At 41.0% G+C, this 72,089-nt stretch overlaps 2 protein-coding genes across 2 annotated transcripts; one reads left to right on the forward strand and one right to left on the reverse strand.

Annotated features, from left to right (window-relative positions):
* The first annotated feature begins 14,298 nt into the window (after nt 1-14,298).
* LOC137096525 (cytochrome P450 2J4-like) lies at nt 14,299-27,540 on the forward strand. Its single transcript, XM_067466085.1, has 9 exons — nt 14,299-14,576; nt 16,884-17,046; nt 18,663-18,812; nt 19,016-19,176; nt 20,631-20,807; nt 20,960-21,107; nt 23,330-23,514; nt 24,914-25,055; nt 25,903-27,540. The coding sequence occupies exons 1-9, from the start codon at nt 14,400-14,402 to the stop codon at nt 26,085-26,087; spliced, it is 1,488 nt and encodes a 495-aa protein (XP_067322186.1). The 5' UTR covers nt 14,299-14,399; the 3' UTR covers nt 26,088-27,540.
* On the reverse strand, nt 26,433-53,763 carry LOC137096594 (cytochrome P450 2H1-like). Its single transcript, XM_067466279.1, has 10 exons — nt 53,646-53,763; nt 52,492-52,641; nt 48,686-48,846; nt 46,184-46,360; nt 43,660-43,804; nt 42,350-42,531; nt 41,433-41,574; nt 38,906-39,027; nt 32,574-32,679; nt 26,433-26,488 (listed from the first exon to the last, which is right to left on the reverse strand). Exons 1-10 carry the CDS (start codon nt 53,761-53,763, stop codon nt 26,433-26,435), a joined length of 1,359 nt encoding a protein of 452 aa, XP_067322380.1.
* Nucleotides 53,764-72,089: the final 18,326 nt, after the last annotated feature.

Below are 72,089 nucleotides of genomic sequence, written 5' to 3' on the forward strand. Positions count from 1 at the left end.
TCGGCCTGTCATTGAACATCGAGAAAACCAAGGTGCTGTTCCAGCAGTCACCTACCAACCCCTTTCCAATGTCGGAGATACAGCTTAATGGTGTAACTAGAAAATGTTGACCATTTCCGCTACCTTGGCAGCCACCTCTCCACTAAAGTCAACATCGACACCAAAATACAACACCGCCTGAGCTCTGCGAATGCAGCATTTTTCTGAATGAAGGAGAGTGTGTTTGAGGACCGGGACATCCGTAGGGATACCAAGGTGCTTGTTTATAGAGCTATTGTCCTCCCAACCCTGCTATATGCCTGTGAGACGTGGACTGTCTACAGACATCACATGCAATTCCTGGAATTATTCCATCAGCGCTGCCTCTGGAAAATCCTGCAAATCTCTTGGGAAGACAGGCGGATAAATGTCAGCGTGCTGGAAGAAGCAAAGACCACCGGCACTGAAGCAATGGTCCTCCGCCATCAGCTCCGCTGGACCGGCCGCGTTGTCCGGATGCCCAACCACCATCTCCCAAAGCAGTTGCTCTACTCCGAACTCAAGAATGGAAAACGGAATGTTGGTGGACAGGAAAAGAGATTTAAAGATGGACTCAAAGCCAACCTTAAAAACTCTGGCATGGACACTGAGAACTGGGAAACCCTGGCCCTTGACCGCTCCAGCTGGAGGTCAGCTGTGACCAGCAGTGCTGCAGAATTTGAAGAGGCACGAATGGAGGGCGATAGGGAGAAGTGTGCCAAGAGGAAGGCGTGTCAAGCCAACCCCGACCGAGACCGCCTTCCACCTGGAAACCAATGCCCTCACTGCGGAAGAAGATGCAGAGCAAGAATAGGGCTCCACAGCCACATACGGACCCACAAGAATACTGGAAGGCAATCCTACTTGGAAAACTCGCCTAAGTAAGTAAGCAAGTAATTTACTTGAAAAGCTATGCATGCATATATATATAGGATGATGGGTGTTGTCATGCTTTGAAACATGCTGATATTACTTCCTTTAGCAGAGTCCTATTGGGAAAGCTTTCATTAGCTAAGGATGCTCGTTGATGTTTAGGAGATTTATGAGGCAGTTGTGAGAATGTGCAGCATTTCAAAACTGTTCTCATGAGAGAAAAGTACAGAGGAAGGATTGGAAGTTGTCATAATAAAAAGACTAGTGGTGTGGAAACCTGAACAAGAGGTAATGAAACTGCATGCCAATGAATGGGGTGTAAACAGGACTATGTTTTTTAAATTATGTCGCCTATACATATATACTGTATTTAATATTTATAAGATCTGATAGATTCCTATAATATAGTCTGCCACATTACAAGGATTGAATGAAATGTAATGCCTCCACCTACATAACTCCTCAACAGATGGCAGTACTGGTATGCGGTAGGTACTGGTTTGTTCAGTAGACTCTGCTCTACAATTCCATTTTAGTGGGAAGCCTTAGCATTGAATGGTTGTGTTGTTAAAGTGTGAAGTATGCACAGACAGTTGGGCAATGCGACTTAAGCAATGTGCAGTCATTGAATTCTTGAGAGCAGAAGGTGTCATCCCAAAGGAGATTCATCAGAGAATGCAAGTTGTTTATATTGATTGTGTTGATGTGAGTACTGTGCATTGTTGGGTGAGAAAGTTTAAATATGTTGAGGTGGGAACATCTGACTTGCGTGATAAACAAATAGTTGGACGTCCTGGACTTCCAGTGTGGATGGCATGGCTGCCGGTCAGACACTTTGAGGGCTCTCAAGGTGCCAGCCATGCAAAGTGGTTGGGTAGAGTGTATCGCTCCCTCTCCCCAGCAGATTGAGTCTGGGGAGACAGCAAAACCCACAGGGCTAGATCCCGATGGTCTAAGAGACACTGCCCCTGAAGGGTAAAGTCCAAAGACCCAGGAGGAAGCCCACAGGGTATATCGAACCACAGCAAGGCAAACCGAGTCTCGGACAAGACTCGGCATACAGCAGACCAATCCACATTTTAAAGGCAAGAACAGAAGAGGAGAGGAGAGAACTAAGAAATTACTTCTACTTTCACCGAGGAAAAGAGTCAGTTTGAAATTTACGAAAGATAAGAAGCAAGAGTAGGAATGGAAAAAAGAAAGAGGAAGATTTAAATATAAAACTAAAATATAAAAATAAAAAAATTATCTGCTTTATGGGATGGAGGGAGGAGGAGAAGGCAAAAAGGCAAACCACAAAGTAACAATTAAATCATATAATAATAATAATAATAATAATAATAATAATAATAATACTTTATTTATACCCCGTACCATCTCCCCAAGGGACTCGGTGCGGCTTACATGAGGCTGAGCCCGCAATACAAACAATACAAGCAATACAAGCACTAACAGATAAAATACAAGCAATTAAAAATAAAACACATACACAAATAGCATAAACATTAAACAAATACAGTGCACATTTAAAACTATGGCTGGGCAAAAATGTAATTGAAGATTAAAAAATAATGCTAGGCATGGACAAGATGCAGGAGATGGGGCGTTGTTGGAAAAATACAAGCAGTCCTAAATCAATATAAGGTGCTTTGTGGGACATAGTGCTAAGGGTTCATTATTTTGGGAAGGCACACTAGAACAACCATGTTTTCAAGCTCCTCCTGAAGACTGTCAAAGATGAGGCATGCCTGATGTCCTTTTGGAGTGAGTTCCAGAATCGAGGGGCCACCACCGAGAAGGCCCTCTCTCTCGTCCCCACCAATCTTGTTTACGATGCAGGTGGGAGCATGAGTAAAGCCTCTCCAGATGATCGAAGAGATCGTGTGGGTTCGTACACAGAAATGCGGTCACGCAGGTAGGCAGGTCCCAAACCGTTCAGGGCTTTGAAGGTAAGAACCTGCACCTTGAATTAGGTCCGGAAAATGAATGGCAGCCAGTGGAGCTCCTTAAACAGGAGGGTTGACCTATCCCTGTAAGGAGCACCAGTTAACAACCTGGCTGCCGCCTGTTGGACCAACTGAAATTTCCGAGCCATTTTCAAGGGCAGCCCCATGTAAAGCGCATTACAGTAGTCCAATCTGGAGGTGACTAAGGCATGGACCACCCTGGCCAGATCTGCCTTCGCAAGGTATGGTCGCAGTTGGCGCACAAGTCTTAATTGTGCAAAGGCCCTCCCGGCCACCGTCAACGCCTGAGCCTCAAGCGTAAGTGATGAGTCCAGGAGGACACCCAAACTGCAGACCTGTGATTTCAAGGGGAGTGCAACCCCGTCCAATACAGGTTGCCACCCTATACCCCGGGCCGGTTTACGATCGACCAGGAGGACCACTGTCTTGTCGGGCTTAATCTTCAGCTTGTTCCTCCTCATCCAGACAGCCACAGCGGCCAGACACTCATCCAGCACCCGAGGGGCTTCCTTGGAATTAGGTGAAAAGAATAGTAGAGCTGCGTGTTATCTGCATAGAGGTGGCACCCAATTCCAAAACTCTGGATGACCTCTCCCAGTGGTTTCATGTAGATGTTAAAAAGCATGGGAGATAAAATGGAACTTTGCGGGACCCCACAGGTCAAAGCCCAGGGGTCCAAGCAGGTGTCTCCCAGCTTCACCATCTGGGATCGACCCTCCAGGAAGGACTGGAGCCATGACAGAGCCATGCCCCCAAGGCCCACCCCGGAGAGACGTCGTAGAAGGATACCATGATCGATGTTATCGAAAGCTGCTGAGATGTCCAAGACAACCAACAGGGCCACACTCCCCCTGTCCAGCTCTCTGCGGAGGTCGTCCACCAAGGTGACCAAAGCCATCTCGGTGCTGTGGCCAGGTCTGAAACCAGACTGTGACTGATCCAGGTAATTGATGTCATCAAGGAAGCCCTGGAGATGAGAGGCGACCACCCGCTCCAGCACCTTGCCCAAAAAAGGAAGGTTGGAGATTGGTCTATAATTGTTCAAGACTGGGGGGTTAAGGGAGGTCTTTTTAAGGAGTGGTCTGACCATTGCCTGTTTCAGGCCAGATGGAAAAAATCCCTTGCTCCAATGATACATTAATGATCAACACAAACCAATCAATCAAACCACCTTTGGCCGATTTAATTAGCTATGATGGGCATGGATCTAGAACCGATGTGGTCGCCCTCACAGCCCCAAGGGCCCCCTCCACATCCTCAGGGTGAACAAGCTGAAAGGAATCCCACAAAACCAGACAAGCAGATGCCTCAGTCACCTCCTCTGGCACTGTATTTAAACTGGAGTCCACCTCAATGCGTATCTGAGCAACTTTATCTGCAAAGTGGTGCCCAAACTCGTAGCACCGAGCTGTCGGGTCATTGAAGGCCTCCTCCACCTCAGGGGGGTGAAGGAGTTCCCCAACGACCCGAAACAACTCTGAAGATCTATTCGCAGCAGACGCTAAAACTGATCAGATGGTGGTCCGACCATGACAATGGAAGGATGTTTTGCTCTTCCACTCTGACTGTTCCACTGTCTGCAACAAAAACTAGATCGAGTGTGTGTCCAGCCTGATGGGTGGGTCCAGATATAACGTGATAGCCCCATAGTCATCATGGCGACCATGAAGTCCTGAGCCACTCCTGGACGAATGTTTTTATATAAAATCAAAAATATTAAGTAAAAATTAAGCAGTATAAAAAATTTAAAAAATCTATTCAAATCAAATTCATTATTGATTACTGGATCAATTCATCAGCTTATACCAATTTATCAATTCATACCAATCATATACTAATATATAGAAAGGAATAAGTGATTATCAAAAATTCATATATCAACTATATTAATTATATTGACTGTATATTAAATGTACATCGGTTTTATATCAACTATACCAATTGCATCAAATATCAAGACAAAATCAGGAAATTAAATCTGAATTACGATTTTATTTACATTTTTCAAAAAAAGTATGCACACAAATATATTGACCACACAGTATGACAACACCAAAAACTAAGATAGAGAAGGAGAAGTACAAGAAACCACCCCTCCCAAGAAGAAGCTCACTTTCTGGAGACATAGATATAAGAGACATACTGATAGAGATACAAAAACTATCTACGAAGCAAGACTCACTCATTCACTAAGCAACAATTTAACAATCAAATATCAGGTCTTTGAAAAGACATAAAAGAAGAAGTGGATATAATTAAAAAAGAGATGGCAACATTTCATGATGAATTGAAAGATTTAAAACAGGAGAATAAGAAGATGGAAAAAGAACAAGAAAAAATCAAGAATAAAGTTACAAAATTAGAAGAAATTGATTTAAAACTTGGAAAAAAGACAAGAAATGTTAGAACAACAAGAATTAGAGTTTCATTTAAGATTTAGAAATCTACAAGAAGACTTCAAAGAAAATATCCGACAAATTATTGTAAATTTGACAGTAGACATCCTCAAGATCCCTCAAGAACAAATGGAAGAAAATATTGACAGAGTGTACAGGATAAATACCAATTATGCAAGAAGAAATAAGGCCCCAAGAGATGTAATTGTCCAATTTGGAAGAAGAAAGATACAAGATGAAATTCTGAAAAATAATGCAACAAATCCTACATACTACAATCAATCCAAAGTGGTTATATTAAAAGAATTCCCACGGTTAACCTTTACTAAAAGAAGGAAATATACCTTTCTTACGGAAGAACTCAAGAGAAGAAATATAAGATTCCGATGGGAAAGAAGAGAAGGCCTTATGCTTACATACAAGGAAGTTAGACATTGGATAATTTCAGAAGAGAAAGCTAAAGAATTCTACAAAAAAATGGCAAAGGATCAAAAGGAGGATAAAATCCCAGAATCTGAAAAACAACCCAAAGAAGAAGACTTTCAGATAAAACCAGAAAGCAAGAGACCAAGAGAAAAATCCCCAGAAGACTACAAGATGCATTTTGGACTGGCAGCATCGACATTGGAGCCACACACAGAAGAAAAGAAGAAGAAGAAGAAGAAGAAGAACAAGAACAAGAACAAGAATCAGAAGTAGAACCAGACCAAGAAGAGGGAAAATAATATGGAGATCAAATGCTTTGTGAATAACGTAAATGGTTTAAACTCCCCATCAAAAAGGAAAAAAAATCTTCAATCAAATCAGAAAAGGAAAATATACGATAGTTGCTTTACAGGAAATCCATATCAAACAAAAACACATATCCCATCTTATCCAAAAAGATTTGGGAAAAGAGTTCTATGCCTCTACCAATGAAAAAAAGAGAGGAGTGGTAGTATATATAGACCCAAAAATCCCAGCGGAAACAGGATTCAAAGATCAAGATGGAAGATACATTGGAGTTCTAATAACCATGAATAATCAGAAGATACTACTATGTAACATTTATGCTCCAGACGGTGCGAAAATGAAATTGATCAAAAACCTAAAAGAACAGATATTTAAACAAGAATTTGATGAACTTCTTTTTATGGGAGACTTTAATGGAGTTCTGGACAATAAGATGGACAGAAACATTTTAACGAAACATAAAAAAGATAAGAAGTCTGGAGAACTCCCAATAATATTTACTAATCTGATGTAAGAATTCATCTTACAGGATATACAGAGAAGTAGAAACCCTAAAGAAAGAGATTTTACCTTCTATTTGGATCGTCACCAAACTTGGTCAAGAATTGACATGGTCTGGACAACAAATGTTCTATCAACGAAGATTCAAAAGATAAAAATCCTACCAAAAACAAACTCTGATCATTGTCCTTTAGAATTTAAATGGAATACAGGAGACTTCAAGAGAAAATTACTGATTTGTTGAGAAACAAAAAAAAAAGACATTTTATGAGAATTCTTTGAATTAAATATATATGAAGGAATTTCCCATTAAACAATCTGGGATGCAAGTAAAGCTGTGATGCGGGGTCATTTAATTCAACAAAACACAAGAAAAAATAAAGCAAGAAATAAGAAATACAACAAATAATGACAGCAATAACAGAAGCGGAAAAAGAACGAAAGAAAACCCTCAATGACATGAACTGAAAAATCAACTGGAGAGCCTACAGGAACAAAGGGAATACTTGGAAATGGAAGAACTTTCAAAGAAACTGAAATATGCAAAACAGCAATATTTTCAAAATGCAAATAAATGTGGAAAACGGCTAGCCAGGAAAATAAGGGGGGAAAAACCAGAAACAACATATAACGAAAATCACTATGGAGGGGAAAACTTACTTAAAAGATAAAGAAATACTGCAAGAGTTTAATAAATATACTCTCAAAAAAAGAGTATCACATAAGAAAAGAAGAAGTACTTCGTTACTTGGAGAAACAGAAGTTAATAAAGTTAACAGAACAACAAAGAGAAACTCTGAACTAGGAAATAACTGATCAAGAAATAAATGCGGCCATAAAAAAAAAACTGGACATAACCAAAGTGCCTGGCCTGGATGGCTTCACAGCAATTTATTACAAATTATTCAAGGATGAATTAAGACCCCATCTGAAAAAAATAATGAAAAGCTCTAACACAAAAGAAGATACCGGACATGTGGAAACAAGCTAATATAACAAATGATTCATAAAGAGAATACAGATCCAGAAAATGTAAAGAACTACCGTCCTATTTCTTTATTGAATTTGGACTATAAAATATTTACAAACATCTTAGTGGAAAGATGAAAATCGTACCTCAAAGAAGATCAAACAGGTTTCTTACCTCAAAGAAATATCAAAGACAATGTTAGAACTGTACTTTACATACGAGAATATTATGAAGCAAAAAATCAAAAAGAACTGGCATTGATATTCATAGACGCAGAAAAAGCTTTGGGCAGTGTAAACAGGAACTTTATAAAATTTCCATTAAAATAAATAGATGCTTGATACCACTTCATAAACGCCATACAAGCTATCTATAAAAACCAAGAAGCTACAATAAATATAAATGGACAATAAGATAAGAGAATCGGAATACAGAAAGGGACAAGACAAGGATGCCCCTTATCTCCATTACTTTCCATTATGACTTTGGAGATACTATTAAATAAAATAATAGAAGACAACAAGCTAACTGGGAACAAAAAGAAGGAAAGACACCCATAAGATAAAAGCTTTTGCAGATGACATGGTCTGTATAGTGGAAAATCCAAGGGAAATATAGATACCTGGTTAGAAACAATTGAAAAATTTAGAAAAGTTTCAGGCCTAAAAATAAATAAATAAAAAACAAAGATTTTAACAAAAAACATACAACAAAAATATCAAGATGAACTACAAGAACTGGAATTCAAATCACAAAAAAGTAAAATATATTGGTATCACCCTGACAGCTAAAAACTCACAACTTTTAAAAAAATAACTATGAAACAAAATGGAAAGAGATTAAAAAGGACCTAGATAATTGGAGATATCTCAAATTATCATTACTAGGAAGGATAGTGGCTATAAAGATGAATATCTTACCAAACATGCTATATCTATTCCAAAATCTGCCGATAATCAGAAATGATCAAATCTTCAAAACATGGGATAAAGACCTATCAAAGTTTATCTGGATGGGGAAAAAACCAAGAATAAAATTAACAAATCTAATGGATGATAAGAAAAGAGGAGAATCTGGACTACCAGATTTAAAAATTTATTACGAAGCAGCAGGCCTGACTTGGATAAAAGATTGGGCCACCCTTAAGAAAACCAGAATATTAAATCTGGAAGGATTTAATTTAAGAGCTGGATGGCATGCCTATCTATGGTATAATAAGAAGGAAACAGAGAAAAACTTTGGAAATCATTTCATTATATGGGGAAATATAAAGAAAGATTTTATACTAAAGTACCAAGATGGATATCTCCACAAGTAGCAGAACAAAGAAGAGAAACAGCACAGGATAAATGGCAAACATACAAAGATATCTTGAAAAAACAAGACAAGGAGTATATAATGAAAATGCAGGAGGAATTAAGTATCATAGACAAAAAATATATCTTGATTCCATTATAAACAAATCAGAGAATACTATATAAAGGACAAAAAATGGATTTATAGAGAAAGAGACCTTTTGGGACATGATACTGAACTCAGAAAATAAAACAATAACGAAAATATACAAGAAACTGTTAGAATGGTCAAGAGAAACAGAGAAAATTAAAGACTGCATGGTTAAGTGGGCAGCAAACATAGGACATACAATTAACTTAGAAGATGGGGAGAAAATGTGGAACAAGAAAATGGAATACACATAGGCATTTGATTTAAAAGAAATCCAAAAACAAATGACAAATGCTGGAAGTGCAAAGAGCAAACCGGTTCTTTTTACCATATGTGGTGGACATGCAGAATTGCCAAATCATAGTGGAAGAACATCCATGGGAAAATAGAAAAGATATGAGACATGAAGTTCGAATACTTCATTTTAGGAATAATAGACTTAGACTTTGAAATGGATTTAAATAAAGATAAACCTTTCAATTAATTACCTAGTGATGGCAGCCAGAATAAACGACGCAAAACTCTGGAGAAAGAAGGAGACTCCATCCCAAGATAAATGGTTAATGAAAATTTTAGATGTTATGAATATGGACAAATAAACCCAACAGATGAGTGTAAAGCACAACTTAAAAATATCCAAAATGACTGGACACCAATAAAGAATTTTATAACTCAAGAAAACCTGAAATGGTTAATAGATATAAGATAAATATAAACAACAAAAGCTCTTATGAGAGAATACGAAAAGAAACTGGCCGAATAATCATGAGAGATCAGATGATAAATAAAAAAGGACCTATCCAAGGTGAAGAAGATTGGAAGTCAAACCAACCACCCAATCCAAATCCCAACCAAAACCCCAATACTTTTTTTCTTTCTCTTTTTTCTCTCTCTCCCCCCTTTTTTCCTGATTGGTACTTTCCTATACCAACTTTATGTTCCGCCACTTTTGTTGTTATCTGAAAACCTTAATTTTTTTTTAAAAAAGAGTTCGACGTCCTGTGACAGCAACCACCGAGTTTCACAATCAAAACGTTGACAGATTAATTCAGGACGATTGTCGTATCACTTAGAGAGAATTTTTAAGCATAATCAGCATTTCACAAGAATGTGTGGGTCACATTATTGCTTTGCTTGGCTATCGGAAGATCTGTCAACGATGGGCACACAGCAGAACTTCAGAGACTGGATCTCACAACTGTACGGCATCCTCCCTACAGTCCAGATTTAGCACCACCTGACTTACACCTGTTCCCGATAATAAAAGAAGATCTGCGGGGACATCATTATGCTTCTGATGAAGACATTGAGAGAACTGTGAGACGCTGGTTGCAGAAACAGAGTGTCAACTTCTTTCGTGATGGCTTCAGAAAACGTGTTCATCATTGGCAGAAATGTATCCAATTTAGGGCTGGGCGGTTTCATTTCGTTAATTCGTAATTCGTTAATAATTCGTTAATTTTTTTAATTACAAAACGATAACGAACCATTCTGGAGCAATTTTTTTAAAAAACGATTTTTTAAATAGTTTTGTAAATGCTTCGTATTTCGTTATTGTATTCGTTTCGTTATTGTTTTGAGGTCGTTTCGTTATTATTTCCGCATGTCTGGGGCAAGTTTTATGGTTGTTTTTTGTTTAATTAGTGAAAAAAAATTATAATATCACACCAACAGTCAAGAACAGAGGGAGAGGGAAGCTTCAGAAGTTTTTGGAGGTTTTTTAGCGTATTTCGCGGTCGCGTCCGCCATTAACGAATTGATTCGTTATTGTTTTGGAAATCGATTCGTTAATGTTTTGTAATTTTTTCACATTTACGAAATTTCGTAAATATCGAACTTTTTAAAAGGAAAATTTTGTAATTATTTTAAATAACGAAACGCAAAACCCCCCAAAAAACGAATCGATTTTAGAAACAAATTTTTCCGTTGTTACCCAGGCCTAATCCAATTGTCTGGCGATTATGTGGAAAGGAGAATAGTAGTAGTTAAAAAGCACATTCTAAGGATTATTTCTGCGTTTGATTTATTAAAATATTCTCATCCAAATCCAAGAAACGAAGGTGGAGGTATTACTTTTAATTCAACCCCGTATTCTCTGAACTATGGTTTCTACCCCCTGAGAACTTAGGCCCCTTTTACACTGCCATATAAAATCCAGATTATCTGCTTTGAGTTGGGTTATATGGCAGTGTAGACTCGTATATTCCAAAGAAGATAATGTGGATATGGCAGTGTAGAAGGGGCCTGAAAATGCCTGTACTTAACAGAGGGAGGGATGGCCAGGCTGTTCCCTCCCCTCAGAATTTGAATAGACTTTATCCAAAAACTCTTTCCTAAATGAACTATGGAACATTAAAAGCAACAAGGGTGCAATTCTCTGAACTTTCTAGCTCATACCTTGGTGAGGCATGTCAAGCACATATAGCAGCATTGCCAGATTTAGGATAAATGAGGCCTTGTGCTAGTTGTTATGATGCCCCAAACTTGGGCCCTGAAGGAGGTTTGTCTGGTAGGTCTACACTGCCTGCTTTGTGGCACACTCCCATACATCATCAACTCCATCATTATGTCTGGAATCACTCTGAAACAGAACATCTTCAAATTTAGAATTACACCATATAAGCAAAGTCCATTGTAAAAATAATTTTGGCAAGAAGATGGGCCTCCTGACCAACAGGGCCCTGTGCTTAAGCACAACTAAGGACAGTGGGAATCTGGCACTGTATAGCAGTCAACAGTACAAGTAGAAAATAAGGGGTTCATTCCCTATAGAGACTGAGTTTGAATTTGCCTGCCCATCCACTCACCTTTGCAGCACCATCAGCTACCATTTTTGAATCTCACCCTTGACCTCCTTTTGGATGTGCATCCATTCAATTCAGGAAAATCTATACTATTTATGGGAATATGGAGACAACTCCTAAAAAGGTTTATTGTATCTCTCTCAATGTTATGAATTTCAGCTAGGATCACAGATAGAGAGTTAGTGCCTGGCAAGCATATGTTAAACTGAATGGGACAGGACAAAAAAACCAACTCACTTGGTTGAAGACAAGCCACAGAGGTTTGATATGATTTGGCAAAAAAGAATGCAAGTAAAAGAAATTTTCTTCAAAAGAATGGGAATTTTGTACTAAGGGGTTTTGGAAGCTTGGAATAATCTCTACATAAAGAGTGAGGCTTGGCAAGAGTGAGGAAAGTCAGTTAAGTGGGGTAACAAAGTCCTTGATGAGTCCTCGGCCCTGATGGTTGAGGGCAATCAATCGCTCAGCAGGGAGTCCACTAGAAGAATCTGTGCTGTTTCTCAAGACAGTCAAATAGTCCAAAGTCACATAAGCACAACATAAGTTATGATGTTTGACAAACTAGGGTCTAATGCTTCTTGTGCTGATGTACTCTACATCAGGGATTTAGTTGTAGAAATAGAATGGTAACATTTTGGAGCTGGCCGTTTGATGATTTTACTATATGATTATTCACAATAGCACTATTTGTGCTATTGTGAGAATTCTGGAAGGTGGTTTGGCGTCAGCATAGGGTGACTCCACCACACTCCACTGCTGAACAGTTCTTATTGCCAGAAAGTTCTTCCTAATATTGAGGTGAAATCTCTTTTCTTCTAGTCCGACATTCATTGCATTACATAATGCTTCCTCCATCTCCATGTCCTAGGCCCAACTTGAGCAGGTACTATAATCCATCTTAAGTTAGCTCAAGGTCAAGGCATCTTCAAAATGTTCTCCCCCAATGTGATGTGCAACCTTAATCCAGCCAGAAAACCTGCGTTTAAAAACCCAAAGGAAATTCCAGATCACATTATAAAAATTACTGAAAGTTGATCACTGTATGCAGTGCTGCAAAATGGAAGATGTGTTATGAGGATATGTCATGACAGGGTTAAAGCTTCAGGAGTTGCAGACAGAACTCAGATAAACAGCAAGGAAAGGGCAGATTTCCCATGGGAATGCTAAATGTCTAACACTGTTTTCGACCAGCACATTTCAGGATGGAGCTAAGAAAAAGAAATGATCTTGGGCTTAGATAGTACAAATAAGTTGTCAGAATTTAAAATACAATGGAAGACCCATTTCCTCCGGCAGACTCAACCAATCATGGGTTTTGATTTAAATTCTGTTGCTTGGACTGTATGTTAATTTTGCATCTGTATTTGGTGCAAGTTTTTATATTTTTTATATTTTGTGCATTTATCTATGCAATTTATTGTGCATATTTTATGTTAAAATATTTTTGACTTTGTTGGTAATAATAATAATAATAATAATAATAATAATAATAATAATAGGGTCAGCAGCTCCCACAAAACCCTAGGGTTTGACAAAAGCATCTCTTCCTATGAATCCTCTAAAGGTGGGCATAAACTTTTAAAAACCTCCATGCCAGAGTATGAAAATCTTGTTGAAATCCAATGTGACTCAGCTTTAAAAGTGAAATTTGAATATCTTCCTTTCCAAATCTACATAAGCATTTTAAATATTTATTGGCAGCCACCTGTAGTCCATATGTCAGGATCTGGTGGGATAAAATTAAAGCAAATAACGAAATAAATAAATAGTGACCAGGGAAATGATGGCAAGATTTGTTTATCAGAGACTGGATGGTTATTTGTTAGGAATGCTGTAATTGCATAGTCCTGAATCTGAAGGGACTGAACAGCATGGCCCTTTTGATTGCTTCCAACTCTATAGTGCTATGTAGATCCTTCAGCTTGCTATTTTTAGAAAGGATATTTTTATTCATTTTGGGAGAAAGAATGTTATTTACAATGCAAGCTCTAAAAGAAAGAAAGACAAAAATTGAAAATATGCATATATAAAAACAAAGATACATATAGAACTATATACTAAAACTAACCAAAGACTAAACTAAGCTAAGTTTAAACTATGGATCCTTAACCTAGAATATCAATGGGTAACCAACTAGATTGCTATTACACTAAGGAATTCTGATCCCCAGTCATAAAATGGAATGAAATATTAAAAGAAAAAAATGTGGCTCAAAATTGGTCTTATCCTGATTTGGGTTCATGTACACTAGCTACTTATTGAGGGGCCAACTTGGAGCAGAACACCCAAATGCATGCACTCTGAACACCACTCTTTCTCCCGGGTTGTGCTGATGCCAGTCTTGTGTCTGCACAGGTTGCCTATGTTGGCAGGAGCTCCCATAAAACTGTAGTCATCAAATGGCAGAAATCCAGGTCTAATCTATCCCATTCTAATTTGTTTGAGCAACACTTGGCACATCATAATTAAACATCTCCTTGGGTAGAATATGATTTGGCTGTTGATTTTTTAACATCTGGAATAATACATGATGATGTTAGTAGGAGATAAGAACAGAGAGAGAGAGAGAGAAAGCAAGAGGGAGGGAAGGAGAGAAGTGCCATCATCACTGAAGAAAGAAGATCCAACCAATTTCTTTCAATATCTCCCATAGTTGGTGGAAAATATTCAAGGTTAAAGAAAAGACATCAGAATGGCAGAGATCCAGTTATCTTTGATTGTTTTGCTGCCAATTCTTCTGCTGTTGTACTTCCTGAAACTACTGTGGTCACGAAGACATTACCCACCTGGACCTCTTGCCTTTCCCATCATTGGAGGCCTATGGCGAATTGCGTTTGAAAAGGAAATTGATGACATGACGCTGATAAAGGTACTTTTAACTAATTAAGCTATAACTTAAGACTCTGAATTAGAATGCTTGTAAAGATCTTTGTGATCCCCCCCCCCCCTTGATAACCGAGAACAAAAGAGTTTTGGGTTCAATATGGAAATTATTATTAGTATGTTTGGTTATGTTGTTGTTTATTCGTTCAGTCTCTTCCGACTCTATGTGACCTCATGAAGCAGTCCACGCCACAGCTCCCTGTCGGCCGTCCCCACCCCCAGCTCCTTCAAGGTCAAGCCAGTCGCTTCAAGGATACCATTCATCTATCTTGCCCTTGGTCGGCCCCTCTTCCATTTTCCTTCCATTTTCCCCATCATCATTGTCTTCTCTAAGCTTTCCTGTCTTTTCATTATGTGGCCAAAATACTTCATCTTTGCCTCTAATATCCTCTAATATCCTTCCCAACAATGAGCAGTCAGGCGTTATTTCCTGAAGTATGGACTGGATGGATCTTCCCACAGTCCAAGGCACTCTTAGCATTTTCCTCCAGTACCACAGTTCATAGTAAAGAGTAGAGACATCACACTAGCAACAAAGATCCGCATAGTCAAAGCCATGGTATTCCCTGTAGTAACCTACGGATGTGAGAGCTGGACCTTAGGGAAAGCTGAGTGAAGGAAGATCGATGCTTTTGAGCTGTGGTGTTGGAGGAAAGTTCTGAGAGTGCCTTGGACTGCGAGAAGATCCAACCAGTCCATCCTCCAGGAAATAAAGCCCGGCTGCTCACTGGAGGGAAGGATACTAGAGACAAAGTTGAAGTACTTTGGCCACATCATGAGGAGACAGGAAAGCCTAGAGAAGACAATTATGCTGGGGAAAGTGGAAGGCAAAAGGAAGAGGGGCCGACCAAGGGCAAGATGGATGGATGGCATCCTTGAAGTGACTGGACTGACCTTGAAGGAGCTGGGGGTGGTGACGTCCAACAGGGAGCTCTGGCGTGGACTGGTCCATGAGGTCACGAAGAGTCGGAGACGACTGAACGAATGAACAACAACCACAGTTCAGAAGCATCTATCTTTCTTCACTCAGCCTTCCTTATGGTCCAGCTCTCATATCCGTAGGTGACTATGGGGAATATCATTGCTTTAACGATGCGGATCTTGGTTGCCAGTGTGATGTCTCTACTCTTCATTATTTTATCAAGATTGGTCATTGCTCTCCTCCCAAGAAGTAAGCATCTTCTGATTTTCTGGCTGCAGTCTGCATCTGCAGTAATCTTTGCAACCCAGCTTTTGCACTTTCTTCTTTCACTTTGATTAGAAGGCTGCTCAGGTCCTCCTTGCTTTCAGCCATCAAAGTGGTATCATCTGCATTTCTAAGGTTGTTAATGTTTCTTCCAACTATTTTTACCCCAGCCTTGCATTCATCAAGCCCTGCACATCACATGATGTGTTCTGCATACAAGTTGAATAGGTTAGGTGAGAGTATACAGCCCTGCCGTATGCCTTTCCCTTTTTGGTTAATCTAGTCTGTCTAATCCTTTTGTCAGAGTTTGGAAATATTGTTTAACTGAAAAACATCTCCCAGAATCTCTTAGCCCAGGAGTATACAACCTCTTGGAGCACATTGGAAGAAGGAATAAAATACACTAACACTGACAATAATCATAACTTATTCGCAAATAAGAAAAAAAAAGTGCATAATGTTCATGATATCGATTACCACATATAAGCAAAAGAAAAGTCTTCGTATAACAATTCAAATTATTCATTTCCTCCTTTGCCAAAAATCCATGGATAAGTCAAAGGTTATGAAATTTGGTGAAATAACAGTGGTCCATGTGTTTTACCACTGTAGCAAGTTTCATCAGGATTCAGCAGTGACTTTAGAATCGAACCATCAGTGTGCCCTACATCCAAAACGGGTTTTGCACCATTTTTTTTATCAACCAAGCCTAATCTAAATCAAGCAGAGTGCATCATAACCAGTGAAAAGTAAGCTTGTGAGAGAAACGTGAAATGAATACTGAATATGTCTTTGGAAATTTTTAAAAAGGAAAAGCTTACATTTATTGCTTCTGGAAGTTCATCTGTGATGGAAAAGGAGACAAAGAAAAGATTTCCTGCATTTTTCAGAGGATCCTCATAAGCTTGTTTTCATGTGTGGCTGTAAACCATCCTGAGGCAAGGGTTCCACAGATCCCCCCTTTCTTGAGAGGAAGGATCGATGAGTTGGGAATATATGAGGAAGGTTTGAGAGAGACCATTCCAAAATTAAGTCTTGCAAAGTACCTCGGGCTGGCCCTGTGTGTTTATAGCTTTTTTTTCCCTCCTTGTTTTGATCCAAATTCAGGTAGCAAAACAATATGGAAATGTTTTCACTTTTTGGCTGGGCGATTTTCCAATGGTATTCCTTTCTGGATTTGATGCTGTGAAAGAAGGACTGGTCGATCACTCGGAAGAATTATTGGATCGGCAGGTGACTCCTTTTTTTGAAAAACTAACACAAGGAAAAGGTAAGTGGTGAAGAGTTGCACCAGACTTTCCCCTGGGGATATAATATGAGGACAAGGGAAGATTTTCATCTGTTAGAAACTGCACTAAAAAACAACAACACTTTAAGCAAAAGTAGTTCGTTCTTATCCAGAGAAGAGGAGAAACCAAATAATCTGCATCTTAAGACTGTCTCCGGCACACCCAACCATCTGAAAAGGCCCCCCCCCCCCATATCATTTTCAGGTGTATCTCAACCCATACCAGATGTTTTCCACATTCCTTTCAGTTCTTGGTCATAACAGTGACAGACAGTTCCTCTCAGGTGTTGGTACCGGTACACCATATTGTACCCATTGGGAGGTATCCTTTGTGGTTCCCAATTCAATTCATCATTTTGAAGAGATAATCTCCCAGATGCAGGCACTCCCTTGTTTGTACCTGTAGAGAGGTATCCTTGCTATCTCCAATCCATCAAGATTCAAAGTTAATTTCATGGATCAACTATTCCTTACCTTGTTTGACAAAAAGTCTCCATACCAGTGGTTCTTAATCTTTCTAATGCCACAACCCCTTAATACAGTTCCTCATGTTGAGGTGACCCCAACCATAAAATTATTTTTGTTACTACTTCATGACTAATTTTGCTACTGTTATGTATCATAATATAAATATCTGATATGCAGGATGTATTTTCCTTCACTGGATGAAATTTGGCACAAATACCCAATATCCCCAAATTGTGAGGGGTGGGGGGTTGATTTTTGTCATTTGGGAGTTGTAATTGCTGGGATTTATAATTCACCTACAATCAAAGAGCATTCTAAGCTCCACCAGTGATGGAATTGAACCAAACTTGGCACACTAACTCCCATGACCAACAGAAAATACTGGAAGGGTTTGGTGGGCACTGACCTTGAGTATTGAGTTGTAGTTCACCTACATCCAGAGAGCACTGTGGATTCAAACAATGATGGATCTGGACCAAACTTGGCAAAAATATTCTTGACATTTGGGAGTTGTAGTTGCTGGGATTTATAGTTCACCTACAATCAAAGAGCATTTTGAATCTCACCAATGCATCGGGCTAAGTTTCCCACACCGAACCCTCATGACAACAGACAATACTGCATTTTCTTATGGCTTTTGGTGACCCCTCTGACACATCCTCGAGACCTTTCCAGGGGTCCCAACCCCCAGGTTGAGAAACGCTGCTCCATACCGTCATGCATTGTGGTTCTCCATTTGCTTTTCTTCTTTCTTCAGCTTTCCAGCTCACACACTCATATTTATCACAACACCAGACTTCTGGAAATAGCAAGTCTATTTTATTCGCAGAGTGCCAGCATGGTGTGCTGGATTGGGTTCCAATGGCCACTGGCTTTTGGTTTCAAGAATGTGATTGTTATATTCCTGCTCAATTGTATCCTCAAAGGTTGGTGCTTTTTGAGGTTTTGAGATTTCAGAAATCTGGAAAAAGGAGACTCGAGTTGTATGTTGTAGCTTTTGAAATAATGTGCAATGTTTGGATGCATTCGCATGGCCTTTAATAAAGCTTGCCTATTCCAGGGTAGCCACCCAGCCTTATCTGACTTGAATTTGTGAGCAATAATTGCATATTGAATCTTGATGATCTCAGGTGTTGGATTCGCAAGTGGTCATGCTTGGAAGCAACAGAGACGGCTTAGCCAAATGGCTTTGGCGAAATTGGGAGTCGGGAAAAGAACCATGGAAGGCAAAATAGAAGATGAAGCCCAGCAGCTTGTAGAGATTTTTGCAAGTGAAAAAGGTTTGTAACATGAGGAGATGATGCTGGCATGTGTCCATGCCGGCAGAAGCCATTATCTCTCTTTGGTGTGAAATTTATCATATTTCATTGATTTTTGATATAAAAATAAGTGGGCGGGAATTCCAATAATTCCTTTTTCCAAAAGGAAATCCATTTCACAGGATTAAGAAGTTAAACTGATATTAACCAGACTTCATTTGCAGGGAAGCCATTTGATCCAGCATTGATCATCACCAATTCAGTCTCCAACGTGGCAACTTCCCTGATTTTTGGATACCGGTGGTCCATTGAAGACCCAACCTTCAAGAAGCTGGTTAAAGCCATTGAGTATACCTTGAGTTTTGGATTAACTTTCTTTTATGCAGTAAGTAACCCCCCCCCCCCCGTACCCCTGATTTCATTCAGTTGAAGAGATCTTCCTTAGGAAGATCTATTTAACTTAGGAACATTCAGAAAACATTTTCAGTAGTGGTTTGACTGTTGGACCTCATCAAGAGAGGCCAGAAGAAAGCCTGAAGAAGTAAACCCTCACAAATTAAACGAGGAAAGGAAATATTTGACTATTTCATTCTCAAGTATGAGGACAAATGCTTCCAAGGAACACTGCTTATATTCCTATTGGCATTTGGCACCAATGCACATCTGGTACTCTCATCAGTGTCTTATTAAGCATTTCCACAACTGAGTAAAGGAATTCTGTAGTGCCTCTCCTTCATGGCTTGGTATATCTAAAGTTATATAGCATAACAGATCAAGTAAGATCCCAAAGTATTTCTGAGAATAATTCTGTACAGCAGTGGTTACCAATCTTTTTTTGACCAGGGACCACTCTCCAACGTTAGTACCAAAAGGGTTATTAATCAGTTTTTGGTCAACTTTAAATTTGGTCCAGAGTGCTGATTCAGAAAATTGGATTAGATAAACAACATCAGCTCTAGTTTCTGATACAGAACGTAACAGAAGTGGCAGCCTTCTGTATCAATCGCTTCTTCAGCGAGAAGTCAGCTGAATGTACCCTTGAACTTCAGTCTCTTTCTTTGCTTTTCTTATTCCTTGCACCTTCTTCTTACTCCCGCTCACTTTTTCCTTTATTTCAGCTCCTTCTCAGCATAGGGTAACTCTCACAACAAACAAACGGCAGCATTTTAAACTGCAGCCACAGGGCTGGGAATGCAGGCAGGGGGAGGAAATCACAGCAAACCACCCTGTAGTAGAATAACAGCAGTAGAGTAGTATGTTGCAGAAACCACAACAATTATAGGACAAATGGTGCTTCATTTTCCAGAAGCCTTAGGAAGCTAAACAGGTCAGCTTGTTTTAGTCACCCCTCTTTTTTTCACCCCTTCATGTTGATTACTAGAATGCTGCTTGTTAATTCCTAAAACCCCTCTGAAATAAGATTGACTTAGCAGTAACTTATCAGTCTGTTGTCAGTATTCCTCTCTCATTGTGCTGCTCAAAAATTAGCGAGAAAAAGAGACGTGGCTCCGGCTACATCAATTTTCAGTATTGGAAGGAAGCTGAGAACAGAGATGGAAAGTGCAAGTCAAAAAGGAAACCTGGGAAATGGAAAGGCAGCTGAGAAAATGGAAGAACAGAGAATTACTCAGGAAGGGAAACTTTAGAATATATTGTGGAAAAAAATTATGGAAGAAGGAGGCAGATATCCTCTTCCTCCTCACCTCCATTCTTTCTTTACAGTCAAGAAATTTAGTTATCTCAAAATAATTTGTGTGTGTCAAACCTGCTTTGGCCAATGAACTGTCTTTCCTTGCCTCCTCCAGAATAATGGCAGGCTTTTTGTTTCATCTGTTGTAGCTGTATGAAATGTTCCCATCGATCATGGACCGCCTTCCAGGGCCTCATAAGAAGGCATTTGAGAGCGCAGAGATCCTGCTTTCACTATCAAAGGAAGAATTACGGAAACATAAGGAGCAAGAACCCACACAGGAGCCACGGGATTTCATTGATTACTACCTGCGTGAAATGGAAAAAGTAAGTACTGGATCTGCTTTCTATCTACCTTTAAATGGGGTTATTATATGTCAACAGGTGACATCCAACTTCAAGACATGCACACATATACAAAAGTAAAGGCAACATTGAGGAGTAGCTTTCCAATCAGTCTTCACATTTTATATTCCCAGGAGAAGAATAAGAATGACCCCACCTCTGCCTTGGATGAAGAGAACCTGATTCACTCTATTCAAAACATCTATTTTGCTGGATTGGAAACTTCCACCACAGTTATGAAATGGGCACTCCTCATTTTGGCAAATCGTCCCGATGTCCAAGGTAAAAATGGTCATTGTGCAACACAAACAAGGCTACTACCGATCTCAGTTGTGCCAACAGTATTTTTAATAGAAATGTTGTAACTATCAAAGGATATGTGCTAAATGAAGGAGAAAGACAATCAGATCCAGTTTCTTTACTAATAGTGTTTCCCACTGAAGACATTGAGCGTAAAGTATTAGCAAGCAAATTACTAGAGTATGAGATAATGTGGGAATCCATATCCACATCTTCTGAGCATATTTAAATTTCTTTATTTAGTTTGATTTTTTTTCTTAGATATATGCTTTTCTGACTTGTTCATGGAAATTTTAAGTGTGTTCAATGGTTAGCAGACTGAAAATAAAACATAATTTTCTGGACCCCCCATTTCCTGCATGGAAAACTTCCAGTTTGTGATTAGTTGAACAAATAGAAATTTTGTGGACAAACGGAGAAGGAATGTGGGTTGCTGTAAGTTTTTCGGGCTGTACGGCCATGTTCCAGAAGCATTCTCTCCTGACGTTTCACTCACATCTATGGCAGGCATCCTTAGAGGTTGCGAGATCTGTTGGAAACTAGGAAAATGGGGTTTATATATCTGTGGGTAAAATAACTCTTGTCTGTGGAGGTAGGTGCGAATGTTTCAATTGACCACCATGATTAGCATATAATGGCCTAGCAATTTTCAAGGTCTGGCTTCTTACTGCCTGGGGAATCTTTTGTAGAGAAGTGATTAGTAGATGTGGTTAGTCAGGATCAGTCAGAATCTTCATAATTAGGAATAAATTTGTAAAGATTTGCTTTTTGAAGCTATTTCGAAGTTTTTAAGGAAACGGGAAGTCCTTTTGCCCTTCTGAAGCTTTTTCTGCCATTTCTGCTCCAAAGCAGTAAGTGAGTTGGAAATGATTCAATATTTACCCACTTGTGGACCCTGGCGTCAGCTCAAGCAGATGAATTTCCTCTCTCTCTCTCCTTTCCCCTATTTGTGCCTGGAATCCGGGCAAGCTTTTAAAATGGAGCGGTGAATCTCCTCACTTTCTCCTTTCACCTCCTTCTGCCTGGAATCTGGGCAAGCTTTTAAAATGGAGTGGTGAATTTCCTCTCTCTCTCCTTTCCCCTCCTGTCTGGCATATTGGCAAGCTTTTAAAATGGAGTGGTGAATCTTCTCTCTCTCTCCTTTCCCCTCCTTCTGTCTGGAATCTGGGCACGCTTTTAAAACTGAGTGGTGAATTTCCTCCCTCTTCTTTCCCTTCCTTCTGCCTGGAATCTGGACAAGCTTTTAAAACGGAGTGGTGAATTTCCCCTCTCTCTCTCCTCTCCCCTCCTTTTGCCTGGAATCTGGGCAAGCTTTTAAAACAGAGTGGTGAATTTCTGTGCTTCCCTTCCTACTGCACTGCCCAGTCCTTATGGATGAAAGGGAGCATGTCCTGGGGAACTGCCAGAGACTCTCCCCTTCTCCTCACCACTCTGCACCTCATGAAATGGTTTCTATTGAGATTAACTTCACAATTCAGCAGCAGATCAGTTGCACAACTTCAGCGCTTTCCAGTAGCTTCTTCCTGCACAGTATTTTCAGTCAACTGCTTCCACAGCCTGCAGTCACTTTGGAATCTTTTACATACACTTAAGCACATGCCCAGGCATTGTCGGTTTTACCATTGTCTTTCCCCCAGTCCAGATGATATTACAAACTTACCACAGCATACAGTTATATCTTGTTTTAGCAGACAGGTTCTTTTAATCAATTATATATAGCCTTTGATGAACAACATCACAGCACAAGGAGGAATATACACTGTACATGACTTCCTTATATACAATTCTATACAATTACACATAGCAATCTCTGATTGGTTCCCAACTCAATAACTTAACTCAGACCCAGGATTGCATCATTCACAATCATGTGGACTAGGCCAGAACACATTCCCCAAATGATTCCCTATATACAGTTAATGCATGACTCAGCATTTCCAATAGAAACCCATTAGCAGTGCATGACTCAGCTATATTACATTACAATACATTGTAAAACCTAACAGTTACAGTGTTAGGACATGGCTTTTTTCTCCTCATCAGTCAAAGAGATGAATAAAAGTTCAGATTCCCATAGGGCCATGTACTCTTTTGAGGAAAAGTGGAACATACATGTAATAAATTCATTGTGAGGGTACAAACTCGAGGGTACAATAATAAATTTTTGAAATAAAGCTTTCATCCATTTCCATATACTTCCTCAGATAAAATTGTCAAGGAGATAGAAGATGTTGTGGGCTCCTCTAATATCTGCTATGATGACCACAAAAGACTGCCTTATACTCATGCAGTCATTCATGAAATCCAGCGTTACAGATATCCCATAATAACGGGAGTTGCAAGGAAAACTACCACAGATGTCCACATGAGAGGTTTCATCATCCCAAAGGTACAGATGATAGTTTTAGCTGCATTCTGAATCTCAAGAATAAAGATGTTCGAAGGACGTCATTTTGAGAGATGTATCCAAAGAGAGAGAGCTAGCCTGGGATAATAGTGTTGGAATGTGATTCTGGAGACCAGGATTCAAATCACCATTTGACCATGGAAATCCACTGGGTGACTTTGACCAACTTCACTGAGAAAAGGAAAAGGCAAATCTCCTTTAAACTAATCTTTCCAGAAAACTCCACGGTTGTTGTGAGCCTTTAAGTTGTTTCCCACTTATGGGGACCCAAAGGTGAACACATCATGGGGATTTCCTGCTCAGATTTGTTCAGAGGAAGCTTGTATTTGACTTTTTATGTGGTTTGAATTATGGCTATCATAGCATATCTGCCTAGCCATTATTTCCCATGTCCTGTACATTCATGTCGTGATATCTAAGACATCTAAGTGCTACCTGCTTTCTCATTAAATCCTTTGGATTAATCTACATGTTAACCCATCACCCAACAATTGGTGAAATGGTAGTATTCTAGTTAAGACTAACCGATAAGAATTTTGACCATGTTTTGGACATTCTTGGATGGCCCATAAATATTTATCCATACCTTGTTCTGGGGCTCTTCCGGTATCAGGGCTACCTGCTTTCTCATTAAATCCTTTGGATTAATCTACATGTTAACCCATCACCCAACAATTGGTGAAATGGTAGTATTCTAGTTAAGACTAACCGATAAGAATTTTGACCATGTTTTGGACATTCTTGGATGGCCCATAAATATTTATCCATACCTTGTTCTGGGGCTCTTCCGGTATCAGGGCTAAGGTCTATTTAAACAAAAGCAAGGTAAGTCAAGATTATTTTTACTTATAAAGAAAAGTCTTATGTCTTTCAAGGTTTAGCCAAAATATCAGAATTGCAGCACACAGCTGAAGTAACAGTAAACACAAGCCAAGGTTAAGAGTCCAAGTAATGCAGACAAGGCAAATACGATAGAGCCAGGTCAGGTGCGAGAACAAACAAAAGCCAAGGTTAAAGAGTAATAGTCAGAAGCCATGAGATCATCTATTAGAGTCAATAAAACAAGACCAAAAGTCAAGAGTACAAACTGAAGACAAACCAGATAGTCAGGAATACAAACAGAAGTCCAAGTCCATAAATCAAACCAGGAAGTCAAAATTTAGAGTCAAGGATTCAGGATACAACAGGGTCTTGGACAGGATTGCAGAAGCCAAGGTCAGAGTTCATTATTCTAACCCAGGTAGAGCCAAGATCAAGCACAAGAGTACAAATGCTACAGCATTACTTGCTACCAAAGAGCTATTCTTTCCAGATACCATTAGTTCAAATTATTTCAACAGTGTGTGTGTATATTTGTCTGCTAATTGTTTCTTTCTTTCAGGGGACAAACATTTCACCCAATATACGCTCTGTTCTTCTTGATGATAAGTACTGGGAAACTCCACACAAATTTAATCCCAACCATTTTTTGGACAAGGATGGAAATTTTGTCTCTAGAAAAGAATTTCTGGGATTTAGTACAGGTAAAAATACTGGATGACCTCAAGCAGTTTACAGACTCTCGGTATCAGAGGAATGCAAAGGCAAGCCAATTCCTTCAACAAATCTTCCTCAAAAATCCCCAATATTGGTTAGCCTCAGGGTTACTGTAAATCCAATTGATTTGAAGACACATGACCACAACAAATTAGATTATGTATGACAGTATTTCGGGAAGATTTTGGAATAAGATTTGGACGTATAAGGAACAAAGTACTGTGATTACCTGCTGTTGGGGCACCGTTAAATAAAATGAAGCTGAAAGATACCAGCCTCTGTTAGTTGACCTCAAATGATGGAGAGTTCACCACCCTCCTGTTCCACTCCTGAGAAGCTTTTACAATTAATATGTTATTCCCAATGTTTAGGCAGAAACTCTTCTCTTGTAATTTGCATTTGATGGATTACTTGAGAGGGTGGAAACCTAATAGGATGAACCTCATGACTGCAATGTAAAAATAGGCCACACAGGAATGGAGGAGGTGTAACACTGGGTGACCAGGGGCAGAGTCAAGCCAAGGCAGGCTTGATCAAGAGGAGTCTGAGGAGGGTTCCTTTCTTTTTCCACGCCAAGGCTGGGCCCACAGTTACTTACCTGGGTGCCTAGCTGTCTCCCTCTCTCTCTATCACCTCCCTGCTCCTGGTCGCACGATTTTGATGTCCTTTGATTTTGTGACATGGGCTTGGATGGGTTACCATTGGGGCCTCTTCCAACTGCATGGTTCTATCATTCTATAATCAATCCTTATGCATCCTTAGTCTATTTTTCAGCTTCATCCTTATTTGCTCAATTGAATATATACTCATCCCTGCCTTTGTCTCCTCATGCAGGGCCTCGGTCGTGCTTGGGGGAAAATGTGGCCAGGATGGAGCTATTCATCTTCTTGACCCACCTGCTGAGGTTATTCCATTTCCAGCTTCCTCCAGGAGTCAAGGAATTCACTGAAGAGCCTGCAAGGGGATTATCAATGCCACCCCGCCCTTATAAAGTGTGTGCTATTCCTCGCAATAGTTAATCATAAAACATTCAAGAATAATTACAGTGACTTCCTATTCATTGCTGTATATTTAAAGCAAATGTCCTCCTTCAGTTAATTTGATGTTCTCAGACCTCTTCTCTACCTCTAGAACCTCTAGCAAATCTGAGACATAGTTCAGTGCTAAATTACTGTATTTTCTGTCATATAAGATCACTGGGTGTATAAAACGACCCCCAACTTTTCCAATTAAAATATAGAGTTTGGGATATACTCGTTGTATAAGACTACCTCTTCCAACACACACCAAATAAAAATTGAAAAAGCATCAGATTTGATTTCAATATGGTAATTTTCCTATTACTGTACCTCTTTCTCTGCTTCTCAGATCTTGCACATGTGCACCTGCACCGCTTCACTGCTGGCTTCAGGAGCAAGATCTGAGGGGCAGAGGAGCGGGTACGGTAATAGGATACAAGGGGAGGCCACACAGGTAAAAGAGGTGTGTTTTTCAGGGCCCAGAGCCACTCTATCTCTTTTTTCCATACTTCGGAAGCCCTGGAAGTCTGCAGCTTGCTCCGTCTGTCACTTACACCTTCCTGGTGAGGCACCCCTTCACCTCACCATCGAGACCGCATTAAGTCCATGAATCCTGATGAATGGATTTTCTTCTACCGTACTTGTACAGCATCGCCCTTAAAGCTTTCATACAGTTGCTGCATACAGCAGGGACATGGCCACTGCCATTTTTGAGCTTCCCCCACCATATGCAGCAACCACAGATTCACCAATCCAGATTTGAAGTTTCAGCACCCGCTCTATAAGACGACTCCCAGCGATTAAGACTACTCCCAGTTATAAGACGACCCCTGACATTTGCGAAGATTTTCTTGGGTTAAAAAGTAGTCTTATAGGCCAGAAAATATGGTAATTTTGTTTCATCCTGTTTTGTGTTATTGTACCTATTGTTCAAATGAAAAAAATCTTGTTATGGATGGATATAGGGGAACTAACTGTGCAGTGAATTGAGGGCTGGACTAGTTCTATGAAAAGTCAAGTTTCAAATCCCCCTTTAGCTATGGAAATACACTGAGTGATGTTGCACAAGCCATGTTTTCTCAGCCTGGAGGCATAGATAGAAAAGGTCCTCTGAAACAACCTTGCAAAATCCCAAGGCCCATGAAAACTCACAATAAATTTTGAGTGGTATGGAGCTGACTGATACCATCAGCACCTTCTAGCTGCAGCAAGATCTATGTCTAGGTCACTGCATTTGTCAGCACTTGATAATATCATTTCCATGGGCGGCCCATGTGGTTGGCTATCAAAAGGGTAAATTTGTAAACACAGTGTTCCCTCACTACTTTATGCTTCGCTTTTTGCGGACTCGTTGTTTCACAGTTTTCGTTCCTTGCAACTCACCGGTCAAAGTCCTGGTTCTGCCACCGGGATGCGGCCCGGTGAGTAACAAGTGTGCAGGGGAGGGCAAGTGAGCAAAGCAGCAGCAGAAGCAGGAACCTGGCAGCACCTTCCAGGCTCCTGTTTATTCCGCTGCTTCCGCCTTTGCACCCCTCCCTCACTCATCTCCATCCTCTCTTTCTTGCTTGCTACTCACCGGGCCAAGTCCTGGTTCTGCCACCAGTACCGGGCCTGCTGAGTAGCGAGTGAGGGAGGGCGGGTGAGTGAACAAAGGAGGGAGGGAGGGCCACAAAGGCAGAAGCAGAGGCAGAAGCAGGAGCCTGGAAGAGCTGGTCAGGCTCCTGCTCCTGCTGCCATTGCTGCCCTTGCCGCCACCCTCACTCGCTCACTTACCCACCCTCCCTTGCTTGCTCTCTCACTGAGCCGTGTCCCGGCGGCAGAACCAGGGCTTGGCCCAGTGAGTAGTGAGCAAGGGGGGTGAGCAAGTGGGCAAGTGGGAAGGGTGGCAAACGTGGCAGCAGCAGCAGCAGCAGGAGCCTGGCCAGCTCTTCCAGGTTCCTGCTTCTGCCATCGCTGCTACCTTCCCTTTCTCATTCACTCACCAGGATGGATTGCAGTGGCAGAACCAGAACTTTCCTCAGCAATGAAGGAAAGGATGAGGGAGCGAGTGAGGAAGGGGAGGGAGGGTGGCAAAGGTGGTGGCGGCAGATAATACAAAGTGCTGGATAAGCAGAGTCAGATAACCAGGGCTCTACTATATGTAGTGTCCCTACTTTGTGGATTTTCACTTTGTGCGGGTAGTCCTGGAACGTAACAACCCACGATAAGTGAAGGAACACTGTACAGCCAGGTCAGAGGCTGAACCTAGGCATTCTAGATAAAAAGCACAAAAGGCTGGATTTCCAGACTGTTGTTCACCTTGGTCAGCATTTCATTTAGTTCACGTAATCTATTTGGAAGTGTATTTGGGCGAAGCAAGTAGAGTTTGAAATTTACATTCCCTTGATGAGCTTGTTGGGGCTTTTCATCTATTACCCTATAAGAAGGGAGAGAGGACAGAGGTGCACAGCATATGTAACATCAGCCATGACAATTCATCTCCATCCTTATGATATAATAGATCGCTAAATTAATTTTTCTCACTAAACATTATTTTATGTAACCTATTGTGTCCCATTCATCCCTAAAATATAATCTTTTCCTGAATAAACATTTTTTTGGGTGAAAACAACAGCAATTTTCTCATTTTTGCAGTGTTTCTCAACCTTCTTAATGCTGCAACCCCTTAATACAGTTCTCATGTTGTGGTGACTCTCAACCATAACATTATTTTCATTGCCTTCATGCTGAGAAAGGCAGCATAGAAATACTGTAAATACATAAATAAATTGCTACTTCATAGCTATAATTTTGCTACTGTTATGAATTGTCATGTAAATATCGCATATGCAGGATGTATTTTCAGTCACTGGATGAAATTTAGCCCAAATACCCAAGTATTCAGTCCAAATCTGAATACTGGTGGGGTTGTGGAGGGGGGTTGATTTTGTCATCTGGGAGTTGTAGTTGCTGGGACTAGATTATTCTGAACATGGAGTTCAGAACTGAAACAAAATTTAGCACACAGAACTCCTATGACCAACAGGAAAGACTGGTCTGGTAGGCATTGATCTTGAGCTTGGGGGTTGTAGTTCACCTACATCCAGAGAGCACTGTGGGCTCAAACAATGATGGACCTGGACCAAACTTGGCACAAATAGTCAATATGACCAAATGTGAACACTGCTGGAGTTTGGGCAAAATAGACCTTGACACTTGGGAGTTGTAGTTGGAGGGATTTATAGACTCTTCTACACTGCCAGAAATACAGCTTAATTGTATAACATTAGAAAACGTTGACCATTTCCACTACGTTGGTAGCCACCTCACCACAAAAGTCCATACTAACACTGAAATACAACACTGCCTGAATTCTGCGAGTGCAGCATTTTTCTAAATGAAGCAGAGAGTGTTTGAGGACCGGGACATCCATAGGGATACCAAGCTATTGTCCTCCCAACTCTGCTATACACCTGTGAGATGTGGACTGTCTACAGACGTCATATGCAACTCCTGGAACGATTCCATCAGCGTTGCCTCCAAAAAATCGCAATCTCTTGGGAAGACAAGCGGACAAACGTCAGTGTGCTGGAAGAAGCAAAGACCAGCAACATTGAAGCAATGGTCCTCCACCATCAACTCTGCTGGACTGGCCACGTTGTCTGGATGCCTGATCACCGTCTCCCAAAGCAGTTGTTCTACTCCGAACTCAAGAATGAAAAACAGAATGTTGGTGGGCAGGAAAAGAGATTTAAAGACGGGCTCAAAGCCAACCTTTAAAACTCTGGCATAGACACTGAGAATTGGGAAGCCCTGGCCCTTGAGCGCTCCAGCTACAGGTCAGCTGTGACCAGCATTGCTGTAGAATTTGAAGAGGCACGAATTGAGGGTGAAAGAGAGAGACATGCCAAGAGGAAGGCGCTTCAAGCCAACCACAACAGAGACTGCCTTCGAGCTGGAAACCAATGCCCTCACTGTGGGAGAACATGGAGGTCAAGAATGGGGCTCCACAGTCACCTACGGACCCACCGCCAGGACACCAATCTTGGAAGACAATCCTACTCAGACAACGAGGGATCGCCTACATAATTAAGTAAGCCATATAACGTCCAGATTATCTTCCTTGAGTTGGATTATATGGCAATTTAGATTCATATAATTCAGAGAAGATAACGTGGATTATATGGCAGTGTAGACGGGGCCTGCAAAAGCCTGTACTTGACAGAGGGAGGGAGAGTCCCCTCCCCTCGGAATCAGAGTAGACTTTCTCCAAAAACTCTGTCCTATAATCCTAAATGAAGTATGGAACATTAAAAGCAAGGAGAGTGCAATTCTCCAAGCTTTCTAGCCCATACCTTTGTGGGGCATGTCAAGCACATATAGCAGCAGTGCCAGATTCAGGACAAGTGAAGCTCCTTGCTAGTTGTTATGAGGCCCCTGACTTGGACCCTGAAGCAGGTCAGCCTGGTAGGTCTACACTGCCTACTTTATGGCACACTCTCATAGACTATCAACTCTATCATTATGTTTGGAATTGATTCTATATTTTAAACATTTTAAACACCAATGCCTTTGACTGGAAAGGATTTTGGCAGAACAGGGTCTTCTTGAGTTTGCTAATATAAATTCCTTTTGCTGTAGTAGTCATCCTAAATGTGCCTTGTTCTTTGCTTGGGATGGGGTTGTAATGTCATTTTTTATTGACTTTTTATCTTTAAATGAGACATGGCAGGCAGATGTATCAACATGATTACCAAAGATCTTACATGGAAGAGAGTGAGCATATAACGGAATTACGGGCACACTCAGGGACTTTCAACTCAGTCAGGGGGTAAAAACACCTAATCCCACCTGCTGACACCAATATAACAAAAAGGATTTTGGCAGAACAGGGTCTTCTTGAGTTTGCTAATATAAATTCCTTTTGCTGTAGTAGTCATCCTAAATGTGCCTTGTTCTTTGCTTGGGATGGGGTTGTAATGTCATTTTTTATTGACTTTTTATCTTTAAATGAGACATGGCAGGCAGATGTATCAACATGATTACCAAAGATCTTACATGGAAGAGAGTGAGCATATAACGGAATTACGGGCACACTCAGGGACTTTCAACTCAGTCAGGGGGTAAAAACACCTAATCCCACCTGCTGACACCAATATAACAAAAAGGATTTTGGCAGAACAGGGTCTTCTTGAGTTTGCTAATATAAATTCCTTTTGCTGTAGTAGTCATCCTAAATGTGCCTTGTTCTTTGCTTGGGATGGGGTTGTAATGTCATTTTTTATTGACTTTTTATCTTTAAATGAGACATGGCAGGCAGATGTATCAACATGATTACCAAAGATCTTACATGGAAGAGAGTGAGCATATAACGGAATTACGGGCACACTCAGGGACTTTCAACTCAGTCAGGGGGTAAAAACACCTAATCCCACCTGCTGACACCAATATAACAAAAATTACGGAATAGAGATCTTTCTCAGATCCCGTCGCTGTCACCAATTTGAAAGTTTAAGAGACACCGCTGGCACCTATGTAATAAGAATATGCCCACACACGGTCACTATAAAGACTTAAGAGGATCCTGAACTAATATTTCACTAACAGATCCCCTCAGACACACACACACCCACACACATTCCTTCAGCTGTTAAACATCTCACAGCTGACCACCACTTTGAAAGATCAGGGTACAGGGTTTTACTTATTTATGTTCTGGCTGAACACTAACACAATCCTGTCACAAAGCACTTCGTTGTGTGTTGTGGAAACGTGAATGTGTAATGGTAGGGTTGCTGCCACTACTCAAAATTTAATTTGAGAAATTAACTTGATGTTATACTTGAGGTAAATCTTCTTATACACCAGTTCCTTCTTTTGGCTCCCTTCAAGTGACTGAATTGTAAAGATGTTGAAGATTACTGGAACTTAGCTTATATAATGAATCAATGCTGAGGCAGTTTAAACAGTGAACTAGAGAATAAGTTTATTCAGATCTTTGAAACATACAACTGACTTCTATGAGGTACACAAGCATATTTTGATACTGAAGCACAATCTTCTTAAGAAATGGTTTCTTTAAACTGAGTTTCCTTTCTTTAACATGAGCTATTTCCTTCACTCTACTCCATACCTTGTAGCAGTGAGTCTCTTTGACAAGCCTCTCTTGGCTGTCCCCCAGAGTATCTATGTTTCCCTAGATTACTCTGTCCCTAAGAGAATAAAACAACTTGTGTCCTAACTCAACACAAGCATACAGGTCTCCACTTTGACTCTCCTAGTCAAACTCTGTAGAAGCACCTGCCTTAAACTATTCTCTAACAGGCAAACTCTTAGCTCACTAAGAAAGTCTACCCTCTTCTCCCTGTCAGAAATCCTTCTTGTTCTCTCTGCTAAACCCTTCTCTCTTCTTGTCAGCAACCCTTCTCCCTTCTCTGTCAATCTGACAGCCTTTTTTCTCCCTGGCCTAAAACTCCTCCCAGCCTGCCTTAGCCAATCCAGAGTTACCTCCAGCTCCACCCCTCTGTTCTGCTTCTCCTAATATGTCTGCCACACTGTATTTCCTCACTAACATGGAGGCCGGCTTACTGACTTCACAGGCTTCAGTTGCAGCCTAAGAGGTAGTGTACAGAATGTGCGAACCAATTGTACAGGTGTGGATGATTATGGAGGGAATTAATCTCAGGCCTCAATTGTGTATAAGAATATATTATAAAGGAGGCCAATTATTATTTGTAAATTAAGGTAACTGCCGCCAACGTGAGGTATTTGAGGTACCACCGATGAGATCTGGCTTTACAGATGCAGATTAATTGAGATGAGACGGTCTTCAACAAAAGATAACAAGTTTCTTGTGTACAAAGCGTATGGTTGCAGGCTGTTAAATAACTTATAGAACTTTGAATATCACTTGGTTTGTAATACAGTCCACCCTTCCAAATAACACCGCTCGTGGCTAACTTTTACTGAGGTGAAGCTCCTTAGTGAACAATGTTTCCTACTATGAATAGCCTTCCAATTTGATCTTTCCTTGATCAAATCTCTGATCTCTAGTCCTTCCTTGGCTAGGGATCTTAACACGATTCCTTTAGTCTTCCTTGACTAAAGAAACTGGCCAGGTTTTTCTCTTCAGCCCTTCTAGACTGAAAAACCTCCAGCTGCTCACACACACCTCCCTCCCAGGCTTTTCAAGCCTCCACACTCTCTGCCCCTTTTCCAAAGACGCACATAACTTTTCCTGCTTGGCTCCGCCCACTTCTCACTCTCCTGAGCTAGCCTGCCTGGTCTCCTTGGCAACGCTTACTGTGGATTCAAACCAGATAACTCTAGTTTTAGCTACTGTTACAAACACAAATATATACCCTAACAGTTAAACACATACATAGTAACAATGACTTCTGCACAGTAGGAATCATTACAGAGCACAATATCGCGCTCATTGAGTTGCATAGCAGTTGTGCTATTAACCCAGAAAAGTGCAACGTTGCACATTGAGGCGGTTATGCTCAATTAGAATCACAGAATGAAAGTTGGAAGAGACCTCGTGGGCCATCCAGTCCAACCTCCTGCTAAGAAGCAGAAAAATCATATTCAAAGCACCCCTGACAGATGGCCATCCAGCTCCTGTTTAAAAGCCTCCAAAGAAGGAGCCTCCACCACACTCCGAGGCGGACATTTTCACTGCTGAATGGCTCTCACAGTCAGGAAGTTCTTCCTCATATTCAGGTGGATTATCCTTTCTTGTAGTTTGAAGCCATATTGAATAATATCGTTCAGTGATTAATGTAACCACACATGAAACTCTTGCTTCAGCCCACGAATGAATATATGTCCTGCATGAATATCAGTTTGGCTCAGTAGTGAAAAACTTTAGGCTTGCAGATATCACCAACAATACCTTAGACACTTACGGAATTTTCCAGCGTAGGTAGTTGAGGATTTTGCAGTATTGTTTTTTCAAACTTCACATAGTTCTTCACAAATTCTTGCAAGGTCTTGCCAATAAAAATTGAGATATAAAAGAAATGGAAGATAATGAACTTATCAGCCTGGGAATTTCTCCCTTGTCTCATGCACAGACACCAGTGTCTAATGACAAGAGGCAGCAATATAAGTGTACTGTATGTTCTGATGACAAACAGTGTAAGAGTATTGTTCCCCAACTGTTACTATACATAGCTTTTGGACAAGGGGAATACTGCCATTTTCAACCTCGGTGACCCCATTTGAGTTGATTTGGGAAGGATAATACATTTGCAGACTCTGGCATTTTAGGAGGGTTGTAGTTTGATTCAGGTATGAATTAGTTTTTTGTCTGGGTGAAAACACACCATGAATTATTTTTAAATGGGGGCTTGGTGGCTTTGAGGTGGTACCATAGGGCCCTCTGCACTGCATGTGGTTTCTGGGATACCATTTTCTCACCTGTTTTGCAGTACTGTATACTAGGCCTGTTTGATCAAGAAAAAATTTGTTTCTAAATTCGATTCGTAATTGGGGTGTTTTTTTGTTTCGATATTTAAAATATTTACAAAACTTTCCAAAAAAAATGTTTTGTTATTTATGAAATTTCGTAAATATTTACAAAACATTTTAGAAACAAATTTTTTCTTGATCAAACAGGCCTAGTAAGTGTGAATGTTGCAGTAATGGTCACCTTGATTAGCATTGAATGGCTTTCTCCCACCCTGGACATTCCATAGATAATATTAGATGATATAACTCTCCATTTGCCTAGTTTCCAACAGACCTCTGAGGATGCCTGCCATAGATGTGGGCAAAATGTCAGGAGAGAATGCTTCTGGTCATACATACAGCCCTGAAAACTCACACAAGCGGCCTCCGCGCGCCATCCGGCTCCTGGCTTCTGCGCCCCCCTCCTCCTCCTCCTCCTCCCAGCTGTGTTGCAGGAAGTGCTAGGAGGAGGAGGAGGAGGAGGAGGAGGGGGGCGCAGAAGCCGGAGCCGATTGGATGGCGCGCGCGCGCGCTCACAAGCGGCCTCCGCGCGCCATCCGGCTCCCGGCTTCTGCGCCCCCCTCCTCCTCCTCCTCCTCCCAGCTGTGTTGCAGGAAGTGCTAGGAGGAGGAGGAGGAGGAGGAGGAGGGGGGCGCAGAAGCCGGGAGCCGGATGGCGCGCGGAGGCCGCTTGTGAGCGCAGCGCGCGCCATCCAATCGGCTCCGGCTTCTGCGCCCCCCTCCTCCTCCTCCTCCTCCTCCTCCTAGCACTTCCTGTAACACAGCTGGGAGGAGGAGGAGGAGGAGGGGGGCGCAGGAGCCGGAGCCGATTGGATGGCGCGCGCGCCATCCAATCGGCTCCGGCTTCTGCCACGGTGCACTGCTGGGGTGCTTGGGAGCGCCGGATTGGCTCCCAGGCACCAGCAGCAGCACACAGTCAACACAGCAGCCTCCATCCCATTAACGACACGAGCTGAAGCTCGTAAAATATATGGGGCTGCTGTTTCGATATTTTTAAACCCTTCCGGGTTTGAAAATGTGTTTTGAAATCGCTTCGAAAATGGTAAAAATAACGATTTAATTACGAAATAACGAATTAACGAACTAAAACCGACAGCCCTACTGTATACTGCTCTGAACATGTTCAACATTAAAACATCCCCAGAATAGCCCTGATGGAGGAGGGTAAAGGTATATTTAACCCAGTCTTCTTTTTGCAACTGTGACTAAAAAGGAACCCCAAGCAAGTCCATAAAGAGGACTCTGGTAATAACATCTCCCTTTCCCCAGAAATGGATATTCAAATCTATGGTGTTTGTAGCTAAAGCAGTGGTTCTCAACCTGTGGGTTACCAGGTATTTAGGTGCCTCTGCAACGTAGAAGTAATGTAGTTTGTCCCCACTTTAGCTGCCATAGCTTCATGTTATGGAATTCCAGGAGTTGTGGTTTTACAGGGTCCTTAGTTTTAGAATCATAGAATCATAGAGTTGGAAAAGATCTCATGGGCCATCCTGTCCAACACCCTGCCAAGAAGCAGGAAAATTACATTTAAAGCACCCCAAACAGATGGCCATCCAGCCTCTGTTTAAAAGCCTCCAAAGAAGGAGCCTCCACCACATTCCAGGGCAGAGAGTTCCACTGTTGAACAGCTCTCACAGTCAGGAAGTTCTTCCTAATGTTCAGATGGAATCTCCTTTCGTGTAGTTTGAAGCCATTGTTCCATTGCATCCTAGTCTTCAGGGCAGTAGAAAACAAGCTTGCTCCCTTCTCCCTCTCCCTCTATGACTTTCTCTCACATACTTATACATGGCTATCATGTCCCCTCTCAGTCTTCTCTTCTTCAGGCTAAACATGCCTAGGTCTTGAAGCCACTCCTCATAGGGCTTGTTCTCCAGACCCTTGGTCATTTTAGTTGCCCTCCTCTGGACACATTCCAGCTTGTCAATATATCTCTTCAATTGTGGTGCCCAGAATTGAACGCAGTATTCCAGGTGTGGTCTAACCAGAGCAGAATAGAGGGGTAGCATGACTTCCCTAGATCTAGACACTAGGCTCCTCTTGATGCAGGCCAAAATCCCATTGGCTTTTTTTGCTGCCACAACACATTGTTGGCTCATGTTTAACTTGTTGTTCACGAGGACTCCAAGATCTTTTTTCACACGTACTGCTCTCTAGCCACGCGTCCCCCATTCTGTATCTTTGCATTTCATTTTTTCTGCCAAAGTGGAGTATCTTGCATTTTTCCCTGTTGAACTTCATTTTGTTAGTTTTGGACAATCATCTCTCTAATCTGTTAAGATCATTTTGAATTCTGCTCCTGTCTTAAGGTGTATTGGCTCTCCCTCCCAATTTGGTGTGGTCTGCAAACTTGATGATCATGCCTTCTAATCCTTCATCTAAGTCATTGATAAAGATGTTGAACAGAACCAGGCCCAGGATGGAACCTTGCGGCACTCCGTTTGTCTTCCCTGGGTGCATCTACACCAGTGGTTCTCAACCTGTGGTTTCCCATGTGTTTTGGCCTACATCTCCCAGAAATCCCAGCCAATTTACTAGTTGTTTGGTTTTCTGGGAGTTGAAGCTAAAACATCTGGGAACCCAAAGGTTGAGAACCACTGAGCTAGAGACAATAACACTTGATAGCCTTATCACTCTCCATAATCTTATTGAATCCTATCCTATCCTATTTGTTGTCGATCCACTTATTTGGGCTTCACACAATTCTACCATTTCCCAAAATATGTGATCCTATACGCAAATCTAACATTTTTCAAAATATACAATTTTTCTTGAATATCATTTTCTTGAATATCTTTCTTCTTGTATGTAATATTAGAATTGCTCACAAAGGTTATGAAGAGTTTCCTCTCCAAACACCTGGGGAGCTGCAGAATTTTGAAAAGTTCTTATAGGAAAAGTGAACTTAATATGAATGAATGAAACAAATTGGGGGGGGGGGCTTGTGGCACAGCACGTTAAACCGCTGAGCTGCTGAACTTGCTGACCAAAAGGTTGGCGGTTTGAATCTGGGGAGTGAGTAACTCAATAGGTAGTGCTTCTCCGGGACTTTAATGGCACTCCATGCAGTCTTGCTGGCCACATAACCTTGGAGGCGTCTATGGAAAATGTCGGCTCTTCAACTTAGAAATGGAGCTGAGCACCAGCCCCCAGAATCGGACATGACTAGACTTATTGTCAAGGGGAAACCTTTACCTAAAACAAATTCGACAAAATGACTGTGCTGACTGAGCAGAAATATTTTAGAATGAGTGGAACTTGTTCATTATCTTTTCACAACAATGATGAAGGCAATTTGTCAACTGTCAGGTTAATAAATTTTTAGAGTGCTGACAAAAGAAATATGATTATATAATATCATTTAATGGGAGTAGACTACCAAGGGATAATAGCTTACAAAAAGAGAATGGTAAATTTGTAGAGCTTTTTGATTGTGTGTGTGTGTATTTTGGAAGGCTGAGTGAAGGAAGATATACACTTTTGAACTGTGGTGTTAGAGAAAAATTGTGAGAGTGCCTTGGACCACAAGAAGATCCAACCAGTCCATACTTCAGGAAAGAAAGCCCGACTGCTCACTGGAGGGAAGGATATTAGAGGCAAAGATGAAGTACTTTGGCCACATCATGAGAAGACAGGAAAGCTTAGAGAAGAAAATGATGTTAGGGAAAATCGAAGGAAAAAGGAAGAGGGGCCGACCAAGGGAAAGGTGTATGGATGGTATCCTTGAAGTGACTGGCTTGACTTTGAAGGAGCTGGGGGTGGTGATAGCTGACAGAGAACTCTGTGTAGGCTAGTTTCAGCTGAGCAATTGATACAAAGGCAGTAGAACAGAATGAGACAAAATCTCTTTATGATTGTGATAAACTTATGAGTCAAGTTTGCTTCAGGCCCTGTGAGTGGGGAAGAAGTTTTGGAACATTAAATGAAGAGTAAATTTCCTTTAAAATCACGGGATTAAATTGTAAGCCGTTGGAATTACAGTAGACTCTCAGTTAACCAAAACAAAACCAATCAGAGTTCTCAAGCAACCAGCAAAAATACTTTAAATGACTGTTAATATGCATCTATAATTCAGGAAAGCTCTACTACATTAAAGTAGGTTTATCTTTTGTCTTAATTTCTCCTAATTTCAACTACTGAATTTCAAAATTAATATCAAAGCATTACAGAGTTTATGGTATGGTGTAGATATAATATTGGTCAGACCTGTTTCCAAAAATAACTGTCAACATTTATTCTGCATCTCAATCCCTATGAGTGCTAGTTGGTTAACTCAGAGTCTATTGCATTTTGTATACTTTATGATGAACTTTCACGAGGAACAGCACAAATTTTGTGAGGTTTGGATGACAGAAACGTTCCTGGTACAGTTTCTTCACTGAGCTCTTTGACTCCTGGAGGCAGCTGGAAATGGAATGCCTTCAACAGGCTGGTCAAGAAGAGGAAGTACTGCATCTTCCCCATGTGTTCTCCCAAACACGCCCGAGCCCCTGCAAAGGGAATAAAGGCAGAAAATGAATATGTATCACATTCAGTAAACAGAGAACAATCTGATAATTGGGCTATGAATGTGTAAGCCATGGTCTACTTCCCCATCTCAAAGGAACCCATCAGATTCAAATTAGAAGAGAAGCAATTTTGCCTAAACATTAGGAAGAACACATTAAATGTAAACAGTAGGCCTGGGTAACAACGGAAAAATTTGTTTCTAAAATCGATTTGTTTTTTGGGGGTTTTTGCGTTTCGATATTTAAAAGAATTCCGAAATTTTTCTTTTAAAAAGTTCGATATTTACGAAATTTCGTAAATGTTAAAAAAATTACGAAACATTAACAAAACAAATACGAAACAATAACGAATCGATTCGTTAATGGCGGACGCGACCGCGCAATACGCTAAAAAACCTCCAAATGGGACAGGGGGAACTTCTGAAGCTTCCCTCTCCCTCTGTTGTTGACTGTTGGTGTGGTATTATAATTTTGTTTCACTAATTAAACAAAAAACAACTATAAAACTTGCCCCAGACATGCGGAAATAATAACGAAACGACCTCAAACCGATAAAGAAACGAATACATAACGAATCCGAAGCATTTACGAAACGAATTTAAAAATTCGTTTCATTTTTAAGTTGCTCCAGAATGGTTCGTTATCGCTTCGTTATAAAAAAAATAACGAATTTTTAACGAATTACGAATTAACGAAACGAAACCGTCCAGCCCTAGTAAACAGCAATGTTTATTACTACTGCCAAACAGAAAGGGAATAGTGAGAAACAGAGAGGAAGGAGTAAACGATGCAGAAGCAAGCCTACAACTATTTCATTGGTAAACACTTTCCGTAAAAATATTTATTATTTATTTATTTATTTATTTATTTATTTCTCACATTTCTATCCCACCCTTCACAACCCCGAAGGGGGACTCAGGACAGCTTACAATGGGCCCCATTCCGAAGCCATTACATAACAAATTACAAAATTAAAACCACAATTAGACATAAAAGCATAATTAACAATACATAAGCCATCATTAAAACAGTAAAACAGTCTCATCAGCCATATCGTCATTCCAGTCACATTCCCTTTAAAGTGCTGCTTGCATCTATTGTCCAAAATAGAATATAAAGTTGTGAAAGATCAAACCAGAGAACTAACAGTGGAAGATTGACTTGATTATAAAGCTATTGTCTTCCCAACCCTAGGAATTGTGGGAGTTGAAGTCCAAAACACCTGGAGGGCTGAAGTTTGCCCATGCCTAGGCTAACCCCTCATTCTGTTTACTGGGAAGTTACTCTACTCAGTAGGGGCATCGCTGTTTTGATTTGGCAAATATTCGGTCCATTGACTACAATAGAAACTTCGAAGGCTAAATCGTCAGTCATTTTAAAACCCATCTGCAAGACACCTACATCAATTTTAGCCTCCATTTACAACTGGAGGCCTTCCAAGTTTCAAAACTATTCACCAATCTACTGATCTTTTACAATTCTTTTAAGTTTTTACCATAACATTTTTAAAATAAGACAAACTGCAAGAGAGTGTTGGGAATCAGCCTGTGTTTGTGTTTCAGGATCCTGATGTGGGAAATAATGAGGGAAATGATGGTGCCAAGGCTGAGGTGCAAGATGGAGATGGTTTGATCAATGCTTTTCAGGCAGATAATGATAGAGAGGCCCCAGTTCAATGGGCAGTTTCTCATGAGAATATTCCTGCTGGGCCTAGCAATGATGGTTCACTCCCTCTCTCTGTGAGCTCTCGCGATTTGGGTTTAGAAAACAATCTGACACCTGGGAATTTTAATGAGCAGCCAGATAGGGAGCTGAAGAATAGGCGGTTGGAGATTAGCCAGGATCGACAGCAAACTCAGTGTTTATGTCGCTCCGAAAGGCTTCGTCTGATAAGGGGGAAATGTGGAGGGAAGCGAAACCAATTCCTGAGTTTTGGGATATAAGGTTTGCCTCAAGGGGAAACCTGTTAGATCAGGAATCATTTAGATCAAGCACTCCAAGTGGCCAGCTACTGGTCAAAGGACATTTAATCAACTACCAAACTCGCAAATTTTGTATTTTGTCTGTTTGTTTGCTTTGATCTGTTAGAAATGTAATACTATTGACTGGTTGCCCTGACACAACAAATCAATAAAGGCATCATTTGGAAACCAAGTTCATGAGCCATGGAAATCCTGTTCAAGAAGTCTTGTTCCTGTGGAGTTTTTTAGCCTTTTGGATTGTCTTTGCAATCGGGTACCCTTAATGCATTTTGGTCAGCGGTTTTCTCTTCCCCATTCTGTTTTTGGAGGTTATACAAAATGGACCACCAAATATTACAAATCATTTTCGTTCAAAGTGATTCAGGCCCAAGCCTCTTTCCTATGATGCTGAGAGAGTATGTTTACCTGCTCCAAATATCAGGAACTCCTTTCTAGTAACGAAATTTCCATCTTTGTCCAAAAAATGATTAGGATTGAATTCTTCAGGAGTCTCCCAGTGCTGAGGATCATGAAGAACACCATATATATCGGGTATAATAAGGGTCTCCTGAAAGATAGAAACAAGGGAAAACAAATATTTAATTGGAATGGGCTATTTAATAGCTTATCATAGCCCAACCATGTATTTTGCAGTTGCTGAGGCTTGCACAATGTAAATTTACACTCACCTAATTATACGATGGTTGTGTTACTTAACTCTTCCAACATATGCCTTATTGCCAATGTTCCTGCTGTGCAGTGTACAATGGGAATAGACAATTGATATTTTTGCTATCCTAATGAATCAATATGTGGACAAATAGTTGTAGACCATCCAAAAAGATCCAAAATATGGCAGAATTTTTTCTTGGTTAGTCTTAACTCAAATAGAACCATTTAACCATTTGTTGGATGATGATCTAACACATTGATAGAACAAAGGCCTCTTCTGCACTGCCATATAATCCAGATAATCAAAGCAGACAATCCATATTATCTCCTTTGATCTGGATTATGTCAGTCTACACTGCCATATAATCCAGTTCAAAGCATCTGGATTTTATATGACAGTATAAAAGGGGCCCCAAGGAGTTAAAGATTTATTTAGAGCATTTATGCCTTTGCCCTCTTCTGAGACAGAGCAGTGTTTCCTGTCCAAGCTCACCAGTGAGTTTCCATGGCCAAATGGGGATTGAAACTTTACTCTCAGGCATCATACTCCAACACTCACATACTACACCATGCTTGCTCTGTCCTGTCTGGATATACATCTCCCTAAATGCCAACTTGTGAACCTCCTTGTTTTTGGGATACAGAAGTGCAGTCCAAACTGTAATCTGTACCTTTGGGATGAAAAAGCTCCCTATATTCACGTCTTTAGTAGTTAGCCTTGCTATTAGTAACACGACATATCTGTAACGCATGATCTCATGAAACACAGCGTTAGTATAAGGCAGCTGCTTATGGTCTTCATAGCAGATGGAAGAGGAACCCAAAACATCATCTATCTCCTTGATGATTTTATCTGAGGAAATAGACAGAAAAGGATGAAAGCTGAATTTTGAATATTACAGATTATTTGAGAAAATGAACAAATTGATAAAGATGTATTATACCCAATTGAAATGTCTAATGAAATGTCACAGATCACATTCAATTGATTACATTTTTGTTCTGCTTTTCTTCCAAAATACCATTGAAATCTTAAACTGGTTCCCCTCAATCCAAGCATAACATTTCTATCCTATTTTAAATAGACATTTAAGACTTTGGCTGCCATATAATCCAGTTCCTGAACCCAGATAGTCTGTTTTGAACTGAATTATATAAATCTACATGGCCATACAATCCAGTGTAAAGCAGATAATGTGGATTCAGAAACTGGATTACAAGGCAGTGTAGATGGGGCCTAAATCAAGGGGTGCTAAGTAGTGTTATATGTGTTTGAATGTGTGCGCGGACGTTAATGTGGATGGATGATTGTAATGTGGGATTTTTTCCTGGTCACTGACCGCAATGAAAGATATGGAATAATTTGTTATAAGTTATTTTTAATGACTATATAATTATACAGGTGTTTTCCATTTTAGAAGTAGTAGTAGTAGTAGTAGTAGTAGTAGTAATAATAATAATAATAATAATAATAAATTGTATTTTGTTCTATCTCCCTGAGGGTACTCATGGTGGATTTCAGCATATACAGACACAAAGGCTAACATTCAATGTTTAGAAACAACAACACACAGATACACAGATAAAGGTAAAGGCTTCCTCTTCATCTCCGACTTTGGGACATGTGTTCATCTCCATTTCTAAGCCAAAGAGCCTGCATTGTCTGTAGACATCTCTTAGATCATGTGGCCAACATGACTGCATGGAGCGCCATTTATCTTCCTGCCAAGGTGGTACCTATTGATCTACTCACATTTGCATGTTTTCGAACTGCTAGGTTTACAGAAGCTGGGACTAACAGTGCGAACTCACCTCGTCCCACGGATTTGAACTGCCACCCTTCCAGTCAGCAAGTTCAGCAGCTCAGCAATTTCACCTGTTGTGCCACTGGTCATATGTTCAATCTCATTAGTGGGAGGCATTATTAGAGGAGAAGATGGATCTAATTTCCCCTGTTTCTGAGCACAAAGACCTTTTTTACCTTGGATATCTGGACGATTTGTCAAAAGGAGGATTGCCCATTGCATAAACAATTCAGATAAATGTGTTCCAGCAATGAAGAGGTCAATAATACAATGAACCAGGCTATCTTCATCAAATGTCGAGGTAGGATCATTCTTCTGTTCCTGAAAATGTGAATGGTGAAGCATATTTTATGACTGATAACAAAGCTACTTCACAATGTTGTCTTTAATCTGCATGTATATATGAGCCTTAAGGGCCTCATTCAATAAGAAGGGGGGGGGGGGCTTGGGTGAATCATCTTTCAAGTGTGACATTCAGAGGCCTTCTGTTTACATAGTAAATTGAGAACTTAACAATAGTTCCCATCCCACCTTAAAATACCCAGTTTTAGTTATATCTATGCACAGAGAGAGCAATGGAGTTGATATTTCCCCAACTTCACAAGTCTAATGTTTCTATTTATTGTAAAGACGAAATCCATTGGAAGCAGCACAGACTGATGGGCATCATGGTACTCCAGCATTAAAATGAATACAAATGATAAGAAGACACCACCACCACCACCCCACCACCCCACCCACGTGGGATGAGGTCGCATTTGATGAGGTCATATGAGCAGAGGCGGCCCTAGGTAATTTTCAACGGTAAGCAAACAGTATTTTGGCGCCCCCACCCCCAACCAATCACTGATATATATTTTCTGTTTGTTGTGGGAGTTCTGTGTGCAATATTTGGTTCAATTCCATCATTGGTGGAGTTCAGAATGCTATTTGATTCTAGGTGAACTATACATCCCAGTAACTACAACTCGCATATGTCAAGGTCTATTTTCCCCCAAGAGTGCCTTCGAGCGTCCCTGTGCAAAATAAACTATACTGCAAATGCTTACTTTGCGTAATGGGTTGAGCCGCCCCTGCATACGAGCTGAAGATTAATCCCAACAAGACAGAGGTCTTCCTGGTTGATCGTAAACTAGACTGGGGTATAGGGTGGTAACCTGTGCTGGATGGGGTTGCACTCCCCCTGAAGTGACAGGTCCGCAGTTTGGGTGTCTTCCTGGACTCATCACTTACGTTTGAGGCTCAGGCATCGGTGGTGGCCGGGAGGGCCTTTGCACAATTAAGACTCGTGCGCCAACTGCAACCGTACCTTGGGAAGGTGGATCTGGCCAAAGTGGTCCACGCCTTAGTCACCTCTAGACTGGGGCTGCCCTTGAAAATGGCCCGGAAATTTCAGATGATCCAACGGGCGGCAGCCACGTTATTAACTGGGGCTCCTTACATTCCTGTTCAAGGAGCTCCACTTGCTGCCATTCATCTACCGGACCCAATTCAAGGTGCAGGTTCTTACCTACAAAGCCCTGAATGGTTTGGGACCTGCCTACCTGTGTGACCGCATCTCCTTATACGAACCCACACGATCCCTTCGATCATCCGCAGAGGCCCTGCTCTCGATCTCACCAGGATCGTAGGCGCGATTGGTGGTGGCCCCTCGACTCTGGAACTCACTCCCTAGAGACATCAGACAGGCCCCAACTCTGGCAGTCTTCAGGAGGAGCTTGAAGACGTGGCTGTTCCAGTGTGCCTTCCCTGAATAATGATCCCATAGCACTTTGTCCTCCAAAGTACTTTAGGTCTGCTCGTATGCCCTTCTACAAACACCACTATCACCTTCTCATCCAAGCCCCAGCATTATTTCCAATTTTGACTCTACATTTGGCCTTCCCACTGTTTTTAATTATGTGTTGTCTTATTGATAATGTTGTATATTTTTATTGCTTATGTTTTATTTTAATTGTTTGTTTTGTTGTTATTGCTTGTATTGTTGTCTTTGTGCTCGGCCTCATGTAAGCCACACCGAGTCCCTTGGGGAGATGGTAGTGGGGTACAAATAAAGTGTTATTATTTTTATTATTATTAGTTGTTTGTAAGATGGATGTTTGTAACTCTGGGGCTGCCTGTACTTGGATACAAATCTGATAGGGCTGGGCGGTTTCGTTTCGTAAATTCGTAATTCATTAAAAATTCGTTATTTTTTTTATAACGAAGCGATAACGAACCATTCTGGAGCAACTTAAAAAACGAAACGAATTTTTAAATTCATTTCGTAATTGTTTCGGATTCGTTATGTATTCGTTTCGTTATCGTTTTGAAGTCGTTTCGTTATTATTTCCGCATGTCTGGGGCAAGTTTTATAGTTGTTGTTTGTTTAATTAGTGAAAAAAAATATAATATCACACCAACAGTCAACAACAGAGGGAGAGGGAAGCTTCAGAAGTTCCCCCTGTCCCATTTGGAGGTTTTTTAGCGTATTGCGCGGTCGCGTCCGCCATTTACGAATCGATTCGTTATTGTTTCGAAATTGTTTCGTTATTGTTTCATAATTTTTTTTACATTTACGAAATTTCGTAAATATCGAACTTTTAAAAAGAAAAATTTCGGAATTCTTTTAAAAATCGAAACGCAAACCCCCCCCAAAAACTAATCGATTTTAGAAACAATTTTTTCCGTTGTTACCCAGGCCTAAAATCTGATACTTACTTTCTCTATATGAAGAAGGTAGTAATCAATGAAATCCTGTGGCTCACGAGACGACAGTTCCTCCTTATGTTTAAGTATTTCTTTTTTCGCTATTGAAGCCATAACCTTTGTGCTCTCTAGTACCTTCATGTGAGGCCCTGGAAGACGCTTCATGATCCATGGGGACAATTCAAACAACTACAATGGAGAAAAGCAAAGGCCTATTATTAATATGGAGGAGGCAACACAGTCCATCAGTCAAAACAGGTTTGACACATGTAAGTTGCTTTGGACTTTTCTACACTGACCACTTTGATTGGTTTCAAATTGGATTGGCAGAAACTAGTTTTATTGTGCAGATGACTGGATTGCCATTTTCTCAACAGGGTTGAGACCAGGATGCTGATGACATTAACCATGGAAGGTGGGCTCAAACCAATTCTAGAATCCACAGTATTCACATATTCACAGTTTGACAGCCATGGAGAATATATTATTTTTGCAATTTCCTGCTTAGGGAATGTGCAACATAAACAGAAGTGACAGTTAGCAGTGGAGGTTTGCAACAACCTATTGTAGGGGCTCAGTTGGCCAACTGATGCCTAGCCATGCTTTGTTGTCTCCAATATACATCAGTGCATTCGGTGTTCACATCACAGAGTTGGTTTCATTGCGTGATGTGCCTTATATTGTGGCAGCACTGCAATGCATTCAGGGGTTTATTCCAGACATTTCCCCAATTTAATTTAAGACAGTTTAAACTCCTTAAAATCACTGCAGCGTGCTTTTGCAATTTGCATAGTTCAGTCACCACAGTTTAAAGCTAGCTGGTTGGTTTAGATGAGCCCTTTGCCATCACTACATTTCTTGGAGGAAATGTTCCCTTTCTGCTTAATTTTCTTGCTCTTGCTACATAACTCATAGTAAATTCTCAATTAATTAGAAGGGATGCTCCTAATTAATTCTGTGTGCACCCACTTTCTTAATTACTTTTCAAATGTTCCAGTTTTCCCCTCCCACTACTACTTTGTCCTCAGTTTACTACAGTTACTACAACACAGTCTGAGCTCTGCGAGTGCAGTATTTTTCTGAATGAAGCAGAGAGCATTTGAGGATCTGGACATTCATAGGGATACTAAGGTGCTTGTTTATATGAGGTAAAGCTATTGTCCTCCCAACCCTGTTATACGCCTGCAAAACGTGGACCATCTACAGTAGTCACACTCAACTTCTGGAATAATTCCATCAGCATTGCCTCCAAGAAATCCTGAAAATCTCTTGGGAAGACAGGCAAACAAATGTCAGCATACTGGAAGAAGCAAAGACCACCACCATTGAAGCCATGATCCTCCACTATCATCTTCGCTGGACAAGCCATGTTGTCCGAATGCCTGATGACCGTCTCCTAAAGCAGTTACTATACTCTCAGCTCAAGTTGGAAAACAAAATGTTGGTGGACAGAAAAATTGATTTAAAGATGGGTCAAAGCCAATCTTAAAAACTGTGGCATAGACACTGAGAACTTAGAAGTCCAGACTCTTGAGTGTCTAACTGGAGGTCAGCTATTATTGACAATGCTGTGGAATTTAAAGAGGCATGAATGGAGGGAGAAACGGAGAAATGTGTCAAGAGGAAGGCACGCCAAGCCAATCCTGACTGGGACTGCCCTCCACCTGGACACTGATGTCCTCACTGTGGAAGAGCATGCAGGTCAAGAATAGATCTCTACAGTCACCTACAGACCCACCGCCAAGACACAACACTTGGAAGGCCATCATACTCAGACACAAGGAATCACCAATGATGATGATGACGACGACGATAACTACAGATATGGTTAACTGAATTCAGAGTGCTGAGACACTGAAGTAATATTTATTTATTTATTTATTTATTATTCAATCTTTTATGCCACCACTCCCCTGGGGCTCGGAGCGGCTTACGAGAACAGGCTAAAATCTAACACAATTTTAAAACAATTTAAAACAATTTAAAAACAGCAACATCAAAGATCAAAGGTCTGTCGAAACAAATGTCTTACATGCCCTATGGAAAGCTGATAAGTCTCGCAAGGCACGGACTTCAGGTGGCAGAGTATTCCAGAGTGATGGTGCCACTGTGTAGAAACACTGTGTATATATGGGAAACATGGGGAGGGACCAAGGGGAACCCATCTCTGCATGCACAAGGCAAGAGCAAGTTGAGATACAAGTAGCGAAATCCAGCCAAGAGGACCCTTCTAACTGATTCACAAAGCAGGCTCAAACTTGGGTCTGGGATGCTGGGTCAAGCATTCATCCACTTAGAAAGATGTCACTTCTCAATAGGATTTCTGCCTCCCCCCCCCCCCCACACACACACACATCATGTAACTCAGCAGAAAGTATTCATCTTTACACAGGATTTGTTCTGGTCTCCCTTGACCAAATTCAACACCATTGCAAGGGTTTAATGATTGTTGTTAAGGACTTGGAATCTTTTGAAGATCCATTTCATTGAATGTAATTACCAAGTTTTACTTACAATATGACCAAAGGATCCTCCAAATTTGGAGATAAATTCAATGGCATCAACCAGTTCCTTAAAGTTTTCATCTTCAAGAGGGAACCGGTGTCCAAAAAGCATGTTGCATGTCACATTAGAGATTGAATTGATGATAGGCAATGCAGGATCAAATGGCTGCCCTGTAAATGAAGTTCCATTAATATCAGTTCAACTTCATAATACTCAGATTTGGATTTCCTTTTGGAGAAAGAGAACTTATGTTTGTGACATCAACAAAGATATGACAAACACTACACCAATGGCAAGTACAGACCACACAAGGATTTATGCAATCTGAGAGACATACCAACATAATATCTGGGTCAGGCTTTAGCACAGCTGGCAAATCACCAGCAATGGTAAGATCTGCTTGAGCTGTAAGTAGAGAAATTAGGTACTGCTAAAACAAGCAAGGGGAGGTATTTTACACAAAGCAAACAATGCACAAATATCTATAGTAACATAGAAACAAGAATGTATGTATGTGTATTTTATAAGACTCTCAAGAAAGTAATATAAATCAGGATTATACGTTCTCTAATGGAGTAAATTGTCTAGACTTTATAGCATTTAACAGTAATGTTATCAGCACATTATAAGTAAATGTAGATTATCTTGTCAACATAGAGAAATGAACAGTAGACTAAAGATAATAAAGTCCATCCTTTCCTGGAGTCAGATTTCAGTGAAGGAATTCAACAGTCTCTGTCTTTATCCTCAAAAGAATTCTTCTTTTGGCTACAAGGTCTCCCGGTATGTTCTCCTTGTTTCAAAAAATTATCTTCTTCAGGATGTAGTCTGTTATCACATTATACTTAATGCACTAAATAAAGGAGTAAAAATAACATACACAATAGATGCATGAAACTCCCAAAATCACATTTCAAGTGAAACATTCTATAATAACAGTAAAGAAACACGCTACTCTACTTACACTCTCTTCAGTAGTACAGGCTCTGTTCTGGTAGGAGTTCTATAACAAGCAATGAGTCATACCTAGGCTACCTCTTAAGTAGAACTACATTTCACAAGAAACAAGTGTATTCAATTTTATCATTTAGTCCTTGTGGAACCAGTGTTTGTAATTTAAAGATCCAAAAAGATTCTCTTTGCAGAAGGAGTTTTTTTACATCTCCATTAGGTCTGGGTAATATTTTTTCTAAAGCGCAAAATTTAAAGCTATGGTGTGTATGAGCTTTTTCATTGAAATGTACATATAGTGAAGAGTCAGTGGACCCATTCCTTATGCGTGAACGATGTTCATTTATCCTGGTTTTAAGGGGTCTAGTGGTCATTCCAACATATAATAGCTTGCAGGAGCATTCTAATAGGTAAATTACATTATCAGTGGAACATGTTGTTAAATGTTGCAAGGTAATCTTAATGTTAAGTGTTGGATGAGAGTATATTTTAATCTTGAGTGATTGTTGACAACAGTTACAGTGTCCACAGCTAGTGTGACCCCTAGTGGTAAGTTTGTGGGATGTAGTAGGAGAATTATATTCAGAATGGATCATAAGGTCCCTTAAATTTCTGGATCTTTTGTGTGCAATTATAGGTTTGTCTTTGCATCCAGGAATGTCCTGTAGTAAATGCCAATGTTTTGAAATAATCTTAGTGATTTTAGATGAATATTGTGTCAGTGTCAAAGGCCATATTATGCGGTTATTATGTTTTCTAGGGCGTTCCCGTAGTAACTCCCCTCTGTTGATGGAGTTAGCCTTACTCATGGCTGTGTTGAGTATCTTATTAGGATATCCTCTCTCTCTGAGTTGTTTTTTCAGGATACCTGCTGTAGATTCAAAATCCTTTTGTGTGCTAGAATTACGTTTCAGTCTTAAAAACTGAGAAAATGGTAAATTAGATTTAAGAGAAAAGTGATGAAAGCTGGAAAAATGTAAAATAGAATTCTTATCTGTAGGTTTGCTATAATTTTTAACTAATAGTTTCTGGCCATTTTTGAAAACCATGATGTCCAAAAAGTTAATATTAGTAGGGCTACAGTGATGTGTAAATTTCATGTGTTTATGTAGTGTATTCATCCAGCTGTAAAATAGGTCCGCTACTGGCTGTGATCTCACTACTATAAATATAGCATCTAGATATCTTCCAAAATAAAGGATATCTGAAGAAAATGGATTCTTAGTAGTATTGAAAATGAATTTACTTTCTAAGTCTGCGACGAATAAGTTGGCTATAGCGGGTGCGAGTGGGCTGCCCATAGCGATTCCGAATGTCTGTAAATAAAACTGTTTGTCAAAATTAAAATAGTTGTATTCTAGCACAATATCTAATAGATCCATGAGGAAGTGAGTGGGAGGAACTGGAGATTTGCGTGTGTCTAGTATATCTTTAACCACTGTTCTGGCCTCGTCTAGAGGTATGTTTGTATATAGGGCTTCAATGTCTAAGGTCATGAGTATGGCTTGCTCAGGTATAGTAAGAGCTTCTATTATATTGATAAAATGTTTGGTGTCTTTGATAAATGATGAGTTCAATGGTACAAAGGGTTGCAAGAAATGGTCAATGAACTGAGCTAAAGGTTCCAAAATAGATGCTGTACCTGAGACGATAGGTCTATCTGGTGGAGGGAAAGTACTTTTATGAATCTTAGGAAGAACATAAAACACTGGTGTTCTAGGGTATGGATTCTGAAGGAACTCATATGTCTGTAATGAAATATATCCCAATGAGGGTAATTAGAAAGATTTACCACTAGGGAGGGTAAACTTACTACTCTAGCTGAGGACATAAATAAAGTAGAACTTAACCAGTCTCATTTACAAGAAATTGATAAGAGATGTAAAGACCTGTACTCACAAATTAAGGAATTTAAAATTAAAAAGTTTAATAGAGACAGAGCTGATTATGACAATAATAAGGTCTACAATTGGAAAACCCATTCTACATCCTTTGGCACAGTGAAATGGAGGGTTGGCTTTGAAACTGATTCCCTCGACCCTTATTCCACCACTGAAGAAGACCCAGGGAAATCTACTGATAGTTCTACTACTTCCACTAGTCCAATACTGCCACGACGATCATATAGAATCAAATCAAAACCACCCACTCACCATTTTCAGAGGGGTCCATACAGAAAAGCTCCTCCCTAGTGGTAAATCTTTCTAATTACCCTCTCTCACCACAAGAGGAAGATCTAATTAATAAGGGACTAAGTTTTGTTCCCACTCCCAGATATAGTCCTTTCCACACCAGGGTTGAATTATTTAAGTTGTTTAGAACTATCAGATTAAAAAACTTTTTTGGCAATAAGATAGATCCTAAGCCTGAAACCTTGTTCAAACCCAGAAACAAATTCTACCCTAACACGGATAATATGATGATAAAATCATTTGAAAAAGTTGTGGAACGAGACATTAGCAGACTTACTAAATCTAGGTCCAAAATCTTCCCAAACATGTCTATCACTTTCTTGAGAGTCTTATAAAATACACATACATACATTCTTGTTTCGAGGTATTTTACACACCATAAAGAAAAAAGATTAGAAAATTCCCGGCAACCAAAAAGGAAGGAGGAAGTCCTGATGGCTCTTTGTCATAGCGGATGGAGTGACAGCACCCCCTATGGCTGCATTCAAACACAATCCCCAAAGGAACAAAAAAGCTGGATGTTGACACAACATACCTCCTTTCTGTTCTGTATATCCAAAACGGCACTGAATATTTGCCGTGTATGTGTACTATGATCTACTCTGAGTCCCCTTGGGGAGATAGGGCAGAATATAAATAAAGTGTTATCATTATTATTATAGTATTACATACCCTTTTCACGTGCAAAAATCTCTACAAGCTTCTGGGCCTCCACTTCTATTTGGCTCTCCATGATTTTTTTCCCTGTCCCCAATTTCCTCATGGTAACCACTGCAAACCGCCTCTGTTGCTTCCAGAAGTCTCCATTTGAAAACGTAATACCTATGGGCATCCAAAATCAATATGCAATTATTACTCACAAAATTCAAGCCAAATAAAATAAGTAAGCTTATTATGCACTGTGTCAATGCATCCAGATATTGCTCATGATTTCAAAACCTATGACATATCGATTGAGCCTCCTTTATCAAGAATTCTGCGATCTCAAAATTTTCAGAAGTCGAAACTTTTAGCCTTATCATAATCACAACCTTGAAGGCAAAAGTCTGTGGTTAGAGGAAGAAAGTTCCCCACCAACGCTTATCTCTCTCCAGTATTGCAACACAATTAGTGAATTCAAAAGATGTGAAGTGATTCCATTTTTAAAATGAATTCTGCCCCCAGATTGTTGCGATGACATTTAGCAGCTCTGCTAAAGGAGAGGTACTACATGTAGCATTTGCAAGTTGAATATGAGAGGCCCTGAGGATTGCACCATATGTCTCCTACTCATTCCCATTCCCAGTGAGAAAAAATGTGGACCAAGGGTTTAGTGTTTATGTTAATCTTTGGAAAATCATTGTTTTAAACGATGTATCAATGCTACTTGGCACTAGAGGGATTGTCTAAGGTGTTTAAAGATTCCACTAAAAGAAGAGCAAGGCATCCACAAGGAACCAAGCTGTGTTGAAGAGCAGTGAAGTGGCAGGAGAAGTGGCTCCAGCGAAGAAGGCGAGTGACGGTAAGGGAGAAGCTCTGAGTGTGTGGTGGAAGCTCCTTCTATGGAGGCTTTTAAAGAGAGGCTAGGTGGCCATCTGTCAGAAATGCTTTGATTGTGCTTTTCCTGAATGGCAGGTGGTTGGACTGGATGGCCTGTGTGGTCTCTTCCAACCCTATGGTTCTATGACTCAAAGAGAGAAGGATTCTGGCATTCACATAGCCTATACCTGTGTTCCCAGTGCATTGTGTAGGACTATTTTCCAAGTCTTTTCTTTTCGGTTAGTGGAGCAATGCCACCCCAAAAAGCACAGGGGCTACCTAACAGTGCAAGGCCCAAGGAAACTTACCTTTTTCTATTTCTATAAATTTCATATATGGACTGGTTCCCCGTCCCATGAATTCTTCTGAGTGATCGATCAATCCTTCCTTCAGTGTTTCGAATCCAGACAGTAGTACTATTGGCATATCTCCCAACCAGAAAGTGTAAACATTTCCATACTGTTTTGCCAGCTGCCATTTGGATTACAGCAAGGAGGAGAAATGTTATGAACTATTTCAGTCAATAACTTTCTGAATATGTATATGCTTTCTATTACAAACACATATTGCATTGGCTGTGCTGCACCCTGCTTGGCACAGATATAAAATAAACCCACAAGTTATAATGCTAGTGCAAGCTTTCTCTGCTTTTAAAAAGTGGAGACACTTAGATGAGCAGTGATGGCATAACCCACCATTAATGAACATATTTTAATTTCTGTATTACTGTTTTAAGAAGCAGATGACCTCACAACCTCTGAGGATGCTTGCCATAGATGCAGGTGAAACATCAGGAGAGAATGCCTCTAGAACATGGCCATATAGCCCGAAAAAACCTACAACGATCCAGCAGATGAAACAGTTTCTATTTGTAGAATTGGGAAGAAGGAAGATATCTCCCAAGTCATGAAAATTGCTCTGAAGGTTTGGAGGACAATCCATAGCAGATCTGTGGGCAAGAACAGGGTGCACCTACACTGTGGAAGTAATGCATTTTGACACCACTTTAATTACCTTGGGCCCATGCTATGCACCAACAGCTGCTTATGTGGAAGAAATGGATGCATCAAGTCTAATTGAATGCACAGAAACATTCCCATTCAACACTGCATTCTGTTCATTGCATATTCACTATTTGTATCACTAGGGCAGTGTTTCCCAACCTGGGGGTCATCACCCCTGGGGGGGTCGCGTGGGGGTGTCAGAGGGGTCACAAAAGGAAATCATATTTTCTGTTGATCATGGGAGTTCTGTGTGTGAAGTTTGGCCCAATTCTATCATTGGTGGAGTCTAGAATGCTCTTGGATTGTAGGTGAACTATAAATCCCAGCAACTACATCCCCAAATGTCAAGGTGTATTTTCCCCAAACTCCATCAGTGTTCACATTTGGACATATTGAGTATCCGTGCCAGGTTTGATTCAGATCCATCATTGTTTGAGTCCACAGTGCTCTCTGGATGTAGGTGAATTGCACCTTCAAAACTCAAGGTCTATGTCCACCAAACCCTTCCAGTATTTTCTGTTGGTCATATGAGTTCTGTGTGCCAAATTTGGTTCAATTCCATCATTTTAGGAGTTCAGAACGCTCTTTGATTGTAGGTGAACTATAAATCCCAGCAACTACAACTCCCAAATGGCAAAACCAACCCCCCCCCCCCAACTCCATCAGTATTCAAATTTGGGCATATTGGGTATTTGTGCCAAGTTTAGTCCAGTGAATGAAAATACATCCTGCATATCAGATATTAACATTACAATTCATAACAGTAGCAAAATTACAGTTGTGAAGTAGTAACGAAAATAACGTTATGGTTTGGGGTAACCATAATATGAGGAACTGTATTAAGGAGTCACAGCATTAGGAAGGTTGAGAACAACTGCACAAGGGGATCCTGGGGCATAAAGCAGAGCTGGGAAATGAACTGCACCTGCAACATGCAAAAGCATTACTATCTAGGAGATTCTAGAGATGTATGGCATAGTATTTAGAAGTAGGAAAAAAGAGATAAACTAATACTATCACCATGCTACAACCAAACATACTAGTAACAATTTTCCATATCAAACTTTTTTCTAGCCCACAGTTAATGCAGGAAAAAACATAGTTATCTTCATAACCCTGTGATTCCAATCCATAAGTTATTTTTGCATATTTAGAAAGAAGTACCTTGTTAATTGTTCTTTCATTCCATCCAATCCCAAACCTTATTCGCCATAGGCCTCCAATGAGGGGAAGAGAAAGAGGCCCAGGAGGGTAATGTTGGTGTGACCACCATCTTTTCATCAAGTATAGAAGCAGAAGAATCGCCAGCAGAGCACTCAAAGTCCCCTGGATCGCCACCATTCTGCTCCCTCTTCTTCCACTCTCAATATTTCCAACCAACTATGGGAGAGAAGGGTTGGATATTCTGTCCTCACCCTCTCCCCTCTTATCTCTCCTACAAAAATCATTATTAAAATATGCATATGTATGTATGTGGGTCTCCAGGTATTGAAAAAATTAACAGGCAATTCATATTATGATGTTCTAACCTGGTCACCTTGACATTTTGCCCTCGTGGCAACAATCCAAAGTAATACAATTCAGTTTGCAACATCTTTAATTGTGATATGTTGTGTGTTGCTCAAACAAATTAGAAGAAAGGGGGCAGACTGGGCCACTATTACTGCTTCTAGATGGCCACCAGGATTCATAGGGCTCCTGGCCATTGAGTTCCTTAGTGTTTTAGCATTCTAGTTGGTTACTGTTTGTGGAGTTTTAGGTCAAGGATTTAGTAGCTGGTTTTAATTTTGACTGAGTTTATTCTTAGGTTAATTTATAGTTCTATATGTGTGTGTATTTTTATATACACACTAGCTTGGGTACCTGGCGTTGCCCGGGTTATTAGAAGAAGACTTTTTTTTTCATTTTGCAAAATGCATAAGGTTGTGGGTGTACTACAACTCCCATCATGCCTGGTTAACCCCCTGAAACTCTTATCAATACGTAAAGTTTATCATGTTGGTCAAATTTGCTCTAGATGCATCATCGGTGGGGTTCAGTATGCTCTCCAGCTGCAGGATGAATTACAACTCCCACTATGAAGGGTCATTGGCATTAAATCCATCCAATGCTTTCAGTTGGTCATGGGGGTTCTGTGTGCCGAGTCAGGTCCAGGTCTATCATTGGTTGGGTTTGGAGTGCTCTTTGATTGCAGATGAACTCAATGGGTTTAAACCCTTGTGCCAGCTGAACTGCTGACCTGAAGGAACGGTGGTTCAAATCCACGAGATGGAGTGAGCTCCCATCTGTCAGCCCCAGCTTCCCATGAGGGGAAATGAGAGAAGCATCCCATATGATGGTAACACATTCGAGCATATCCTGGACAATGCGTTGAAGATGGTCGATTCTCTCACACCAGAAGTGACTTGAAGTTTCTCAGGTTGCTTCTGATGTAGCGGGGAACGGGGGTCCCCAAAATTCCAGGAGGAAGAAGAAGAAGGAAGAGACAGAGACAGCTTTGCAAGTTCACAGAATTTAATGCTTACCCGGGTAAGGGCACCTCAGCTTCAATCTGGCTGTTGAGGTACAAAGCTCTAATCCCAAAACACCCAGTATTTATAGGCAAAATTATCCATTTCGCACATGCGTACAATCATTTGACATTTACACAATCTAATCAGTTTGTCCTCGAATCATGGCCAAGAACATATGTTGGCAAGAACACTTATTGGCACAATATTATGTTTTCCACAACTTTCCCCTTACATCATCTGACCTCGCTCCCAGACGATTTACATAGAGTCTTTAAAATGAATCATAACTTCATATATTTCTTCACACATCATATTATATGATTCCACACATCTTCATCTCTGTATCTTAAAAGCAAGCATTTCCTTATTAATCTTCCTTAATTACCTTCCCAATACATTAGTTCCTTTCAATTGATCCATTTAAAAAGGTATATTATATTTTTGTCTGCTATTTACTTCAACCAGACAGAAGGTGGCGCTGTTATACCATATCTTCAGATGTTTACTCCTCTTTAGAGATTAATAATTATCAAATTTGTTCCTGGCACCCATTCTTGTAACCTTCCACAAATAGCCCAGCTCGGCTTGCTCAAATATTGACATAAGATTGTCTCTTGCCTTCATGTCCTCCACACCATCTGTCATTTTCCCTTTCACCAGAGAATCACCAGAATTCCTTCTTCATATTATTAAGGATCCCTTTTTAAGGTAAGACTTCATTAATTTCATTAAATTATAATTATTTTTCTATTAGCTGCTGCCACACTGATATGATAAAAAAACTTTAGAAGTAAAAAAATGTAATAAATTAATTTAATAAAGTGAGAGAACTTGGGTGGTCCAGATCACATTCTACATGAGTAATGATTAGGATGGGAAATTAGATATAGATGGCCATAACAACATATACGAATATGGGTATCCTCTTTTGCCTTTTGCTTTGAAAATAGAGTGCTAAATCGGCAGTCCCTATGGATTAAAGAGATGGTTCTTCTGAAGGAAATGCAGATCATTTGTAATTAAGGCACTGGACTGGAGCTTAAATTAAATTCCTCGAATGATCTTGGGCACTCTCTCTTAGCCTGGCCACCCTAAGTAAAGAAATGCAAGAAATACATGTAACTTGGCCCAAAGTCTTTGCTTAAAAACCTCCAGAGAAGGTGACTCATTTGTCCAAGGTGTTAATGTTGGCCAACAATGAGGCGGACACTAGAATAGCAATGCCCCCCATAGCCCAGCCTTTTGAATTAAGCCGGCTGACATTCAGGGAATAAGTGACAAAGCCATTTAGAGCAATGTTATCTATGGCCCAAGTTTCCTGCAGAAGGATCTCATCAAAGGTAGAAATATAATTACTAAAGAGGCTGCCGACCCATTTATTTGCCCAGTCCACAATATTCCAGGAGATAGCCCTTAGTAAAGAACACTCCTGGGCCACTCGCATCAGCCATGACGATTGATGGTTTAATAGGTACATTGGCACTGGTGGGATGGAGTTTAGGAGGGGATACAATTTGCACTATTGTTAGGATTCTGGAAGGTGGTTTGGCATCAGCACAGGGTGACTCCACTACACTCCAGAGCTGTATTCTCCACTGCTGAACAGCTCTTACCACCAGAATGTTCTTCCTACCATTTAGGTGGAATCTCTTTTCCTCTAGTCGAATAGTTCTCAACCTGTGGGTCCCCAGATGTTTTGGCCTTCAACTCCTAGAAATCCTAACAGCTGGTAAACTGGGTGTGATTTCTGGGAGTTGTAGGCCTAAACACCTGGGGACTCACAGGTTGAGAACCACTGCTCTAGTCCAACATTAATTGTACTACATAATGTTGTCTCCATCTCCATGTCCTTGTAGGAGTCCATCCTGGGATTGTTTCTGTGCCTCAAGAACATGATGATGTTCAGTACCCTTCAGAGCAGGACCCTGCAGAGATTTCTATGTTTGATTTAACAGGACTTTGTGTATTCTCAGGGGTTTGAGGATGCAGTAGATGCCCTAGAAAATACAGGTAGCCAGAGTGAAAGACAGGATTTGGAGATGCCTAGTTCCCAAGGTCGAGTTGTTTTGAGAGAGCCTGATAGGAACCAGCTTGAGTCTGTAGATAGGGGAAGTGAAAGGAATGTGCTAATGAGCAACCTGGAAGAGGAGGCTATCTTTGATTGTAGAGGGCAGATATGGCAGGATCGCCATCTGGACAGGGGAGTCAAGCCTCCTGCCAGGATAACACAGAAAGAATTTCTCATGGGAATTGGAATGCTTTTGCTTAGACTTTTGTGAATAAATAGGGTTTCTGCAACCTTGTCCTTTAGTGAGTTCAACGTCAAGTCAGTTTGTAAAATGCATGCAGTCCGTTTGTAAAATGCATGGAGCAAATATAAAAGTACTTGCTTCATTGTGGCAATAGATAATTACTGCTTATTTTGTTGTTGATGTTGTTCATTCATTCAGTCATTTTCGACTCTTCATGACTTCATGGACCAGTCCACGCCAAAGCTCTCTGTTGGTCGTCACCACCCCCAGCTCCTTCAAGGTCAATCCAGTCACTTCAAGGATGCCATCCATCCATCTTGCCCTTGGTCGGCCCCTCTTCCCTTTTCCATTTTCCCCAGCATCATTGTCTTCTTTAAGCTTTCATTTCTTCTCATGATGTGGCCAAAATACTTCATCTTGGCCTCTACTATTCTTCCGTCCAATGAGCAGTCGGGCTTTATTTCTTGAAGTATGGACTGGTTGGATCTTCTTGCTGTCCAAGGCACTCTCAGAACTTTCCTCCAACACCTTAGTTCAAAAGTATCTATCTTCCTTCGCTCAGCCTTCCCTATGGTCCAGCTCTCACATCCGTAGGTGACTATGGCGAATACCATTGCTTTGACTAGGCGGATCTTTGTTGCCAGTGTGATGTCTCTACTCTTCACTATTTTAGCAAGATTTTTCATTGCTCTCCTCCCAAGAAGTAAGTGTCTCCTGATTTCCTGGTTGCAGTCTGTGTCTGCAGCAATCTTTGCATCAAGAAATACAAAGTCTGTCACTGCCTCCATGTTTTCTCCCTCTATTTCCGAGTTGTCAAGCATTCTTGTTGCCATAATCCTTTTTTAACTGCAACCCGGCTTTTGCGCTTTCTTCTTTCGCCTTGATTAGAAGGCTCCTCAGTTCCTCCTCGCTTTCGGCCATCAAAGTGGTGTCATCTGCATATCTAAGGTTGTTAATGTTTCTTCCAGCAATTTTCAGCCCAGCCTTGCATTCCTCAAGCCCCGCACATCACATGATGTGTTCTGCATACAAGTTGAATAGGTTGAGGGAGAGTATACAACCCTGCTGCATGCCTTTCCCAATCTTGAACCAGTTTGTTGTTCCATGGTCAGTTCTTACTGTGCTACTTCGTCCTTATACAGATTCCTCAGGAGAGAGACAAGGTGATTTGGTATGCCCATACCACCAAGAACTTGCCACAATTTATTATGATCCACACAGTCAAAGGCTTTAGAATAGTCAATAAAACAGAAATAGATGTTTTTCTGAAACTCCCTGCCTTTCTCCATTATCTAGCGGATATTGGCAGTTTGGTCTCTCGTTCCTCTGCCTTTTCTAAACCCAGCTTGTACATCCGGCAACTCTCTCTGCATGTGCTGCTGGAGTCTTCCTTGCAGGATCTTCAGCATTACCTAACTGTCATGATAAATAAGAGCCACTGTATGGAAGTTTGAGCAGTCTTTAGCATTTCCCTTTTTTTGGTATGGGGATATAAGTTGATTTTTTCCAGTCTGGTGGCCATTCTTCTGTTTTCCATATTTTCTGACATGTGGCATTATTGCTTATAGGAGCACATATTATGATTAGCTTTTATGGTAATTCTACCATTTTAATTTTAAGTCCTGAATATTTAGTAGAAATGAATTAAAATCAACTGTACGAGACTGGATGTGACATAATCAGAGTGGGAGAGAGGACAACGACACAGCCAAAAGAAAGGAAACCCAGCATATTTCAAGAATGAGACTGGATGGCACCTGTGGAAAACAAAAATAATATGAAACTGTTAATATGTCCTGAGAGTTTTTTCTTCTTCTGGAGGTTTACATCCCTCTACTGATATAGCTGGCATTTCTGTCCTATGCAAGTTCCAAATTCTGTATCCAGTTCAAATGGAAGCACACATTGCGCACCTCAACAGCATAAACAGCCAGCTCTCTGACGAGGAAAATGAAGACTTCTCTTTTTGGTCAGAGCAGGGCCCTAAAGTTGCCTTTGGGTTGCCTGAAGTGCAGAGCGTCATAGCGGGGAGCTCGTCCTTGCTCAGGTTACCTGTGCCTCCTACTAAGATCCCAGGACAGCCAACTAAACCATCAAAGCCGAGCACCAATTGGGCCCTACAAACAAGTTCAAAGGGAGCCATCGGTCCATCTGCAGACAATGTCATCCCCCCAAAGAGTCAAAGGTCGATGCAAGGAGCACGGTGGGATTTCACCCCACAACAGCCAATGCCCCACTTGTTCCCGTCAACACCAGAATCCCAGCTTGTTTCGATCCTTTGGAGTCGAAAGGTTTTCAGACAAGCCTGAAGAATTCCTTCTCTGGAAGATTACCTTCCAGAGAGCAATTAGAGACTTAAAGTTGCTGCCTGAAGAAGAGCTGACCCTGCTGGGCACCTGGTTGGGTCCAGCCTCATCTTCACAAGTTAAAAAGATATACGCAGCCCACATAGCTGATCCCAACAAAGCCTTTGAAAAGGCCTGGGCCAGATTAGAGCAGTGGTATGGAGCCAGCACAGAGATTGAAGCATCTCTAATGGACAAGCTTCAAAGATTCCCTACCTTAAAGCTCAAGGACTTCAAGCTCTTGTGGGACCTCAGTGATCTCCTTGCAGAGCTAGAGTCAGCTAAAGGGAATCCAGAGTTACCTGGACTGAAGTGCCTCAATGAGCACCTGTCTCAGCGGCAGATTCTGAGCAAACTTCCTTCCATCCTTCAAGAATCCTGGGGGAAGGAAGTTTTTAGCTACAAGGAAGCCCATTCTCAGATGTACCCTCTGTTTTCCCATCTGGTCTAATCATCACCAGAGCAGCCAGGGAAAGGAATGATCCACAGACAAGCCTTCCCACTTATACCAAGGAATTCATCCAGAGAAGGTGCCTAAAGTGGAAAGAAACCATCTAGAGAGGCCAAAAGACTGGTCAGTGTGAAGGCGGTTGAAACTCAACACAAGACTGACAAACCCAGGTCAGAGGTGAAAGAGGTGCTTTGCCCCATTCATCAAAAGCCTCACAGTTTGGCCAACTGCCGGGAATTTGGCAAAAAGCCATATAAAGAAAGACAACAGATAGTTCAAAAACAGGGTATCTGTTTTAGGTGTTGTGGAGCTACTCCACACTTTGCATCCAATTGCAAAGAAAACATCAAGTGTGGAAAGTGCAATAGCCTCAAGCATTGCACCACAATGCACAGCTCTAATGCCATCTCTCACATCAAAGGGGACACTTCCTCAAAGGAAAGGCCAGCTCTCGAAGCTACCGACAAGTAGGCTGCACCACAGATGCAGGCAGAAGTTTCAGCAGTCGCCTGCACTGAGCTGTGCTCTGACTTGCACCAGTACAGAGTCTGTCATCCCATCTGCCTGGCATATGTATATCCAACCAAGAGCCCTTGGCTTAAAAAAATACTCTATGTGGCCCTAGATTCACAGAGTGATGCCTCTCTGGCTACTCCAGAATTCTTCCGAATATTAAACCTTAAAACCAAGACGGTTGACTACGCCATGACTACGTGTGCAGCAAGGAAGAAGTTGCAGGGTCACATAGCTTCTGGTTTTGTTGTCTCCTTTTGCGACCAGAAGACACCGTTCAAGCTGCCAGACCTAATCGAGTGTTCCTCCATCCCTTGGAACAAAAGGCAAATTGTTACCAGAGAAGTTGTGGAGGCTCATCCACATTTGCGAAGGCTGAAGAATGCCTTACCAGCCTTTCTGCCAGATGTGAACATTGCCCTTTTGCTCGAGCTTGTTCTGTGTGAATGACCAAGATAAGGGACATCCAGGTGCAACCATCGCACAACAACTACCGTTAGGCTGGACAGTCATAGGCCCGGTGTGCATAAACAAGATGCACCCTCCATCGTTGTTGGACTCCAATTAAGCAAGCGTGATTAAAGGTGGACATCCTACACTTATGCACAGTTGCTTGAGTCACATCTCAGTCTACTGCCAAGAAATAACTCTAGAGTATTCCTCCATCTTCGAAGTCTCTGAGAGGCAGCCCTTAGAAATGGTCTATGGGTAGTTAATGCCAAAAGGTTGGTCAACAGTGTTATTTTCAAATGTGTCAAATGCAAGTGTCTTAGACGTAGCTGCCAAAGCCAGTTAATGGCAGAGCTACCTCAAGATAGGACTTAGACAGACCCACCCTTTTCCCACATGGGAATCGATGTGTTTGGTCCATGGGAAATTTGGTCCATGGGAAACTACAACAAAATGGAAAAGGGCAAGGGATGCACAGGTGTAAAAAGACTTTAGAGAAAGTAGTTTCTTATCAAAGGCTGTGTTGGATGAGCTTTGCCTCCATCCACCTGCCAATGTATTTCCACATACAGTAGAGTCTCACTTATCCAAGCTTCGCTCATCCAATGTTCTGAATTATCCAATGCAGCCTGCCTTCTGCCCGGATCCACAGCTGTTTCAATACATTGTGATGTTTTGGTGCTAAATTCGTCAATGCAGTAATTATTACATAACGTTATGGTGCATTGAAGTGCTTTTTCTGTCCATTTGTTGTAAAACATGATGTTTTGGTGCTTAATTTGTAAAATCATAACATAATTTGGTGTTTAATAGGCTTTTCTTTCATCCCTCCCGAAGGGATTGTGTTGTATTATTTACAAACTGGGGGTAGTGTTGTAAATAATAAAAGATGGGTGCTTTTGTTTACTTGTTTGTCCATATGAGCTGTCATATAGAGGTTGTAGAGGGAATGGACACTTCATCATTCTTAAATGTACTAAAAAGGTTCATAGCCCTTAGAGGGCCTATTAAGTCCATTCGGTCAGACTGTGACATCAATTTTATAGGTGCAACCAAAGAACTTAGTTGTGTGGCTAAGTTTGAGAGGGACACCAAGGTTCAGGACTTCACCAACTGTGAACAAATTCTCTGGACATTTAATGTTCCCCATGCTTCCCACATGGGAGGTGTTTGGGAAAGGATGATTGGCATTAGTCGCAAGATCCTTAATGCCATGCTCTTAAACCATAAGTCTTTGACTCATGATGTTTTGGTAACACTTATGGTGGAAGTTACCGCAATCATCATCAACCGGCCACTGGTTCTCCTTACCAGTGACCCAGAGAACTTACAACCATTGACTCCTGCACTTATTCTGACGCAGAAAGTGCCAGGATGGAAAGACTAGGGCTGGGCGGTTTTGTTTCGTTAATTCGTAATTCGTTAAAAAATTTGTTATTTTTTCAGTTACAAAACAATAACAAACCAGTCTGGAGCAATTTTTTTAAAAAACGAATTTTTAAATCGTTTCGTAAATGTTTTGTATTTTGTTATTGTATTCGTTTCATTATCGTTTTGAGGTCGTTTCGTTATTGTTTCCGCATGTCTGGGGCAAGTTTTATAGTTGTTTTTGGTTTTCTAAGGGTTTTTATAGTTGTTTTTGGTTTAATTAAGCTTCAGAAGTTCCCCCTGTCCCATTTGGAGGTTTTTTAGCATATTGTGCGGTCGCGTCCGCCATTAACGAATCGATTCGTTATTGTTTCGGAAATCGATTCGTTATTGTTTTGTAATTTTTTTCACATTTACGAAATTTTGTAAATATCAAACTTTTTTAAAGGAAAATTTTGTAATTATTTTAAATAACGAAATGGAAAAACCCCAAAAAAACGAATCGATTTTAGAAACAAATTTTTCCGTTGTTACCCAGGCCTGCATCCAGTTCCAGACGGATCTCACCACGTCCTGTGGAAACAGGTACAGCCTTTAGCCAACTACTTCTGGAAGAGGTGGAAGGTTGAATATTTAAGCCAGCTTCAAACCAGGAGAATCTGGCAAAACCCAAAGGACGATATCAAGGTGGGCGACCTTGTGTTGCTAAAGGACAAAGACTTGCCCCGCCATGCCTGGCCCATGGGCATCATACTAAAGGGCTTCCTTGCCCTGATGGTAAAGTCAGGAAAGTTCAATTAAATACTCATAGCAAAGACAAAATGTCTGTCCTGGACAGACCAATCAGCAATTTTGTATTGCTTGTTGAAAGTGTTTATGTATGCAAAGGTATTTTCATGTTTTTAAGTGGTAAATTTCCATTGCTGGGAAATTTAAGCAGGGAGTGTTCCGTCTTCCAGAAGCTTGGTTTGCATTGCTTTTTACTTGCATAAAATAACATCCTTTTGCATTTCCCCCAATGTTGCAGCACCACCATAAAAGTTAATTATTAAACATAGGCGGGAAGTCTGCCTGCAAGCCTTTTGCAGCTATTGGTTTAGAAAAGTATCTCTTTGGTCTAGTGACTGCCCTTTTTCTTGGGGATGAGATCTCCATTTTGGAATCTCCCCTGCCTCCTTCAGTTTAGAAAAAAGCCTCAGATGTGCTGTTAGGTCAAGCTAAGGCAGCTCTGAGAAACCATTGTAAGTACAATTAAGATACTGATATAGATAAAATTTGTTGCAACTCAGAGTAAGCCAGACACACAGAGTCATCAACTCCTCCAAGTTGGCCAGGGTGGGAGAATGGGCTACCTCCAACTGCATGTCCCGCGTGAGCCCCGCCTTGAAGTGACTCATGAAGACAGCATCGTTCTAGGTAAGCTCCCGTTGTAAAACACGGAACTCGGAAATGTATTGGGCCAACCGCCCCTCTTTTTGCGGCAAAGCTCGCAACTTACAATCGGCCACCTCACGATTCACTTGGCCTCCCCAGACGCTGAGCATTTCATCCCTGAAGGCTTCGGCCATGTTACACATGGGGGCATTGGCCTCCAGCAAAGCCATGGCCCAGGAAAGGGCCAATCCCTCCAGCAGACTGTACACAAAGCCCACTTTGCCCTCTTCATTGGGAAACTCCGCACCAAGTACATGGAAATAGGCTTCACATTGCCCCGTGGGTCCTTCATGTGCTGGCTGTCTCCAGAAAACTTGTTTGGCAGGGCCATAGGGGTTTTCACCACTGGAGCTGCAGGAACTAAAGCGGCCACCTGTTGTTGAAGAGTCTGTACCTGTTGGTGCAGCGTCTGCATGTCTGCTGGATTCATGGTGGCTGAAGGTAGCAAGGACTTTGTTTTTGGTCAGTTCAAACTGTTGCAACTCAGAGTAAGTTTCCAATCTTCCCTTTTTGGGCAAAGTCCTGGAACGTGTGGTGGCCTCACAACTCCAGGTATTCTTGGGAGGCACGGATTATCTGGATCCAGCACAGTGTGGTTTCAGACCGGGACATGGAACCGAGACAGTCTTGGTCGCCTTAGTGGATGATCTGCGCCGGGAGCTCGACAGGGGAGTGTGTCCCTGTTGGTGCTGCTGGACCTCTCAGCGGCCTTCGATACCGTTGACCACAGTATCCTTCTGGAGCGCCTTGCAGGGATGGGTCTCGGGGGCACTGCTTTACAGTGGCTCCGGTCATTCCTGGAGCGTCGCTCCCAGAAGGTGTTATTGGGAGACACCTGTTCAACCCCACAACCCTTGTCGTGTGGGGTTCCTCAGGGCTCAATACTGTCCCCCATGCTGTTTAATATCTACATGAAGCCGCTGGGTGAGATCATCCGGAGTTTCGGGGTACGGTGTCATCTGTATGCAGATGATGTCCAACTCTGTCACTCCTTTCCACCTGCTACTAAGGAGGCTGTCGAGGTCCTGAACCGGTGCCTGGCTACTGTAACGGTCTGGATGAGGGCGAACAAATTGAAATTGAATCCAGACAAGACAGAGGTACTCCTGGTCAGTCGCAAGGCCGAACAGGGTATAGGGTTACAGCCCGTGCTGGATGGGGTCGCACTCCCCTTGAAGATGCAGGTTCGCAGCTTGGGTGTGATCCTGGATTCATCGCTGAGCCTGGAGCCCCAGGTCTCGGCGGTGACCAGGGGAGCATTTGCACAGCTTAGGCTCATGTGCCAGCTGCGCCCGTACCTTGGGAAGTCTGACTTGGCCACGGTAGTCCACGCTCTGGTTACATCCCGCTTAGACTACTGCAACGCTCTCTACATGGGATTGCCCTTGAAGACAGCCCGGAAGCTCCAACTGGTCCAACGTGCGGCAGCCATGATACTAACAGGAGCGGGACGCAGGGAGCATACAACTCCCTTGCTGTACCAGCTCCACTGGCTGCCGATCTGCTACCGGGCTCAATTCAAGGTGCTGGCTTTGGCCTATAAAGCCCTAAACGGTTCCGGCGCAAGATACCTAACTGACCGCCTCTCGGCCTATGAGCCCACGAGGACTTTGAGATCTTCCGGGGAGGCCCTACTCTCGATCCCGCCTGCGTCACAGGCATGGCTGGCAGGGACGAGAGATCGGGCCTTCTCGGTGGTGGCTCCTCGGCTGTGGAACACCCTTCCCGTGGACATCAGGCTAGCCCCCTCCCTGTTGATATTCCGCAGGAAGTTAAAGACCTGGCTATTTAAGAAGGCATTTGACCAAGAAGTGCAATGACTGATAATTTGACCATAGGAATGGAACAACGGAAATGATATCGGATTGTGGATTGACGATGAGACGATTCGGAATGTAGTAGAAATTTTGTAGTAATGTTGATGTTTTGATAAGATGTTTTTCTGATAATGATGAATTGTAGATTATTTTGTACTATGTTTTGTAATTTGCACTTGTTTTTTCATGTTGTACACCGCAATGAGTCGCCTTTGGGCTGAGAATTGCGGTATATAAGAGCAATAAATAAATAAATATATACCTTTCTAACATGAAAACATGACATGAAAGCATTGCGATGACGTTTCACCGAGCTGGCCTCTTGTCTGCCGGCCAGGCGAAAACTTCGCCTGACCTGCAAATCAAGATGAGCTTGCCGGGTCAGGTCACTATCAAGGTTTTCAGTACTTTCATTATCAGCGTGGGAAGGAGGCAAATGCCTCCCCACCTGTTCGCTATCTCCTTTGTTAAAATTATTTTCTCCTGAGAACCGCTGTGTTGATGTTGACTCTGCACTGTCTGACTCTGCACTGTCTGTGGGAGCTGCAGGCCCAGAGATCTGAAGCACAGAAAAAGAGCCAGGAATCTGAGGCACAGAAAAAGAGCCAGGAATCTGAATCCCATCATCCTGATCATCACAGAACATCTCAGCCACAACAGAATAGGTATTGAGTAGCAATTGAGAAATTGAGATAGATAGATACAGAATAGCAATTGAGAAATTGAGATAGATAGAATAGCAATTGGGAAATTGAGATAGATAGATAGATAGATAGATAGATGATAGATAGAATAGCAATTGAGTTAGTTAGATAGAGAAGCTTACTGAGAAACATATTGAGAGAGAGAGAGAGAGAGAGAGAGAGAGAGAGTTCATTACTTCATCTCCAAAGCTAACCTTGAGCTTAGATAGGGGAAGACCTGTTCTTTCTAACCATAGTGGCTCAAGGTTAGGGTAGAATGTCCCAGGATTTTCTACCATTGCGGGAAGTTAACTTAGCAGCTGGAGGAAAAGGAAAGGAAAGAACATCTACATGGTTTCACAAATTGACTGTTTTGTTTGTAACTTCAACAAGCTGTGCCAAGTCTGCCAAAGACTTTGAGAAATAAATATTCTGTTTGATGTTCAAAACCTGGACTGGCCTCCATTGCTGAAAATCTTGAGCTTCAAAGAAAGACACCAGACAAAGAGAGAAGCACATCTTAGTTTTAATTTTATAGTGTCTGGGTGTGACGGCACATCCAGTATTATGCATGATCTGCATTTGCTTGAAAAGACACCAGTCTCCAGAATCCCCAGGGACTGAGAATTTAGAATCAAAGCAAAAGGCAAAAGAGGCATCCATATTTATGTTTGATTATGGGCATCTATGGAAATCACATTTTTTCCATACTTTCAAATTCAGAGAAGACAGCCTAATTAATTTCCCAATGTGATCAAGATTCCACCCAAGTGCTCTCATTTTATTAAATTACTGTATATACTCGAGTATAAGCCAACCCGAATATAAGCCGAGGCACCTTATTTTACCACAAAAAACTGGGAAAACATATTGACTCAAGTATAAGCCGAGGGTAGGAAAAGCAGCCACTACTGGTAAATTTCAAAATAAAAATAGATATCAATAAAATTACATTAATTGAGGCACCCGTAGGTGAAATGTTTTTGAATATTTACATAAAACTGTTATTTGAGATAAGACTTCCCAACTCTGATTAAATCATTATTCTAACCTTTAATGTAAATGTACTTACTTACATATCCTTCCAACAAAATAATAAATGTAATAATAATCATAAATAGTGTAAAATAATATATGTAATAATAATAATAATGAAATAGGGTAAAATACTGTAAATGTAATAATAATAAAGAGAGTAAAATAATACATGACATAAAACTAATATACTACTACTAATAATACTAATAACAGAGTAAAATAATAAATAACCTTTACTTGAGTATAAGCCGAGGGGAGCTTTTTCAGCCTAAAAAGGGGGCTGAAAAATTAGGCTTATACTCGAGTATATGCAGTAATTACATTAGTTCACCTCTAAGATAATAACATTGAAACAGGTGCACAACCTTTTCAGGCCCAAGGGCTGCAGGAAGGAAATCTGTGCTTGCCAGTTAGACTGCAGAAAGATGCAATTTAACAAATATTTTAAATGAAAGATTTATTTATTTATTTATTTCCGTCACTTTTACCCCGGCCTTCTCACCCCCCGGGGGGGGGGGACTCAGGGCGGCTTACAGAGGAAGGCACAATTCGATGCCTCTATCACATATACATACATATATAAACAAATTAAACAATTACAAATTAAAAATTAACATCATCAATACACATTAATACAATAACACAGCAGTAGGTTAATCCTGAGCTCAGCGTTCGGAGTTTCATAAGTCCATTCCATCTCGACAAGTTCCATCTCGTCATTAGGTTTTTTCTTTAGCTGCCCGGGTGTCCAAATGCCCGGTGCCCGGGCATTTGGCAGCCATGGGTCCCTTTCAATCTTATGATTTTGGAAGATACATCCACACTAGGCCTGTGTATTTCAGCTGAACCTCAGTCCATTTCTGCTGGCCGAAATCTGGTAGACACCCATATCCATTTTCATGTGCCTCCCAAAAATGGGTGGGTAGCCAGATAGTCGTTTTCATTCTGCAGCCGAAAAATATGGCTAGATCCAGCCCATTGGCATCAATGGGAAACTTATGAGGTTCCCCTTTCTGTTCTTGGGACTGTTTCCTTTCCTCCCTTCAAGGGAGCCTGGGTTTCAGCAATGGGATTTCTGCAGTCTAACTGTGGTCCAACTGGCAAGCACAGATTTCTCTCATACAGCCCTTGGGTCTGAAAAGGTTGTGCGCCTCTGCTGTTAAAAAGAGAAAATAATGTTATTATCTTAGAGGTTCACAGCAGTCTTCTACTCCAATTGGCCCAACAGGCAAGGCTCACTGAGAAACCCCATGCGAGGAGGAGCACATGGCAGCCTCTTTGTGCACTGTGTGCTCCCAAAAAGGGGAGGAGGAGCCGTGATCCACTGCCACATGGGCCCTTACCATTACGGTCCTCTAATCAAGCAAAGAACCTGGATTGGCTGAAGGAAAATGGCTAAAATAGATCCATGCACAAGCTTATTCCACACTCTTCAAATCACACATTGGATATATTTGCAAATTATCCCAGTTTGGGCAAAAAGAAAAAAAATCTGCTCCATCTCCAATTATGGTTATTAGGGCTGGGCGGTTTCGTTTCGTTAATTCGCAATTTGTTAAAAATTCGTTTTTTTGTTAACGAAGCGATAACGAACCATTCTGGAGCAACTTAAAAACGAAACGAATTTTTCAATTCGTTTCGTAAATGCTTTGTATTTCGTTATGTATTCGTTTTGTTATTGGTTTGAGGTCGTTTCGTTATTATTTCCGCATGTCTGGGGCAAGTTTTATAGTTGTTTTTGGTTTAATTAGTGAAAAAAAAATAATATCACACCAACAGTCAACAACAGAGGGAAAGGGAAGCTTCAGAAGTTTTTTTAGCGTATTGCGCGATCGCGGCCACCATTAACGAATCGATTCGTTATTGTTTCATTATTGTTTTGTAATTTTTTTACCATTTACGAAATTTCATAAATAACGAACTTTTTTTAAGGAAAATTTCGGAATTCTTTTAAATATCGAAACGCAAAAAAACCCAAAAAACGAATCGATTTTAGAAACAATTTTTTCCGTTTGGGAAAAAATTGTTTCTAAAATCGATTCGTTTTTTGGGGTTTTTTGCGTTTCGATATTTAAAAGAATTCCGAAATTTTCCTTAAAAAAAGTTCGTTATTTACGAAATTTCGTAAATGGTAAAAAAATTGTTACCCAGGCCTAATGGTTATACTTAATGAATGATGCCTTATAGTACCAAACAGTTTCAGACTGTGGATATGTTGTAAGTACTATTCTTGATTTTTTTTGGTTGAGTTTCTTTCCTTCTCCTGGGAGCTGAAAACAGAATTTTCTCAGCAGAGTGGTGCAGAAGGAGAAATGCTCAGTCCTTGCCAGGTGGTCATAAAATACACATAGTCTCTGTGTAAGAAGGAAGTGAAAGACAGCACATGAGTGATAGGAATCATAGTGGTGATTAGCTGTACTGCCAAAATCATGTTTGATCATGGAGGATCCAATGTACATCACAGCCTCTTTTTTGTCATTGCAGAATGTGCTCTTTCACTCACTCAGTAGCCTCTATCCTCACAAGACTCACCCAACTATTTGGGATTGAATTTTACTGCCATTTAGGTTCTCATCACATGCTGGTAGTGTGCTGGCAGCACCATAAAGCAGAGCCCTGAGGAGTTGGGCATACATCCAACTCCTCATAGAAGAAACCGGGAAGGATGCAGGAGGAAGCCGGGGATAGCAGTGATCTCAGGACTACCAATAGTAAGGGCACACAAAGTGTTGTGCTGCCCTGGAGTTTCCCCTGCTGTCTCCTGGCTTCTGGAGCTCAGTGTGATGAGTTCCTTAGTAACCAGTGGAGAGCAGAGTGTGTCAGAGAAGACCTGGATACAGTCCTTTCACAATGAAAGTTAAAATTTCAAAATATTTAAGTTATA

Source organism: Anolis sagrei, chromosome 3 (assembly GCF_037176765.1).
Source record: "Anolis sagrei isolate rAnoSag1 chromosome 3, rAnoSag1.mat, whole genome shotgun sequence".
NCBI lineage: Eukaryota > Metazoa > Chordata > Lepidosauria > Squamata > Dactyloidae > Anolis > Anolis sagrei.

Coding starts and splice junctions, on each gene's coding strand:
- LOC137096525 (XM_067466085.1), top strand. CDS start 14,400: ATGGCAGAGATCCAGTTATCTTTGATTGTTTTGCTGCCAATTCTTCTG. Junction 19,177..20,630: donor GATTAACTTTCTTTTATGCA/GTAAGTAACCCC, acceptor CATCTGTTGTAG/CTGTATGAAATGTTCCCATC. Junction 20,808..20,959: donor ACCTGCGTGAAATGGAAAAA/GTAAGTACTGGA, acceptor TTATATTCCCAG/GAGAAGAATAAGAATGACCC.
- LOC137096594 (XM_067466279.1), bottom strand. CDS start 53,763: ATGCCAATAGTACTACTGTCTGGATTCGAAACACTGAAGGAAGGATTG. Junction 46,361..48,685: donor GAGGATCCTTTGGTCATATT/GTAAGTAAAACT, acceptor TCTCCATTGTAG/TTGTTTGAATTGTCCCCATG. Junction 32,680..38,905: donor AAGAGCTCAGTGAAGAAACT/GTACCAGGAACG, acceptor ACTACCTCTTAG/GCTGCAACTGAAGCCTGTGA.